This window comes from Lates calcarifer, linkage group LG2 (genome assembly GCF_001640805.2).
Source record: "Lates calcarifer isolate ASB-BC8 linkage group LG2, TLL_Latcal_v3, whole genome shotgun sequence".
Taxonomy (NCBI): Eukaryota; Metazoa; Chordata; class Actinopteri; family Centropomidae; genus Lates; species Lates calcarifer.
Window position 1 is genome coordinate 10,352,867 of NC_066834.1, and position 72,089 is coordinate 10,424,955.

General features: G+C 38.7%; 2 protein-coding genes across 5 annotated transcripts in view; both read right to left on the minus strand.

Moving 5' to 3' along the window:
- Positions 1–5,766: 5,766 nt before the first annotated feature.
- Positions 5,767–43,773, minus strand: LOC108887801 (leucine-rich repeat-containing protein 4C-like). Its single transcript, XM_018683355.2, has 2 exons — positions 42,577–43,773; positions 5,767–10,679 (listed from the first exon to the last, which is right to left on the minus strand). The coding sequence occupies exon 2, from the start codon at positions 10,650–10,652 to the stop codon at positions 8,757–8,759; it is 1,896 nt and encodes a 631-aa protein (XP_018538871.1). The 5' UTR covers positions 10,653–10,679; positions 42,577–43,773; the 3' UTR covers positions 5,767–8,756.
- Positions 43,774–60,945: 17,172 nt separating this feature from the next.
- Positions 60,946–72,089, minus strand: part of apip (APAF1 interacting protein) — a 19,551-nt gene continuing 8,407 nt past the window's right edge. For 3 of the 4 annotated variants that reach the window (XM_051075291.1, XM_051075286.1, XM_018683364.2), the window contains 3 exons: positions 71,139–71,274; positions 69,816–69,983; positions 69,160–69,652 (listed from right to left, as the gene is read on the minus strand). In XM_051075291.1, coding sequence (XP_050931248.1) covers positions 69,553–69,652; positions 69,816–69,983; positions 71,139–71,274 — 404 coding nt within the window. In that variant the 3' untranslated portion in view covers positions 69,160–69,552. Of the gene's footprint in view, positions 62,512–69,159; positions 69,653–69,815; positions 69,984–71,138; positions 71,275–72,089 lie in introns of those variants that run through there. The other variant, XM_051075279.1, reaches the window with a different exon arrangement.

Consider the following 72,089-nt stretch of genomic DNA (forward strand, 5'->3'; position numbering starts at 1 on the left):
CAACAACAATTATGTTTATTATTGATTAATCTGTCAATTGACTGATTAGTCGTCTAGTCAACAAAATGTCAGACATGGTCATAAATGCCCATCACAGTTCACAAGGTCCTAAAATAATGGCCTGAGATTACTTGTTTTGTCTGACCAGCAATCCAGAACTCCAAAAATATGAAGATAACATTGATTTAAAACAGAGAAAAGCTGAAAATTCACAGTTAAGAAGCTTAGGCCAGAAGATATTTTGACATTTTTTTGGCTGATAAAACTCATGGTCAATCAACCAATCGTTTCAGCACTAGACCTACATACACAACTGTTATATCTCCTCATAGTGTTCCTTTCCTCTGCAGCTTTTCCTATATGTCAAACTAGCACTTTTATGACTGTGCCAGCACTGCTTGAAACTATGCCAGAGCTGCAACACCAGCACAATGACACTTACTTAAGTCTTAAAACATAAAGATGCCTTCAAATTTATGTTTAATCTGTCACTCGATGGTCTGACTTGTCTGCAGAACACGTGTGGTCCGGTCAGTTTGTCCTCTGCTGAATGTGTCAGACTTGTCTTGTGTAAGTTGTTTCCTTGCACTAAAAAAAAGAGCAATAGCTCAGTGTCAAATCTTCAAGTTAAATTGAGAAAAAACTGAATCTACTGTAATATTAGGAGAAAGTGATAAGAAATGAAGATGGATACAAGCATACAACAATATCTCTTATGAAATATTGAGATAGAATTCTGTAAATGCTGTAATCTTTCCTTCCCTTCCTTTAGAATTCACTTTGTGCTTATCACTTAAAAAGTCCTGAATAAATAAAATTATTATTTTTTTATCAGATGATATTCAGCTTGTCAGATTTTGCCTGCTAGTGGGTTTAGTAGAAATAACCACACAGACTACTACAGATTACGGAAAGCAGATGTCTCCCTCCACCGCAAAGGGCAACATTGGCTGACATCAGCATGTCGTTTTTAAGCTCTCTCTCCCCCTCTCTCTCAGGGAGGCCTCATTTCTGGAGCTGCATCATGTATTTTAGATTTTCAGCCCACATGAGTCGAACAGGCATGTTGAGGGAGTATCACTTTCAGGCAGCAACCACATGCCTCTGCTGGTGCTGCTGCCAGTTTGCTCAAATCCACTTTTGGATCATTTGCTGCAGCACCGGTTGTCTTTCACTAGGTGTGACTTAGCACTTTATTGTCTGGTGTCAAGACAACATGAGACCATTTCTTTTGCCTCAATAGCTTTTCCATAATGGTAAATATCATATCACTGTTTATCTGCCATTATAGACCATGTACGTCTCACTTGTATATAGAGTGGTTTTTACTTCATCACTCAGCAGTGCGTCAGTATGTGTGGTAACCCCCACTCAACTGTTACTCAACAAAACTATTAATGTAGCATAAAAAACTGTACAACACACAGTATCTGTTGTGACATTTAAAGCCTTTAAAGTTGAAATGCTGTTACCTTTTAATCAGTTTTTTGCTGCAGCATTTTTTCAGCTGTCTGATATTGTAATAAATTATCCATTAACCAGCATATTAATCAAACCAAATAAAAAGGCATCTGGTACCTTACACACACACACACACACACACACACACACCACACACACAGGACACCTATCATTGTGGGGACCTGTCTTTGACATAATCTATTCCCTAGCTCCTTGTTCTAACCTAAACCATCACAACCGAATGTCTTACCCTAACCTAAACCTAATTCTACCCTTAACCCTCAAACAGCTATTTAAACTTGTGGGGTTCAGCATTTTGGTCCCCATGAAGCTGTTGGACCCCACAAGTGTAATGGGCTCCGACTTCTTCAGGACGCACAAATGTAGTAAAACAAAACCACAGACACACACACACTAACAACACAACACATTCACGTACAAGAGCATTAAGGCCACATGAATGTTTTCCTCTTCTCCTCGCCATAAAATCATAAAACACTTGGCTCCTTCTCTTATCCAGTCTGTGCAGACAAATGTCTGGCACTACTTTGGGCATAAAAGCAGCCAAAATTGTGGGAGATGCCAAACTATATTGAGAGGCAACTATCAGCGCCTTGAAACACAATTTTAGGCCTTGGCCTATATCTGTTTCACATTGCCTCTTATTGACAGAATGGCAGCACCTTCAGTTACTAGATATTTTGTGAATAATGCAGTAATACAAACTAAAATACTGATGAAGTTGGTTCTTACCTTATTAAAACACACTGCATTTCTCTAGCTAAAAACAGAAAGATTAACTTTTCAATAACAAAGATTCTACTTTGGAAGTAAAGTTGATCAATTTCTTATTGCATTTTCTTATGTTTTTTTTTAAAATTTTTTTAAAAGATTACATATAAATTCCAGCAAAAGGTCAGCATATTGTATTTTCTCCCATAAAATGGGATGTACATGCCACTGTAAAAGTATTTCTTTCAAACAATATTTATCACATATTGTGAAAAGAGAGAAGTGATGCAACAAGCACCAGGCTCCCAAGTGTGATTACAGCCAAGATAATGCACTTTCATAGTTTATGCCTTAGGCAACTGAGCCAGCAGCACAGTCCAGAAATTTCCCTTTTTAGAGGATTTTTCAACCCCACACCTTTCAGTCTATGCTACTGGAGTTGGCAGCCTCGCCCTCTTCCTCTCTCTCTCTGCCTTTCATATGTGTAACAGGTGTTATTAGATGCTTGATTATAGACAACAGCAGTCAAGTGGGAAACCATCTGTTTCACAGCTTGCTGGTGGTCCATTTAACCTGGCTGTCTTCTCTTAGAGCTAGACTCCCTGAACAGAGCTTTTCTTAAAGGGGACGTTTGCACTTGTACCTAAACAGCTCTGGAAACCAGAGTACCCAATTTGGGTAACATGTCTGTTTTTAACACAGGAGAGTACATTTTTATTTTGAAGTAAGCAGCAACAAATATGATATATTTTGTTTGGTGTAGGCCATTCCTGACTACAGAATAATGAATTCTCCCTCTCCTCATCGTGGAACCTCTGGAGCAGTGTTCAAGCAATATAACTGTGTTTGCTGCTTTAAGGGATTTCACACTGACAGCCTGACATGGTACTGTATGTGCAAGCACACAGAGCACCAGATAGAATACTTTGCCATGATTCATTTTCTAGAGTTGTACAATTCATCCTTGAAGGAATATAAAACGCTGTGCAATATTTTAAAGTTTGATAAGCCTTCAAACTGGACTCACTAGTTTGTATTCTTGACTTAAATTATGCAGCAACATGCCCACAATAATTCAGCACTTGTTTTGTCGTAGTACCAAGACTGTTCGACAGTTGTCTTAAGACACAGTGCCTTGTGCAACAAGCTCCGGAAGATGCAGTGAAACTCCTCTAACAGTGCTGCAAATTATTTGGAAGTATAAACTGGCCTATGTCATGATGGAAAAAAGCCCCAAAACACTATCATTATCAACCAGTAGTAAAGTTCTTGCTGCAAAAATAGCTGTAATGGCTTTCTTTAATTTAGAGAAATTAGTTTAAATATTGCTTCCTCTTTCTTTACAGGTATTAATGACTTTTGTTTTGTAAATTTGTTATAATGTGTACACAACATCAGGCAGCCTTCACACTGACTCTGCCATAGAAAAGGCTGGCTCATACATGTTTCATTGGCCAGTCAAATATAATAGGAGAATTTGTCCCCTCAAGTAACACAGAAAATTATTGATTGTTTAGAAATGTACAATCCTACCTCAAAGAATATAGAGACAAAGTGAAAGTGCAACATAGAAGTAGGAAAATCTAATTCAAAATCACATTCACATTATAATAATGCAGATATTTACAAATCTGACTTTAATCAACAGTATATCACCAGGTTTACTCTATTTGTCCCAATAAGGAAGGCATTTTATTTATTGAATAGTATTGTTGATTAATTAACATCCCTGCTTTTATCAGCCTTCAAGTAGGGCCATTTTCTACAAGCCCCACAGTGTTGAGCTAGTGATGTTAAGCCCACAAACAGAGTAGAAAAGCTCAGTGGTGAAGCTGTTAGAATGGACAGTGAGGGTTGACAATGTAGGCTAGATGTTTGAAATAACAGCTAAAAAAGGTTGGAAAGATGATATTATTAGTACTGTCGTTGTGAACATTCTAAATTGTAATAAGGAATTCTATTTTATATCATTTGTAACATGAATTAGAATATAGATAGTAAACCTGTGGAACAGGCACACAGGTTCAAGAAACCCTGAAGGAGAGATTGTGTTGAGTTACAAAAGCTGTTGGAACTATTCTGGGTGTGATGTCTTTATATAAGCCACCACATTGTATCTTGGTGTTTAATGAGCCTTAAGTGGACTTGTTTAAGTGGACTCGTATTTCAGATTTTGTTGTTTACAAGTTCCCCATGGCACTAATGTAGCCTCTTATGTTATTTTGCTGTGTGTTCCTTTATGTCTGAAAGCTCCTGTTTTCCATTTATCTGGCTGAAAACATTCTATTTCAGGCTGATCTGTGCATTACTGACACTTGTGGTGTTATGCATTTATGCACCAACATTTAAGGCTTGACAATCAACTGATAAAAAACTTGTTAATTCTCAGTGTAGCTTCTAAAAGCAGTTCAGTTCTGCAGCTGATTCTCAAGTTTTAGATGACCAGTGCTTCACACCCACACATGAATGCACTGCACACAGCCTCTCAGACACAGATTAGCAGTTGGGATTCTTTTTTTTCCCCTTTCTTCCCTTCTTGTCAGGTGACGTCAAGTCAAGTCTACTGAAAAATAAAGACACATGAAATTATGCTCACTTCCAATACTAAACCCACACTGATCCCACAGAAAATAAATCTGATTCACTGCTTCTGAAAAAAACTTCCATCTCCCACATAAAGTATACATATTATAACTGCTTGGAAATTAATGAGATTACTGCTCAGTTTCTGAATTGAATCCGACATCATTTCATTGGGGCTGAGTGTGTCACCTCCTGAATAAATTGATCAGTTAGAGAATGAATTAATGATCCCTTTGTTGGAATAGGCATTCTAGCATTTGAGACTGACCATACATACCAATAAGCGTCTGAATGAGGCCCTCACCGATTGCCTCACACCATTTTGCCGGGCAGCCATCAAGTACTTTGTGAATGAAATGGAGCAATCCCGAAGGCAATTGTGACTGAGCCATTTTGTGCTATTTGGCTTGTGGGGATGTCATAATGAAAAGCGGTCTCTTCACTGAATTGTTGTAATTTTTTGGACGAATCACGATTGTTTCCAATGGAGATTCAGATTAATTGATTCAATATTAAATAAATTTTCAAATGCCATGAGGGTAGAGTAGGCTATTAGACTTGCATTTCTCTGAGTGTGACAATGTTCTGCAAGGTTCTGTAGGGTCTTTTGTTCATCATATTGAGTCAGTGGAGAGAGCAGGAATAGCGTATTGTGCTATTGGTTATGAAATTCTCGGATTTGCCATCATGAATCAAATAATTTTGTCAGACAGATGGAGTGATTCAAATTAGATAAAAGAATCACGACTTCCCATGTATAATACAGAAAGATCACTTCCTTTTCCTCTCAGAGATCAACTTCCCTCCTCTGACCTCATAAAATACGCTACAGTACATTTCCTCACAGCACATTCTTCTCAGTCTCAGCATTCTGGGAGCTGCTTAGTAATCCTTTTTGTTTGAATATTTCTATACATGTGTTCATGTGCAAATGGGACAAAGATGGCAAAATGGTGACATTGTCTGTGAATAATACATTCCAATGAAATCTATTGGAAAAAAATTGCAATTTTTATTTGTATTCATGTACAGTATGAACTACAATCTCAGGTATCAATAATTGAACATCATCCTCAGAGAAATTAGTTGGACTCCTTACAAGCACAGTCTCTTGTTTTGTTTTTTTTTTCTTGTTTTTGTTCAGCTTTTTTGTCTTTTTTTTAACAATTGAAGCACATGTAAAATTATGATCTGAAGATTTTTTTTTTTTGCATTACGTTTTTGAAAATATTTTTTTTTTGTAGAAATTTAACCATTTGATGATTATTCTCTCCAAAAATGGGAGAGAATATGCCCACATACAGTAACCCTTCCCATACATAGACAGTTGGCAGAATAACACACAAGAATTTTGATCACCTTGGCTTAGGGTTTTGCACAAAAATCAAGCTCACTCTGCTGGTATCTCAAGTCCAACATTCTGCACGTCAGTCTTAATTTCATTCTGGCGTTCAAATATCTCTCCTCATAAAGCCATCCTGCTCAGGTAAATACCATTACAGAGATATTCCATTCATTCTGAATAACTCACAAGCCTCATCCCCAAATATATATATATATATATATTTTTAAAAATCTCAACCTTTTTTTTTCACTGTAGCCAGCGTCAACATTGAATCATTAAGCCACCAAAAGCATTGAAAAGGAATTGAGCGTTGAAAAAGAAAACAGTGGAAAGGGAAAGAATGGTTCACTCATTGATGGTACTATTCTTGTCATTCGTAGCACTGAATGAAAGGCTGATGATGAATGAGTTTCTGTTCCAATTGTTCCTGCTCCATTTATAGTTTCATCTGTCTCTACCTCAACAAACGTGATCAGTCATTAAATGTAAATTTTGCTTCCACATCTTTGCCCACCATTACACCTTCATTATCGAAAATGAGAGGATAAATTTAGGGGGAATGAATGATCAGAAACATATGGGTTTTGCGAGTGAAGGTGCTTTATTATGCTCATAACATAAGCTATGGTAGCTGTCTTCACAGAGATGAAAGTCAATAAGGCCAGTAGAACTGCTGGACAGTTAGATTTTTCACATCATGCAGTGCTTTACTTCATTTAAATAATTCTGCAAAGATTGACGTCATATGCAGGTCAAATCCCATCATACCCATCAGTAAATATACATTTCATTATGCCAGTTTGGACAATAATTAGTCACATTGGTCAAATTGCCAGTGGGAAATGTGCTTAAAATAAATATGCTTAAAATATGCTTGTTGCACAGAGACCAAAGCGAAAGGCATATCTACCTCTTCTTACTTTCTGCACAAGGTCACTGTTTCCTTGGCAACAGTCTGATGGCTAGTTTTGCCTCCTTATTCCTTATCTATTTTTCACTCCTCTCCCTTCATATCTGCAATATCTCTGTTTGAAGACCCCTCATGACCGTTGTGCGTCTGCCCCCCCCACACACACACCCTCTGTTCTTCACTTTTTATCCCTATCTCCCACTTCCTTAAGCCTTACTCTTTGAAAGACTAAATGAAAAAGCAAAGCGTAAACAGACTACAGGAGAGACAATGTTTTGATGGTCTATAAATGATGCAACATCAAAGTGTGTGTGTTTTTCTCTGACAAAAATGAGACTGAGCAGGGGTCGCTTCAATATCAAAGGCCTCTACCCCCTGTTAGATGTTGGGCACAGGGAGAGTGGAAAAGTCTCATGCTGTTTTGTTATCAGCTTTCCTCTGTTAGTCTGCAAATGAACTGCTGATACAGATTAATGAGCTATAACCCATCTCCCCCTATTTTGTTGCAGGTTCCTAGCTGCTTCACTGACTATGTTAGCCCCGTCTGTGTTAGTCTGACAGGGTCACACTACATTACAAAACAGCCTCATTTGCCTCTTTATCTGTACTAACAGATGGACTATCAGCGCCCAAGCTCGTGTGACCCTGGGGTGATGGCAAGGTAACGCGACACTGAGTGGACGTAGATCATTACTGGGTTAACAGGGAGGCTACGGACCGCAGCCTTATGCTCCCCTTCATTTTCCTAAGCAATATTCTGTCGTCGTACGGCACATGCCGGCGGATAAAGCAAGACAAATGAGACATGGCGAGGGGTGAGGAACGTGCCTGAGCTAAGTGACAGAGAGACAATCAAAAAAGCAAAGGGACATGGAGGAAAAGAGATTGGTGAGAAAGCAGAATGAGATACAAAAAGAGAGGAGCAGAAGGAAAGAAGTAGTAAATGTGGAAGTGTAAAGAAAAAGTAGGAGGGGAAGAGTGGGAGCAAGAACTTAATCTTAATTAAAGTGAAGGATGTATGTCGGTTGTTTAGGAGCCACAGGGGAAATGCACATTTACTCATTTGGCTGCTTTGCTCCTCAGGCATGCTGGCTTCACTGTGATATCATCCAGAGCTGTGCCATTAAAAGATCTCATTTTGTGTTGAGTGACAGCTAGAATATGATGGCAATGAAAATAAACCCATTTTATGTTTTGTCTCATAAACCTCTGCCAAATTGGACAAGGTTTACTCAACAACTAGGAATTAAATGTTTCTAAATACTAAAGCCATGTCCATTTACAAAATGTATTATTATTAGAATCTAAGTATTAAATTATTGGCACAGCATTAATTTTACTGTAAGGCCAATTTACAGTGGGTTTCACATGAGATGCATTTGATACATTCCATATTCACTTTTAGTAAACCATTCTTTCCCTTGTGCAGTATTACACAGAGAGAGAAAGAGAGAGAGAGAGAGAAATAAAATGAGCTAAAAAGCTATCACAAATTGTTTTTCTTCATTTAGCCACTAGACATACTTTTAATAAATAATCTTTGTTTTTGTAAAGACACTTGTTAAAGTATCATATGTTGTCCCTTTGCCAAATGCTGATTTATCGCCGTTATCGACATCAACTCTGTCAAGTCAATGTCATTTAGATTTCTTTTATCCTTATGTTTTGGTCCATTGTACTCCAAGTATGAAACAGCTGATACTGGATATTCAGTCAAATTCAAGATTAGATTTGGGTCTCTTGTACATTGTCTTTTGAGCAGGCTTGAATCAATAAAGGTTCCTGTGTGGCTGAGCTGTGTATGGTACTGAGCATAGGAGGGTGGTGGTAAGTGCTCTTGTAGGTGTTGTAGTGGTTGTAGTGCTCCAGAGGGGGCAACGATAGGTGTCTCTCCATGGCAGCAACACCTGCAAGCTCTTCTTCAACAGTAATGACCTCCATAGAGGAGGCTGGGCCATCGGGATCCTGCTGGTTATGCTGCTTCCTCATCTTGTAGAAAATAACCAGCAAGACAGCAGCCATAAGTGTGATGGCCACGAAGCAGCCGATAATAATCTTGGTTGTTTTCATCACTTCATCTAGGCCATTGAGGCCTCCTTCCACATCCTGATCAATAACTGGAATGGTGTAAGTCCGCTCTGTGGTCCGCGTTGAAACAGGGGTACCTTTTGTTGTTGAAGATGACACCCAGCCAAATGGGGGAAGTGGCGTTTGGCTATCTTCCCCCGGAGTCTCAATGGTCTCCACGGTGACTGTGGTAAAATAGGTCACCCCGCTGTTTTCCACAGAAGTGACATTAAGCACAGCAGAGGCAGAAATGTTGCCCGCTGTGTTGCTAACCATACAGGTGTAAGTCCCAGTGTCCTGCATTGTGACACTAGTAAAATTCAGTGTCCCGTCATTGAGTACAGACAAACGTACCTTGTAAGCCCCATGTGTCACCAATGAGCCATTTGGTGTAAGCCAGCTGATGGATGTCAACGAGCTTGTACGGCATTTAAGCTCTGCACCCATGCCTTCTGTCACATTCAAGTCACTAGGTGGCTCCACAATGACAGGAACATCACACTGGAAGTAGCTGTGGTCAAGTTCTCCAATGTAGCGGCCTTTGAAAACTGCAGGAGTATGGCAGCGGGCACAGCAGCTAGTATTGGCAGGTACTGTTTCCTTTAGCCACCAGCTGAGCCACAAGATATCACAATTGCAGTTCCAAGGGTTGTGATGGAGGTGGACCCGCTCCAGGCGATGCAATGGTGTGAAGAGGTCATGTGGTAGAAAGGTAAGGTTGTTGTGAGCCAGGTTGAGCTCCACCAGTGACTGAAGGTCATCAAAGGAATTCCTCTCAATAGTTTGGATCTGAGCATGCATCATCCACAGCTTCTGAAGGTTCACTAATCCTGTAAATGAGCTGGGCTTGATAACAGAGAGCTGGTTTCCTGACATTTCTAGCTCTTCAAGCCTGACCAAAGGTAAGATGTTGGGAATCTCCTTGAGGTTGCACATTCCCAGGTTCAGGTAGCGCAGGTTGCTCAAATCCTTGAAGGCTCCGTCAGAAATGTAGGAGAGACGTTTGAGCTCACCTAGATCTAGCCTTCGAAGCGAGGGGACCCGATTGAAGGCATAAGATGGTATACTTTCGATGGGGTTGTTCCGTAGCCACAACTCCTTCAGCTTGGACAAGTACTCAAATGCTCCATTGGGGATTGTCGTGAGCCGATTATCAAAGAGCTCCAAGGTGTTGAGACTGGCCAGCCCATTGAAGGCGCCAATTTCAATGCTGCGAATGTGATTCTTGCTCAGCTGCAGGATCTCCAGATGGCGCAGATGTTTAAAACTGTCCACCTTGATGACCTGGATGAGGTTGTCCTGGAGGTTCAGGTAGCGAGTGTTGGTGGAAATGCCATCTGGGACATCCCGTAGACTGCGACGGGTGCATATGACTTTGCTGAACTGGTTACTGCATGAGCAGACAGAAGGACAAGTCTGAGCACGAACCAGCCCAGCCACCACCAGGATCTGAAGGGCCAAAAGCAGCACAAAGAGGGGGTTGGACAGCGCCCCCTTCAGCCTACGACCTCTCATTGTCTGGCGCTGGAGGGAGGAGATCATTGTGTTCAGCATTCATAGTTCATCTGCTGTTTGTGTTCTCTGCAACAAGAGGAAAAACAAGGAATAATATTTAGTAACCTCATAAAGTAGAAAGGCATACATTGTTGATATTGCTGGAGGTTAGCTAGCAGACAATTAACTGACAACAAAAACACTTTTTTCAGCTTCTCAAATGTGAACAATTTATATGATTATAAAATTAATACTTTTGGAATTTGTACTGTTGGTCAGATGAAACAAACTATTTGAATATGTAACTTGGAACTCAATCAACAGATTAATTTATGATGAAAATAATCATTACTTGCAGTGCTAATCTATTTATACAGTACAATGTGCATAGAATGACAAAAGAACAAAACCAAGATGAATTAAAAGCTTCAATTAATTGTCAATATTACCCATCTGTGGAATATAACAAGCTTTTTGTTAGCTCCCTAACCCTGGATTGCCCCAGATTTCCAGACTTCACAGAAGCTGATACATCTACACTAGAGACCAAAAATGACAAACGAGAACTTAGCATCTGTCTCCCATTCGAGCAGAACCTGTGAATTTCTTGTAAGCCCTTTACTCATTGAAATCCTAAGCCTGGAATTATTTAATACACAAAGTCTTAGTCATGAAAATTTTAAAAGAAATAGAGCAATCTGTTGATGTCACTGAGACCCAGTTGTTTCAGACAAGTCACCGTCACCAAAGCATTACACTCAGTGAATGTGGCTCTGTACCGTCACAAACAAATACTGTCTGAGTACCACTAAGGAATTTTTACAATGTCTGTCTATACTCAAAACAATACAGCCTGTGAAATGCATACATTGGCAAACAAAGAGGAAAGAAAGAAAGAAAGAATGAAAGAAGTCAGTGATAGATGTTATTCAGAAATAAAATGAGGGTTACTCACTATCTTTTTAAAAAAAACAAACATAGCCTATAGTCCATTCATTGCCTTTGCAATATTTCATCTGCGATTCAATTCCTGTAGTTTCTAAAAGAGTGGTTCATGATTAATGCTTTTTTTTATTGAAAGTAGTATTGCAGTGCTGTTTACTTTTCATTACAATCCAATTTATCATCACACCAAAATCCCTGACAAATAGCGCGATTCAAGAGTGTGAAGAGGTCTGATATTGTCCTTGCATAACTGTAGCAGAATTTATTATCTCCCAAATCAAGTGACTAACAAGAAACTCGTTACTCTGTTATCTTAGATTAGATTAAATTAGATTAGATTAGTCCATTCAGCCAAAGTGTCTAGGAATATGCCTGAGTGTGCTCAAGATAAAAATAGACCAAGACATTCATACACATACAGTACAGTCTGTAACTCCCACTTCCACACAGCAGTGTTGATGTGTTGCTATCACCCCTTATTATATTCTGCCCACAAAGATGGTAACCTACTCATAAATCAATGCGTATTATATACCATACATATTTCACATATGCTGTGAAATTATAAAATGTGACAGCGTTGTGTCAAGCTGTACTATTAAGTGATACAGACACTGTTCTTCAGTGCAGTTAATGCCTTTGCCAAGAGCAAAGCACTCTTGCCTAGTACAAAAAACATTAACCTTCCCTACCGGGTCCTTAGATTTAAGTATTCTCCTTGTCTCTTTTCAGCTCTTCCAACTCAGGTTATCTGTTAATCATCTCTTTCTGTCAACCCACGAGCAAGAAGAAACAAGTATATTGTGACAGGTGTTTTCTAAACTGTAAAAATTGTTAACTGAGGTGGAAATGTTCTCTGGTGAGGATGAATGACTGACTTAATCACTAGAAATGAGTCTACATGTGGCTCGGTTTTGCACCAGCCAGGCTGCCGCGCCAGCCGTTGCTGTAGAGAGGCTGTGGAGAGACGAGCCTCTGCTGGGGAATCAGATCGAATGAGGCCTCCCACTGGCAGGAGCTCATTTCGTCTGGCTGGAATTACAACAACCCTGCGCTGCTACCTAAGAGAAGAAAATGTCAGACATGACAACTCACTGATAGAGATTATCAGCTGTCTATAAACCACCCGTTTGCATTTCCACTGGAACATTTTATGAAAAATAATGAATTTGGGAATTAGTATGTTGATCTACCACTACCACTCGGTATCTTTTTTACATGCCTTTTTCATAAAACACTATCTGAATACATTTTATCAGCACAGAATGCCTCATTACATAAAGGCATGGCACATATATTGCAGAAGAAAAAAAATCTCCTCAAACATCCCTCTTCTCTTTGTTGGTGCAACACTGCGTGGATTAATTTCATCTAGGCACACACAACATGCATTCAGAGCCACTGAAAGCAGTAGCTGCTTACATCTAAAATCCTGCCAGCAACATAAAAACACACCCACCCTTACTTCTCAGCTTCTGCACCAGCAGCCACTGGCATTATGTCTGACACCACTGTGATCTGCCAAATTCATTTGTTATAATGAGTTTGTTGGAAAAGTGCTAGGGTAACATATGTCTCAATCAGGGTGCACGTAGCAAGGAGACTTTAATATCAAACCAAGTATTTCAGAGCATCAGAGAACTTAAATTACAATGTCAGATGATTAGAATCTGTCACCATTGTGCGCCACAAGCAACAACATTCTACTCCAACTAGCGAAATGTGTTAGCTTGGACATTCCCCACACCCAAGGGAAGCTTGGCAATTTATTTTGCAAAGGCCTAAATAACTGAGTGTTTACCAATCAAGAAATTAAGTAACACATCATGTCAAAAAACAAAAAAAGATTCTCTGTTTCCTATTGTTATGGAATTAATATGTGAAGGAATATGTTAATATGTTAAAACCTCTCCACATAAGTGAAACTGAGTAAGATAATATATATATGAGGATGAAATGAAGCAAGAAATGTTACGTTATTGAACAACTTGTTTTGCAGTTACATTGTGATGTAGATGTTTGTCATAGCTTGTTGGTATATTTAGCATTTACTCTCAGAGGTCGATAGGCATTTATTTCATGTACAATAGGATTATTCCAACCAAGTGACAAAAAAGGAAACATCTCAATTTGCACTTCCACTATCAGACAAAAAATGTCGCATGTGCAACAGTAAGCGTGCTTATCTCATGTGTGGCACAAGGTCGTAATACTGATGTTATCACAGTTAATACCTGATGTCATTAACACTCCACTTCTTAATATGCCCTCAGGATTCACAAATCCTTTTCTCCTTCTATATCCCCCAAAAAATCAAGAGTTATGAAATGTAATAATATAATAACTAAAGTCATGGAAAATAACATGAAAGAAAAGCTTATTCAACTCATAATTTATCACAATATTTGGGGTAAGAAAAAACATCAAAACAAAGTAAATTAAGTCACATTGTTTATTAGAGAATCACTGATCACAGCCACTTGCAGTTGATCCAGTGAGTGCAAAATTGATAGAGTGGGTAAAATGTGAAGTGATATGGGATCTGGCAGGTCTCACATCACGATAGAGAAAGAAGCCCGTGGCCACTAAGAGGGCTGTCTGATGAGCTGAATGTCATCTTGCTAATTCATTCAACACATTACTGATTCATTACATTTGCATGCGTTTGTTGCTTGTCTTATTTTAACCTCATTTGTACCGATCTTGTAACCTCATAGGCCATCTGCATCTTACAAGGCCTGTATACAATCTGCCTAAGAGATACAGATGGATAACAGGATTGTTGTGTCAGTGTTTGACACAAATCACCAGTAGTAATAAATACATTTGCATATACGCTGTATGTGTGAACCAAAGCCACCCAACATTACAAAAGATAATATTTTATAACTGATTTAAAATTTGTAATTTAGAATATTGGGACATTTTGTGGACATACCAATTTTTGGCAGATTAATTGATAGTGAAAATAATTAAAAGCAGGCCTAAAATAAATTTATATTTATAATTTTTTGCAGATCAGATGTTGCCAATTGAATTTACATCCAAACTGTATTTTAATCTTGTGTTTCAATTAGAAACTATCTTACTTTTGGAGAACTGCAAAATACAGTCCGGTGTGATGGATGGACTGCTTTTCTTGCTATGACAGATTTCTACAGAATTGTTATTAAGCTAGTTCCACAATAATCAGGTCAAATAAAACACAACAGCAGAATTGCTATGAGTTTTTATAATACAACGTGTACTGTGGTTTAAAATCATGCACCTGTGTGCAGTCTTATTCCTGGAGTGTTGTTGTGCTGCTTAGTTATTAACACATTATTAGCCTACATTTATGTAAACAGCCAAACAATAATTATTTGATTTGTTAAGTTGCTAATTAGATTTCATGACTGAGACCATCTGTTTGTGTCGCTCTATGTTGTTGACTTTTAAATCCAACACCTTGTAAAGAAGCAACCTCTTTGCTGCAGTGTGTGTTTGTGCATGTTTGCATGCTTGTGTGCATTAGCCTCGGTGGGTATTCAAAATCTTGCACCGGGGGCTGTCATCACTTGTGGCCACCACTGCTGCTGTCTCCTTCTGACATACAGACTGAGAGTGCTTCACTCTCCAGCACTGCTCCACCTGATAAAATAAAGGCAGTTCCCCTCCCCCACCTTGGCTTCAATACTCAGAGTGCTGGTGTTAAGGAAATAAATCTAGGAGGCTGTTGGGGTGCTGCTGACTTATCAGCCAAACTCTATTCTTTTAACAGGAACAGAAATGATGGCCCTTTCGTTGACCGGACAAGTCTCAGAACAGCAAAATGAAGTGTATTTTCTTGAACATTTTTCATTCTCTTGGGATGGTGTTATCCAACAAATATTTTTTTTAGTATTGTCACTGACTTGCTTGCTGCAGCCAATTTTAAACCATGTCTATGCCTGTGACTAGGGTAAGTTTAGGTTGTTTAGAGCAGGACTTATACAACTGTCATATGCATCATAATGCCTGGTATATTGTCATGTTTAGAGAGGTTGCGGTATAATCACATCTGTCATTTCCTGTGGCTGTTAATGCCTGATATATTTTTACATTTGTTTGTAATAATTGGTTTGATTGGGACAGTTGTTGTAGGGATGATGCTTTGAAAGAAAGGACTTCTTGCACTACTCATGTTTAGTGAGTGTTTCAAACAGGGTGTGTTGGCAGTGCAGCCTCTCTGTGGTCTGGTCTCTGGGAAAAGACTTTCAGCCCACTGCAAACTGCGTTTTGGTGTTTATTTCTTTAGCAGCACCCTGTGTGGAATATTACTTAGTGGAATGCCCAGAAATGAATTGTGAAATGCTTTGAATCCAAAATGAAACCAAATAATTTCACTCCAATCATTCAAAGAACAAGTGATGGCAGCCGCAACATTTCATTTTCAAGGTAATGAAAGTAACCTGAGCATCCTGGCGAAATATCTGAAGTACAACTGCTACAGCTACAATATTTCACTCTCAGTGGCGTCAAGGTAACATCATCCTGATTGGACAGGAGATACAATCTGTGAAGCATTCTATAATGTCTTGTTGAAAGACGATTTAGAGTCACTAATTCAGCTGCAAACATGGAATGGATTTAAAAAAAATGTGTAAGCGAGGTCATACTATTGGGCTACGCTAGAGTGTTTTCTCTCATCTGTGTGGAGATAAAGTGCTTTGAGGGTGTTTGTGAGGAGGTGGCATGTGACTCAGCTATAGGGTATGTGATGCTATAATAACTGCAGGGACAGATTTAGTAAAGCTCATCCAAAGTGTTTACGCAGTTGCTTATACTTGATGACAAAGAGCTAGAATGTGTTTTAATTCTATTTTAAACAATTCTTGGTCATTTTGGAGAATTAAACAGAACAATGTAACTGGATTTTCTGAATGGTCTCACATAAAAGCTCCACAGATTCCTTTAATTTTAAAGTTCCATTAATTGATTTTTGACCATTAGGAGGCACAAAAACATGAAAACATACTGACTGATATATTGACTCAACCAGTCACCCCTTTCCTTTCAAACAGAGTAATTTGATTTAATGTTAATATTTAAAAAAAATTGATTAAGCTTTAGGGTGACATTATGCTTTATGCTTAAAAAGTTTAATGCCCACTATAGGACATAAGAACCAAAAATATAGTATAATAGTAAAAGTAAAACCAGTCCATTTCCAGCACTCACTTACCCTGTGCAGGTTCACTGAGGGCTAGAGTCTTCCCAGCTTACTATATACTGAAAGTATTCCTCATAATTTACTACCAAAATTGTCACCATTATTTTGCTGAATGTGAGGTGAGAAAAAGTTTGTGTTTATTCTGACCAACAAAGGAGAACAGATAGTAATCTAGGTCTCTTCATCATTATATGATGAGAACAGAGGTGGTGCAACCGACCCTCTGACCTGAGCTTGGCCTCTGCCATCCCCTCAGGGCGGCAGCACTCCCAGATGGCACGATCATATTATTGAAAATCATCATGAGTTTTGATGACCAGGCTCATTTTCTCCAGTCTGTGATGGAACGAGATTAAATTAAAAGAAAGGCAAAAACTGAGAGCAATCAAACTGCCATCTGGAATTCTGGTCAGACAGACAATCACTGTGAGCACAAAAACCTATAGACACATTTTAATTTGCAGTCAGGCAATATGCTGTGGTATTATGCCTGAAAACAGTACAAAAGACATTTTAATCAATGTCTTGTTTCTGATAAGAAATGTAATATTATTATCAGCCATCCAGCCACTTTGTCCTACAGACCAATGATTGCAGTCTTGGCTAGTCATGGTCCTGTTTAATTTGCTTTTGTTTACTGAATGGCTTTGAAATTGCCATGAGACATATGTATTTCAGACGTTGGATGATTTTGTGTGTAAAATGCCAGATGTGTTTTTTAGACAATACAAATTTGTAAATTCCAGAAATGGGAGTTGTAATAACCCATGTGGAGTAGGTACAACTAGTGCTGTATTACCTGTTTTTCAGGGATTTGCACTTGAATTGCCTCTTGGTGTTAAAGAGTGTGACATTATAGAACTTAGCGTTCCTGTATGTTATTTCCTGTGCTTTCATTTCAGGTAAGTATGTGAGGGTTGCTATCTTGTGCCAATGCTGGGACGAGGGAGAGCGAGAAGGTAAAGCGACACCTTTCAAGTGATAATTCAATTCCTATTCACGTATTGCCTGATGCTGCCTCCATTATGATAATTGCATGGACTAAATAATCTGCAGGGACCTCTGTGTTCAAATGCACTCTGCCAAGGCTCTGTCTGGTCTCTGCAAAGGGATTAAGACAGGATGCCCTGGGTGGCAGACTGACTGAATGCGAGGGCGCTGTTAGTATTCGTGTCACTTGTCTAGCCCACCAATCTGCTCCTATGACTGCATTCCTAAAAAGAGATCTGCAAGATTGGCCAAGTGTAGGTGGAAGGGCATCGTGGCAGAGTCGAGGCTGGCTGGACTAAATGAAAACATGGCACAGAGAAGTATGTTAGCATGACTCGGGCAGTGGGGACAATCCTGGGTAATTGGTTACACAGATATGGACTAACGCTCTCGCTGCAAAACATTTTGGGTTTCGGTGATCAGAAAACTGTGGAAACAAATTCCCTCCACATGCAGTGCATAAAAGCAGGTGGCACCCAGGGTTTAGGTAGGTGAGTACACACAGCCGGCAGCAGTGCCAGAATAATGAGCTGCACAGGCCCCGTAAGCTGCCTTCTTACGGTAGTTAAACAGATCACCGCTTTAGCTGAGGATTTGTGTGATTGGTGGAGTAGGTGAACATGCAGCTGAGGACCAAAGTTGTGCTGCCAGAAGAATTCTGAATGAACTCATGACTCATTTTGTGTTAAAGATCAATTATTAAATATTTAATTTAATTTTAAGATTCCACATTACAGAAATGCCCTTGTTACATTTTATGCCTCTTCAGTGGAACTTGGCTTTTTCCAAATGTGTTAATAACATACTGAATACGATTTCTTTCAGGTTCAGAAGCTGTAGAAAGTGGGCCAGGAAGTTGTGTTTTAATGATGTAACACATATGTTTTCAGATTTTCATGGCTAGGGACAAAAACTATTATAGTTTGCAATTTGTGGGACCCATTGAGATTTCCACCTCACTGTGGCATATCATTGGTGTTGCGGTATTCTATGGTAATACCTCGAAAAAGCCAAAATACTGTTATTCATTGTTAGTATTGAGAAAGACAACAGTGTTGTATTAAAATGACACAATAGCAATGCTGCTTCAATGGCCACTCTTGGCAGGTTGCCGCTCGCTGCAAAATGCAGAGTGCTCGAAGGGATTAGTTCACTGGAGTGTCCTCTGTTCAGTCACAGCTATTTGCCAATGAATTCCGGCCATTCTAGTTTGCAAATTGACTGAATAGGAGAAGTTGGAGGCAGTTCTCTCTGGAGCTTTTGTGTTCACATTGGGGTGACAGGATACTGACAACAGATGGCACCATACGTGGCGCAGTCTTTTGTTCTTTTGTTTAAGATTGCAGCCCGCCAGTGTGCCACTGTTTCTCATTGAAAATCCTTCCACTGGATTATGCCCTGTGTCTGTCAGTATGTGAGGAGTCATTCCTCACGTCTCAGGAAAGTGCAATACTGAGATCATGAATGTAGTCAAACATCTGTATGCCAATGCACAGTTGGAACATAAGTTGTTGACCACACAGTCTCACACAATTTAAGTTTTGTGAAATTCTGAGATTACATAGGTGAACCTAAAGCCTATTTAGGTTATACTTATGATATCATTATGGAGACACAAGTTGAGTTTGTCATTTTTGCAAAGTAAAACAGCTTTGTTCTGATGTAGTATTAAGGATCTGCAGAGGCCTGTAAAACTATTTTGTAGCTTTGAAAATATATATATGTTCTAGCAGTATTCTCTCTTGGTGAAAAGTGGGGGCTGAATTTAGAAAGTTTTTTTTTTTTTTTCAGTCTTTAAAGTCAATAAAATAAAAACAGGTGTATACACCCACACACCCACAAACATGAAATCAATACATCCAAGTAAGTATAGCAAGACTACACAGATGTAGGCTTAAACCTCAAGCATGCCAACGTTTCTCTCAACCACAGGCTACAATACGTACTTTTTTCCAACCCAAAATACAATTAAGACACGAGAATTTAATTTTAGGCCATATTTGCCGTATGACTCTTTCAAAACAACTATATTCTGTAGCTGCTGAAAGCTTGTTTAAGTTTTTCTATTGTCTTGACTTGGTTTTGAGTTAACCTGACTTGACCAAGTGTCACAACAAATGGCATTAACTTAACATGATGCCCCTCTGACTTGCTTTAGCTGACTGACTGTAAGCATTAATATGTAATGGTGAGCAGAACTTCTTTCAAAATTTAAAAGTGGATGTTACTGTTCTAAAAACAATGATGGATTACTAGGGCTGACACGTCCCATTGAGTTCAGATCTGTATCCACTCAGAGGCCAGGCTCCAGCCCTCATAATCGTGTTTGGAGTCTTAAAAAATGCCCAAGATGAAAGCTGTATAGAAACATAGCTTCTGTGTATTTAATGGGCTTCACTATATGAATTGGCCTATATAGTCTAAAAAGCAAACAGCATCCAATCATCTACTTATGCTTCCATAAAGAGCATGCAGTGTGCACCTGTGAGACTATACTTAGGCTGTTATGCATAATTACCTTTATGCACACATCAACAAAAAAGCATTAAATATTGCCCTGAAAAACTGAAATGTAGTGAGAAAAATTAATGTCATTATGTTCTGTCTCCCCTTTTCTCCCCATATGGAGCATAAGGAGGATAGATTCTTTGTTATTCCAAAAACTCAAATATATGTTGTTCTTTACTATGCAGTGAGAATCAGGACAAGAACAAAGATTGGACTGGGTTTTGTGAAAAAAACATGCCTACATTCACACCATGCATATTTAATCCTGCAAGAGATATGGACACATACAAGAATTACACATACATACAGTAGATGCCTGCATATCTTGGCTAAGGATTAAATTCCAGCCAAATCCTTCTCTCCCAAAATGCTTAACTGACTCAGATAAAGTGATAACGATGTGATACTTCTATTGATCCCTGCAGTGAAACTCTCTTTTCACTTTGCTCCCTCCAGGGAGGTCAGAGCGTAGGGTCATCTTCACATAGAGTGCCCCTGGAGCTGGCAGCGAGTCAGTGGGGAATCGCTGATTTGCTCAAGGGCAGGACAAGAACGACGAGTACATTACAAGCCCTTTCCTGTATGGCTTCGATGGGAGGGCCATCTTAAATCTCCTCCACTTAGAATATCTTCAAAAGAAATTCCCAACATAAGACACAAGGCTTCTACAAGAAGAGGGTAGAATTTTATTTGAAGTGAATATTAGGAGAGTGCCATTAGGGTGTCCTACTTTGAAGGCAGTCTATACACCTCTATAAAGAACAAAAAGAACAATGGATACTTCTCAACTATTCTTCTTAAAGTATATCCCTGCCATGTGCCGTGTTTTATTATATGGTGCCAGTAGTGCTAATTAGTATCTCAAAACTGGATCCTGAGCAATGTTCCATGTTGCATACGTGTTATCATCGAACTGTCAAAATTGTAGGACACTATAAATTCCTTTCATAAAGCAACTAGTCCATCCCACTGCAACGATTTACAGCTAGGAAATTAAATTCCCTTCGACCAGATTACTATAATTATCTACCTCACGATGAGGGGTGAGGAGAGGATTAAGGTCTGTTTAAAAATAACCACCATCAAATATATTTGGACTCGATAAATGAAAGCTGAAGAGCAGACATTTTCTCAGTGGTGTGATTTAGAATTTTTTCCCTCTCCTCTCCTCTTTTCTTTTCTCTCTGTTAATCTGCTTTGATAATTCAGCAGCGAAATGCATGACGCTCGGTGGGAGACCGTCTTAAAGTCAGTCAGATATCAAAGAAGGGAAAATGCTATTATTCAAGTGGCAGTCAACAGTTTTTATAAAAGACAGATGTACCCTGTATACATACATTCTATCATAAAAACTCAGATCTAGAGGATCACAAATCATCACCATGAGCCATATTGTTGTTCTGCTTGTGCAAGGTCATTTGGGAGGCATGGGATGTATAGTACTGTTGCAACACTAACATTTTAACTTTTACGCCAACCATGATGATCATTACCTCTCAGTTTGATAGTGATGGAAGAAGTGTTATTAGGTTTTATTATCTACCGAGCCAGCTGCTGAATACGCTAGCTGTAGTTGTGCTTAGTAAGGGATTGTATTAGTTTTCTTACTGCTGATGGCTGATTGATTGTGTGTAGCCAGCATTGACAGCATACAGTAGGTAGTCCATCTTGTTTTCCTTTCATTATTTGTTCATAGTGTGAAGTCTCAGCTGGCTTGCTAATAAGCCGTTAAGACTTGGTGTTGTGCCAAAAATTGTATCCCCCCAAAAATGTGTTTCCCCGTTGGTTTGTCCTTGTTTGTCCTTTCTGTTTGTTGTCATTTTTTTGTTGTTGTTGTTTTTTTTTTTTTTTTTGGTCTTTACAAGCAAACTACTCATACATAACCAATAAAGGAATGTATTTTTCGTAAATCACAATGTATTGTGACCTCTGCTCAGTATGTAGTATGACATTCAATAGGCCAGATACTGTCAAATTGTTTTCAAAGCTTTAATGACCATTTCAAAAGATGAATATGAATAAATCCAAGATGTAAATATTTCAAACATTCTATGGGGCAAACAACTCCTGCAACAGTCTTTTAGAGTCTCTGAGTTTTAGCTACCATTGCTAATTTTGCATACCCTCACAATACTTTAGTTTTTGATGTATCGTTATACTGCAAAGTTAACATACATAACTCTGGGCCTGCTACTCAGCACGATGATGAGAATTATGATGATACCACTTATTGCTAAAATAAGACACAAATTTTACCTTTGTGAATCGCACTGAAGTTGTTAATTGGCATAAATCTAATGCCCTACAGTCCAAACATCATCATGTCATAGTACATGTGTCTTTCACACTGGAACCTGTTAACCTTGGGCTTTAATCCTGAGTTAACACTTCCCTAGGTAATCTTTACACATTTAAGTGTTTATATTTAATCCCCCCCCCCACCACCACCACCATCCCCACTTTCACGATTGTTCGAGTCAAGCCTGTAACTTGCCATGTATTTATATGTGTTCATGAATTAGCACTTTGTAATGTCAGTTATTAATTTAATTTGTCTGTCATTAGTGGACAACTACTTTGATCAACTCTTTATCAAGTTTACTGTTTACAGTGAATATTTCAGATGTTTCTACAAGCGACACCATTCACATTAGATATAGTAATTTGAGTCATTGTTAATATAAATATAGTTATTGTAGCAGCTTCAAATAATTAAAAAAAATACTTGAAAATGTATCACTCGCTACCATTATCCAATATTTGCAGCTGAAATGCTGAATTACATACTTAAAAACATTACTCTTGGTAATAATGAAACCATTGATATTCAATTAAGTGATGCAGCTACTGGCAGAGGAACTTCAGTCTGCAAACTGGGGGCTATATATTGTTGTGGCATACTTTTTTTTTTGATTGTAGTGCATCCATTAAGGCAGAATGGGAGAAAGATCTGGGTGTACCTCTCACAACAGATCAGTGGGAAGCCATACTGAGTCGTTCAAGCTATCTTTCAAACTGTGTTTGTGCAAGTGAAGATGTTGTTTAGGTCATATATCACCCCACACAAACTGAAGAAGAGCGGTACCGTTTCAGATAATGTGCTGGCATGGCTGTGGGGTGAAAGAATTTTTGTGTGACGTTTTGGATGTAAATTTCGCATTATGTCCAACAGCAGGTCTGCCATTAAGGAAGATAAATGGGAGAAACCATAAAAGAATTTTAACACCTGATTAGATTAGCTGTTCTATCATGAGACAGACAATACTTAATAATTGGATGGTGAGGAAATAGATTTTTTTATTTCAATATAGACAGCTGGCTTAATGATTATTTGGATTTGATATCTATGGGGCAAGCAGCATTGGTCCTTCAAGATCTGGGCAGTAGCCACTGTAGGCTCTCTGAGTCTGATTATGTCAGCTTTAAACAAAAGGCAGTGATGGCATTTATGTACAGATTTGTTGGCGTGTAGCGCACTGGGTAGATTTGTGTTAACACATACTTTTTTTGATATCCTTATGTTGAATCTGGGCTGTGATAGGCGATAATCACGACATAGCGGTCTTGATGGTCTCCCTTTCCATTATCATTGAAAATCCATACGTCCATCCATTTTCTATATCACTTGTTGCTTTCAGTGCTCTAGGGACTGGAGCCTGGCCCATCATGGACTGGGCGAGAACCTCTCTGGACAGGTTGTTAGTCTATCCCAGTGCTAACACATATAGACAGACAAACACATTCACACCTACAGGCAAGTCTCCAGTTCACCCAACCTGCATGTCTTTAGAATGTGGAAGGAAACTGGAGCACATGGAAGAAACAGATGCAGACACAGCGATATGTAAAAAAGAAAAAGAAAAAAAAAACCTTTGTGTCTGGAGTTTGCATGTTATCCTTAGCTGGCTGGCAGAATAAAACACACAACCCCTTGCCTGTATAATTCAGTATTAGACATTTTCCTATATTTATAAATGTATATTTGTACGTTTTTTGTTTTTTTTTAATGTCAAGTCTATGGAATTTTTGAAGTTAAGCACACTGAGCACACAGAGTACATTGTCTTTTTCTGCTTCTTTCTCCCTGTCTGCAGCTCCACTACACCTTAATCCTCTAGCTTTTTCACTCTCTTTCCTCGAAGCACCTTTCTCCTTCTCCCTCACTCCCCTGAGAACCACTATCTGTCTCCCTCTATCCTGGAGCCTTTCTCTGTCTCCGTCTCATTTTCTACTATCATCACTAAATAATTCCTTACAGAGGAAAATCTAATCAAATCTGAGTGAGAGTGAGAAAAGCAGAGATGGGAAGAAATTGTGTGTGTGTGAATCCGACTTGGAGAGGGTGGGTAAAAAAAAGAGACAGAATCAGAAAGCAACACTGGCAGTGTGTGAGGGGGTTGTAGAGTGAGAGAACTGCAAGTGCATTAGCAGTCAGAGCACTTAGTGTGAGGAATCCATTCATTATTCATTAGCTAATTCACCATGTATAGTAATTAAAATCAGGGCCTGCTCCAAAATGGAAAAGAGCTATGATAGACTGGTTTTCTATGTGCAATATTTAAGAGGGCTGTTTTTCAGTACTCATACTTCAGGATTTTATAAATCATGTTTATGTCTTTTAAGTGTGCAACTTGCTGTCAGTGCCCTTTCAGTGCAGTAAGTACATGAGGTAACGTCTTTCTGCCATGAGAATGAATCCAAAATTGAAATATGCAAATGTGCAATATGACCTATAAATAACAAACTAACCAGTACACATCCAGTACGAAATCGCTGATTAAAAACAAAAAGCAGCATTGTCAATGTCAAGATATACATTTAAGATTTAAAACACTTGTAACTAATTGTACATGCTTACTTGAGTCCAAAATAATGTCAATTAATAGCAAACTGAAATAGGGCATGTGGATCATCCCCCTGTTCGGTCTGTGGTGGGGGGGGAGTTGCTTGTTGGAGCTATATTTGAACAACAAAGTTGCTTGTTTTGGCCTTGTTCTGATAGCAGTGGTAAAGGTTGGAGTCAAAATAATCCCACACTATGTGTGTGTCTGTGATGTGCCTGTTACTAATTGTCTCTCTGGCAGGTGGTTCAGATCAATGGCTATAACCTCCAGCTTCTTCTTTTTTCATTATTATTATGTGTTGACTACAGTTAGAAATCCTCCTCTGGGTAGTGTGTTTGTGTGTGTATGAGATATTATTCAGGCTCCTCATTTATGAAAGAAGACTGATTGTGTATGAGATTGCAACAAGCCTCATAAAGATGCTAAAATCATTTGAAACATCTGCACATATGCATGTTAATCTATAACTTCATAGCCTTCTAACACAAAAACGGTCTCTAGCAAAGTCAATAACAGCCAATTTATAACACATCAAAACCGAAAGTAACAATTAACAATGTCCATTGTTCTCTATGGAGAATCTATACCATACAGTAGTGATTCAACACATATCCATGTCATGAAATTTAGATTTGCAGTTCTAAGCACTCTGTGTCTTGTAGGTCTTATAGAAAAGAAAACTCCTGATGGTCCTGCATTTGTTTGAGTAGCAACAGCAGCTTGTTTGGTATAAATTGTGGAAGGCCTGGGCAGTTTACATGAGCACACATAAGTGAACCAACAAACATTGATGCCACCTACAGACAGTCAAATTACACAAAATGTAGGAGAAAAAATACATAAACTGTGAAACATAAAAATAACTGCCTACAAGCCAAAAGTAGAGCAAGGATTGGTTTTGCCTTCCAAAGATGAAAAACACTTAAGGATGAAGGGGGACAGTGAGGAACAAAATGGACTGGTCCTTTTTTTGGACAAAGCAGTGATCATTTATCACCAAAGCTGCCGTCAAAATTAAATGGGGAAAAAAAATCTCATCACATTTAGACACTCAAAGTGTCTCCTTAACAGCAGCGAGTCACTGCTGTGTAAACAGAAAGCTGTACTTTACAGCATTACATCTTCTGCCTCTTTTGCCTGTTAAGCATCACCAACAGACACAATGTACTATCAATTCCTTTATATAGAAAAAACAGAATTTGTGCATGAACCTTTACTATTGCACTGGTGACAGGTGCACAGTTTCCAACCTTCACCTCTGTCATTAATGTCATTGCCATTGCCACTCTACCTGAAGAACAGCTGAGGAACAGCACAGTTTTAAGAAATCTCTGAAATGGGAGATTATTTTCTTTACAAATTGCTCTGATGGAAAGATCTGACTGTCAGATGGAGAATCTTCATCTTGTGTCTGATGGCATGACAACAGAGAAGGTCAAGACAAAATCAAACAAGAGGGCAGGATCTCTGTTGGCAGGCTTGTTACAAATCTAGTGATCAGAGGCTTTTAGTTACATGATACAGCACTTCCATCAGGTTGTCTTTAACAACTCAACAAGCTGACATGTAGGTTTTATCTTTTTAAGTAATTATTTTTTGAAACCGCTTCTTACAGTCTAATTTACTGTAATAGTCATCCCAATAGCAAGTCCCACTATGCTGCTAACATCCCAACCAACTGTAGCTAATTCAGAGTCCCTGATATCATGTGAGCCTGCACAACAACACATTCAAACTACAAACTATTTAATCAATTGCATTTCCAGACATTTACAGTAATTATTTTTATGTTAATTAACTCACAGCTTAATTGACTAATCATCTAAACTCTAGTTTGCACCTTGTACTGGAACCTCAGAATAAACTATTCCAGCTTTTGATTTAGTAACTGTAGAAACCTCTATTTCTACATGGCACATTGTGTGGAGATTTTATATACTGGAGCTCACTCCATAAACGAGGAGGAGCAAATTATTTACTGAACGTTTAACATCAATACCCAGTCATTGTTCTGTTTTGTAGTATTTCATGTTCCATGTTCCCGACCGCTTTTATCCCTCACATTGACTCTGGGGAGTGAATTATATCTTCAATTAACATATCCGGTCTTGTGTCACTACTTAAAGTGGATGAAAGCAACTAGCGGATGAGTGAATGGAAGATAGAGGGAAAGCGACAGATGTTGGCTGAAGCCACTGTTGCTCTTCTCTCTTTGCCCTGGTGTAAAAGTGGGTGTTGATCCCCTGAATACAGATGGCATTACACAAGCAATCCTCTAAACGGCTGAGACACGCTAACATGCTGGTGTCTGGAATGGCCTGCATCTATCTCGAGCGCCTCTGCAATGCCAAACACCTTTGTTAATGCCACAGCCAAGAGCCCTGGTTTAGGCTATGGTTCAGAAGGCATTACATTTCACCTTATACTTACATTGGCTTCTACAGTAAATGTGTTGCATTGGTTTTTCTGTTTGCTGTGATGTAAGTGCGAGGCAGGGATGAACAGTAATGTACAAATTGAAGCAACTCTTCAAAGCTTCCTGAGGGTAGTCCACACTGAGGAATCAATGCCTAATGGAAAATATTGCTTGGATGCACAATCATCTTAATAAAATTGAATTTTGGTGTGGTGTCTCTCCTCTGGTCCCCTCCCTCGTGCCTTGGTGGTAGATTGGCCTAAACTTATGACAATTAACCTTGAACACCATGGGGGAAAGCAGAAGAAAGAGCCCACAAGATTTTCAATAATTAAATTATCCATCCTGCACATCTCAAAGTCCACTGCTACATTCTCTGCCTCTCTCCACTCACTGATAGGCCAGGTCTTTGTTGTTGCAAATTCCTTTTCTTTATATTGTACCTTACAATTTAGACACTTAATGTATAGAGAGCTGCACATGAATATGCCACAACTTCATAATAAAATAAGTTTGACGGGCTCTGTGAAGCATTAGCCATTGTTCCAACCAGGAAAGGCAACTGCACAGGGAACATACATGTTTCTATGATTATACATCTGTGTAACCTGACATGTAAAATCAGGTGCAAATTGGTTTGAAGCTAGTTAGATGCTGCAAAGAGGGATGGAAACTGCAACAAAGGTGTGAAAGAAAATCAATTCAGCAGTTACATTTTCAATATGGATGTATGGACTGGAATGACAAATACTTGTGTTATTGAGAACAACAGACCACACAAAGCCTGATTACTTCTTGCAGTCTTGCTATTTTCTGCAAGATTTAAGTCTGAAGAACACCTACTGAGACCAAACTCAGCCTGACCAAATACAAGACAGGCACATTAAAGGAGAGAAAAGACTGGAGCACACTGACTGATTTGTAGCCTTTAACAGGGCAAACAGAACGTTTTCCCATAAAAATGTGTCATAACAGACAAATACAATGAACAAACAAGTATTTAATTAACACAAACTAGGTGCATGATTGTCATTTAATTAATAAGGACACATGTCAGACCAATCAGCAAATTCTCCATTTACATAATGGACTGAGATAGATTCCAATAGGCTTATATAGACTAATATCACTGTTCCATCATTAGGGTATGAGTTGAACTGACCATTATTATGTTTTTGTATTCCACTAAATTATTGTGTTGATGTATTCTAATTGCATGTATGACCATTTTAGCTTTATTCTTTTAAGCCACAACCCCGGTGGTGTCAAACTAACTTATAAATAAGTAAACAAATGATAAGTAGTCTCTGTCTCTGTTGTAGGATGATCTGTCTCTGCTGTAGGATGATATTGATATACAAACACACAATGAAATAGTTTGCCATTAGGAAAAAAAAAAAAGAAAAAAATTAAGAAGACAGGAGGAGGGCCTCCTACACAGGAGTACACTCCTGCTGAGGAGTTGGCCCTTTGCAATAATGAGGGTTGCCCCTCTGTATCACCCATAGCATACATAAAAGTACATATAGAAAAGTAATGCAAGCAGTGCATACAGTGTAGGAGACTGTAAGAGGAGACACAACTCAAGATGTGTCTCACTGGAAACTTAGGACTCAAGAAGCCCTTCAATGAGAATCTATATATCTCATATAAAGAATTGTCAGCCAAAAGGCTTCGCTGGTCTCTGAACACTCTTTCTCTTCTAAGAGACCCTCACACGATTCACACATCAAGCTCCACAGGTTCTTCTACTAATGATGATGACATTTTCCAAGAGAATAGATTGGTCGGTAGGTGGTGCTTTTACATGTGTTGATTTGTTATTCCTCACACCAAATCTGCTCTGGAGTAGATTATGTTCAAGATAAGTTACCATGGTGATGTACCCCAGTAAGAAGTGAACCACTATTGCAACCATGAAAACCCTGGGATAAACCTGAAGTTAGCTGGCTAATCCCAAATCCTGCTTTGTAATATCGGCCTATGGTTGGCAAAATTTGGTCTAGGTTTTGTGGGTTTTTTGTAGTTAAGTAAGGCCAACACAGTGTTGACTCCTCAAGAGAAATCATCTCTCTGCTCACAGTGTCAATTTCTGAAGAATCTCTGCTTTTATTAAACTTTTATTAATGTCACATCAACTTTTTAAGTTTGTCAACTTTTAATTTGAAATGATGACTTCCAATGCCATCAAGTAGCTCCTTAAAAATAAAAATAAGTAAGTAGTAAAGTACACATTTCTTCTGCTGCTGATCTCATTTTCAGGTTGTGGCTATATAATTAATCAAACCCAAACCCTACTCTAGTGGCTCGCAAAGTCCCAATCTTTGTGAGCCACTGTTTTTCAGTAGGTCTGACAGATATAGAGTAAAGTTAAACTTTATATATCTCAGTGGGGAAATTCCTCATTAGATTCATTCTATCTGTTTAAGAGCAGTGGCCAAAAGAATTAGTGCTCTGAGGCATGACTTTTGGTTTTGGAAGCAGACCTGGACAGTTAAGGAAGAGAGTCAGTGTTCGATCCCAGGACCGTGTTGCTGTGAGGTGAAAGAACGGGCCTTTTTCCACAGCACATTGGTCTGGAAACACATTTTGATGGATAATTTCAGAGCTCCAGAAGAGCTGCAATGTTTTTTAAATTTGAAAAACCTAAGCATTGGAGCAATGACAGCTCAGTGAGTGGCTCATTCATTCAATCAGATTGAGAAGTGTGTTCACTCTGCTGGGTGTAGGAAAGGTTCATGTTGATGCCTGAGTGAAGCAGAGAGCTGCCAATCACTCAGTGAACAACCTACTTGACAAAACACTTGTCTCAAGCTAATGCCTATTGATCACCATGAGCGTGGGCAATGCTGGCATGGATCCACTCTGAGGAAAACAAACTATTACAGTGCAGCAACACAAAGGCAACAGTTAAGGTGACTGACTCAAAGTCTGCATCTAGCTAATGTCCCTTCCTGAAACTGGTGTCATTTTGGCTCATTGTAGAGTTTGCTTCAAGTTTGAAAAGGAGAATCTTGAAGAACTGAAAAGATGGACGACACGTTTTCTGATGTAATGCTTAATATATTAAATTTAGTACTTAATGTATGCAATTACATTTAGTACCTTCACTTTGTCATTTCTGCAGGCCATTACCAAATATTAAGTTATGGTACTTAAAAGGAGTTTCATATTTTGGTCAGTAACCATATCTGATCTATTTAATTTGCTGTCAATTACAGGCAAATGGTCTGTTCAGATAGATTTCAGGTACACAAAATCATTGGATTATGATTGTGACCTTCAGTTTAGGGATCAACCCTGGAATAGATAAAACCCACTGTGGTTTAACACACCCTGATCACCTAATGGGCAGAATGTGCTGTAAATCCACGCCATTACAATAATTGACAAAACGCATTGTAATCATGAAAAATTACTATAGTTTCCCCTCTGGCTAATGTAAATGAGGTGCTTTATAATTTGATTGTTAACTGAAGCCATAGGTGATTTCTAGCAACACTGCGTTCATCATGGCTGAGTGACAGCATTATTATTAATCTTTTATATATATATATATTTTTTTTTTTTTTTGTGGGGTGGGGGTGGGAGGCACATGGGATGTAGGTGTTTTTTCTTGACCTCTTGTATCTCGTTCTGTTATGTTACACTGGGCACCTTCTCTCATCAGTACATGTTATTGCTATGACTCTACCCATGTCTTCACTTAAAAAAAAAACATAGGTTGAAGGTTAACAAGGTATTCTTTCATCCTATATACTGTTTACACACATGCATGCTGTCTTTCTCTCTCTCACACACACAGATACACACACACACACACACTCAGTTACACATGTACAGGTGTCTCGTGGGGCCTCCTTGCAGTGCTGCACTTTCCTCTGGATATGCTCAAACAGAATATACGAGCTTGAGGGCTTGGAGGGGGGCCAGGCTCGTCTCCTCGATTTTGGGTCATAAACGCGGCCTCTGCCCAAGGACTGCAGGGCCTTTTAAAACAGGGCTCAGCTTGATTGGACACACTTCTGTTGCTCCGTCCCGACTGCTAGCAAGCCAGCTGATCAGAGAGGCAGAACAAAGCCGGTCTCTTACAAGCCGGTCGGCTCTCAACCTCTTGTACAGTAAACAGGATATATTTTTTTAAAAACAAGAAAAAAAAGCTTGTAGATGGTGGAAACTGCTGTAAGGACAGAAGCCCAGATTTTTGTACTATAAAAAAAAAATCTGTGGGATATATTCAGCATCAGCAGTTCATGTAAACAGGGAACGCAGCATCAGAATCAGTGATGGAAGAAAACAAGATTCAAATTCGTGCATTGGGCCAGGAAAAAGGTGGAAGAGTTTCAAGTGAAAGTTAGGTTTATGAGTCCCTATGCATTCTGCATACGGCCTCACTCACACTGGTGTTTTGAACGTCTAATTTGTTCATGAATATTACATCGTGCACCATTTGGCTCATGAATATGAAATAGATGGAACCACAGGCTCTCCCCATAATCAACAGTCGACACACACAGTCCGTCGTCAGCTCTCTAGCTCTGCAGCAGCATTTTCTCCAGTGCATTTAGCCAGTCACCACTGATCATAGCCTAAGCAGAACGTTAGTGTTGGTACAAACTGTCCGCGAATAACGTGTGAATACTGCGTCTTTTGTCGCCAAGGATATTTCAGTGGATCACAAGTGCTCTTCTTCTCCGTCTGCCTCTCCTTTTTCACTCTTTCTCTCTCATCTGCATGCACAGAGAAGCAGTATTTACAGTGTGACAGCCCTAATTCCCTAGAACACCAACTTTCTCTAACATGGAGCACAAAATATGATTGTAATGTTTTATTTACTGCTGTTGGATAAACAGTGTGCTCACTGTAGAAACAACATTGAAACATGATGCAGAGCCGAACAGCTAATGCACCAGCAATCTCTGCCCATCCATTTACCCTGCCTTAAGCCGCATGGCTTTCTTCCAGCATGGCCATATGCCCCTTAGCCTAGCTGCTCTACTCTATATTAAATGACTCATAGACTACATATCATCACTACCCAAGAATGAGCAAACACGACTTGGGAATACTGGTAGACAATCTAGTGAGTAGAGATATTAATGCTTGTCTGGATCAAGTCATAGTTTCAGTCAGTTGCTCAGCAGTAATTTTCTACATTACTGACAGTGGTTAAATAGATCTGTTGACTATTTTGACCAGAAAATTGTTGATACCAGAGCCTAAAGTGGTGTTTTCAAATGGCTTATTTTGTCTAAAAGCATTTGGCATTTTGCTTTTCAAAATAGTCAGTTGATTACGGAATCAATAATTTGATGTCATTTTTAAAGCAAAAATTCCTAACATTTTATGGTTTGAGTTTCATGCTTTTCTTTGTCAAAACAGGCAATCTGAAGATGTCAACTATATATAATAGACAAATGAATGGATAATGTAAATTATTATCAGTTGCAGCCCTGGTTGTGATATAATTAATGCATTATGAAATCAACATGCCACTCAAATGTTGACGATTTCCATGTTTTATTTCTTTTGGGTTGGGATAAAGTCTTTCGCTCTCAAAAGTCTTTTCAAACTCATGATAATGACTCAACTATACATGGAGGTCAAACTAAAAACAAAGCTCTTTTCTTTTCAGTCCCTGAAAAGTTGACATTCAGGAGGTGCAAAGTTTTATCTGAAAAGCACAGTCAGATTTTATTCTTAGCATCAGGTATATTGACACTGTACTTTGACCTGCTTTGCACTCTTGTTCATTTGCTGTCATTGAGGAAGGAACACTCAGAAAAACAGTGATTCTGTAGCCTGATTGGACACAGATGTATGTATTTCTGTATCCAGGACAGTGAAGCATCCTTATCCAATCAGATTACTGGATCTGCTAAGAACTGCACCACAAGTGGTGGGTAGGTCAGTCCAGCAGTGTTACTGTCTCTAACGTTATTATTGTTAGTGGTTGTCATTATCGAGGTGGGAATGAGATAAAGACTTTGCGCTCCCCCTTAGTTTGTGTCAGTATTCCCTGCCTGGATAATTAAAGTCCAAGCAGCAGGTGCTAGTTAGACCAGCTTGCAAAATTTAGCCTCGGCTGTGTATTCTCAAAGACATTACAAGGAAATGTATAATGCTTACCGAGCTTTAAGTGTGACAGATAATTAGGTGAAGAAGTTTTTTGATGATCAAACACCTTAAAAACTTGGGCTGTGAATGATTATTTTCATCATTGATTAATCTGGTTCTTGATGAATTAATCAAGCTGTTTAATGACAGAAAATAGTGAAAAAGGTGACATCTGCAAAGCAGGTGGTAGTAAATTTTTCAGTGATTTAATCAGTTATAAAAATTTTGATTCAACACCCAACTCACATAATGAAATAGTGTCTAGTTCAGTGTTTTCCAATCCAGGCATTTTTTAAAGATTTGTTAATGGTGATAAAGCCTTTCTGATCCTCCATTGATTTATTTATTTATTTTTGCTTTGAGCTCCATAAGCCGTCTAAACACCACAACAAACTTCCTTAAAATACTGATATCACACAGTTGGAGTTGACCTATGAGTTAATTGCAAAGAGCAGAAATGACTGTGTCAGGCAACAATGTGAACAAAGCCGCTTTGGGTCGGTTTTACATCTCTCTCAGCATGCTGCGGGTGAGCTATACCTCTAACATGCTGCTGTTGCTGGGAGAATTTCATTTCAACAGTAGTGTAGTGTTCACAGTGGGGCTATACAAGGCTTTATTCTGCACACATTCTTCTCCCACAACAAATTCAGACTGACGGTCTTCTTTCCACAGATATTATAGAAAACCTGTGATGTAGAGTATATTTTCCTAAAGCAGAGCTACTTAACAGTCACATATTTACTGTAAATAGCGTTACTAATTTTAATGCTGGCCTGCGGCACTGTAGGCTATGTATGCACTGTACACCTGCATTATGTAGTAATGATAAAAAAAAAATATTGGGCAGAATGTGGTATTGTAGATGTGGTAGCATAGACTTAGCTGCAAAAAATGTGACTGGGATTTCCACTATCACTGGTGATGTGTAATAGTTGCTGGGTGTAGGAAATTAGTTAAAGATCAAATTGCATTGCAGCTGCCTTTTAAGTTCTCCAGCTTCATTGGATACTTAGTCAAAGCTTAATACGTTTCACAACACATGAGAGGGACTTCATGTTATTATTGAGGATACAAGACACTGAATAGCATCATAAGAGCCTTTCTCTTTCGTTTCCTTTGAATTTGAAGGACAAAATGCTCTTGTGGCAAACAATGAGGTTCACCAATAATGTATTAGTGCATGGCAACAAGGGAACAAGATGTTCTAACAGCCTTGTTCAAATCCAGTAAACACTGTGGCTGAAGAAAAGTGTTATCATAAAAGGGTAAAAATGAAGCAGAGGCGACTCTGAGCCACACACTAAAGAGGCAATCTTGTCAGCCTTACAAGATTCCCTTCTCGGTTTAGTAGTGTTTGACTTGGCGCCAGTTACTGGGGTTTCATCTTTGCCAATTAAGCCAATCTAGTGTATTCCAGCAACTAGAATCTGCACTGTTTGCCAAAGTATTAATGAACTAGATATTAATTTTGTTCTTACACTTATTTGGTAACTCCCTTCATTGTATCATGAATCGCTGTCTGTTCCTAGTGACTTGCAATATAAAAGTCCATGCATGCATAGCTCTAAGTAATGTTAAGATATTTTCATCAAAGGCATCTGAGCCAAATTAACTGGCAAGAGATAAAATGTATATTAATATGTGGGGAATTAGATAAATAGGGGAAACTTAGGGAAAGGGAGACGGAAAGAGGAGGGGGCCATTGAACATGAGAGAGATAGAGACTCATCATGACAGTCATCACTTCAGCTATTATCCCTAATTCTCTAAGGGAATATCTCAGTAAGGCGGAGTAAATTTGAGGCTGATAAGCAGACAATGAGATTTGCCCGGGCTTTAAGGCAAAGCCCTTCCAAGGGCTTGTTTTCACCTACACTAGTTTTGAACTTGATGCATCAAATGACAGAATATGGCTCTCTTTGGTGTATGTTGGATTAGGACTGCACAGTGTGGCCAGAAATAAACATATGGTCTCACCCGAACCTCACCACGGTATTTGTTGTACAGCTCAGGGATTGTAATTTGAGAGAAATTGTTCCAAAACTGCATCCTCTCCAGAATGTGAGTTATGGGGCTAACGATATACATGGACACTGTGGCTTTTGCCAGTATATTACCAAGTAAGTCCAAATCTCTTTGAGGTCTTGTCATATGGAGTAATGCTTGCAAACGCATTAGTAATTGTGTTTTGTTGGCTTACAGGCTTGACTTTCAGTCGTCTCTTTACTTGTGTGTGCTTTCACTGTTATGCTTTCACTGTTATGCATTCATAATGCTTTTCTTGGCGCTGTTTACGGTGCTGAACATGTCATGTTGGTGCGTGATGCAGCGATGTTCACTTTGCTTGTTTTACACTGTACCTCTTTCTGCTTAGTGCTGCTGAGCTTGAATCCAAAAACACTGCCAAAAATGTATTTTTTTCTTTTCTTTATTTTTTGGGCACCATTTAAGTGTCAGCTTGCTCACTGGCATCCCTCTCCAGCTGGTCTCTACACCAGTAGTTAAGTGACTATGCACAGCACACACTCCACTGCCTAAACAGAAACTGATTGGTCATCTCGTTATCATGGGCGTGGAGAATCAGCAGACTGCACACAAATAGAGAGGATGCTATCACATTCACGCCTGTGTGTGCATTTGCAGATTGCAACACCGGTTAGATTAATCGTGCAGCCTTATGTCAGATTCTGCCAGTTTGTTGTGTTTTGAAGCAACATAAGTGGCCACTGTGCAAACTTGTTGGTGGCTGGCTTACAACATAGATTCATCGTGTTGCATATATAAGCTGCCTGTCGTCTTTGCAGTGTAAAGATCTGATGCTCTTTTTTCTCTGCCCTCTGTGAATCTCTAATTAGCAAACCACAAAAAGTTGAAGGGCTAACTGTAGCTTCTCACATGAAGGCATCCGCCAGGAAATTTCTTATAGTATAAAGCTGTGGGCTGTAAGTGCAGGCAGAGCACTGAGGAGTATTGTTTCACAGAGACAGAAGCAAAATAATGAAATGCAGTTGAGGGTGTACAATTTTAGTCCCGCTGGTGGCATGACTCTAGGGTTGCTAATGTCTGTTGGTCAGTCAGCCAGTCCACAACTTTGACTGAAATATCTCAACAACTACTGGATGGATGCCATGAAATTTGGTGCAGATATCCATTGGACAACCCCACTGGCAGGCTAGCGTTTACACTTAGCCAGTAGATGGGTTGGCACAAACCTTTGTACAGACATTCATGTTTCCCATATAATGAATCCTACAGACTTTGGTGATCACTTAACTTTTCCTCTTGTGCTACAATGAGGTTGCAATTTGTGGTGGAATGTGAAATGACTGAAACAACTTTTGGATGAATTCCCAATAAATACAAACATTGCTTTTCACAACGTTCCCCTTCAGAAGTTTGTTCACCCTTTCAAGTTTTCATTGAACACCAGATTTGTCCAATACTGTAGTTTATGACCAAAAAGCTGTGAATCTTGTGACATTTCTGACTCGGCTGTGCTTTGTGTTGAGTTTAGTTTTGCTGCTCTCACACCACCAGTTAGAAAGCTTTATTGATATGACTTATTCTAAAAGTTTTACCTCTTAACTAGATATTTCCTATACTATATCTGTGTACCTATTATCCTAACATATTTAGAATAGCTCTACTGCAAAAAGCAGTTTCTGTTTCTATTCATTTTATACCACAGTCCAGAGGAAGTGCATGAATTGTCCAGGGGAAACTTTCACAGTCTCTTCTGCAGCAAAATATTCTCCTTCACTGTCCATCCATATTCTCAGCATGTCACAAACTCTCACTAGCACCATATTTTGGCAAAAATCTGACTTTTTGGAACATACTGACCATACAGATGGACAGAAGAGAAATGGATACTGCAGCAGTAGTTTAGAAGATTCTGTGGACATTTTTCAGATTCATTGTAACAGGTGCGAATCCAGGCTGCTGTCCTCCGTGAAGGAGCACGAGCCACCTTTGAAGCTTACACTGGGACAGTGATTTGGTGATTTACATCTCAAAATATGTTCAGATACCTAGGTTAAAACTCGGGATAGCTTCTATGTAGCTGAATGATCATTTGAATTGATGTTTACTTTTCCTGAAAGTTTCCACTGTTTTCACCAGTAACAACTGAGAATGGATTAAAAGATCATTTTAAAAGAGATTTGTTTGACTGTGAACTTAACTAATCAGAGTGATGGTGGGATCAGATCCAAAATGATTTCAGACAGCTCTTTGTGTTCTCAGGAATAATTCCCATGATGCATAGCTTTCTGGGCTTTCCTGTAAGCTGTATCAACTGTTGTCCTATGTCTTGATTTTATTCATATTCCCACAATCTGAAGAAAACTTTTGAAATGGTGCAAAAAAGGCAGTGAAACTATTGTATAAAAGCCATAATTGCCTTTAGGGCATTGTTTACTGTGATTATGCATTCTTCAGAGCAGTGGGCGGTACTCAGCTGTGCCTCACATCACAGCACCACCGTACCCATAATCACAGAAAATAACGTTGACTTGAGCTAAACTGTGTATGAGTAGGTTGTTGGAAATCTGTAGAGGAATCTATGAAGGATGTTATGGCATTTGCAGAAAGTGGCTGGCTGCTGAAGAGGCAGAAACATGGTACCCGTAGTCTGAACATACTCTCTCTATCAGAGGCTCTCACTGGAGTTGATGGCTGGTTCCTGCTGCAGGCCACTGCAGACACATGGTACACAACACAGATGGTTAAATAAGGCACCAACGGCTGCAGTCAAAACAGTGAATGTGTCATGATGACATTTGTGCCATAAGTTATGATTTTTTGCAGGCATCAACACTGTCACTCTACATAAGGCGTACTTAAGTGATAATGAACAGCGCTGGATCTACAGGCACACACACGCAGATACAGCCTCTTCATACATCACCACATTAATATTTGTTGATTTAGAAATGCAGAGTCGTGAATGACACAGAGCAGGATTCGCTGAATAATCCCCTTTCTGATGCACAAAGGCATAACTTAAGCTGCTACAGTGAATACTAAGTCTCTCCAGCCTGGCATGTATTGGACTCTTTCACACCCGAGCAGTCCAACTCGTTCAGATTGGCCTGTCTCTTGACTCGACACAAACACATGTTTTGTGGAGGTACTGCTGGAAAGATACAGAGTGCTATCTATCAAAATGGAAGTCAGTCTAATCTCAAACTGCATCCCACTCCCGCTTATGTATGTCACGCACACACGTGCTGTACATATACATACAGAAGTGCATGCAATCCTTCTGTATTAGTTAAGATAAAAAGCACAGGCCTGGAGGGACTGTGCTATTTTTCACTTTATTCAGACAGAACCTCAGCCATAAATTATCACCACTCCCAACACCAATCCTCATATCACACAAGTATGCAGAAGGCCAAGACAACAATATAAATTGATTACACAACAAAACAGTGCCCCCTTATAGTAAAGCATATCCCTCAAAGGCACTGACTGCCCCCATCAGTCGCCAGGAGCATAAGCGCAATGGAAAAGATAGTAATTTGAAAATGAATCAGCATTTTTGCTGTTGACAGGTTGAAACACTAGGCTTTCAAAAACAGGCATTAATCTATCCCAGTTCATAGTTTCAGTAAAGAAAGACCTGCTGTAACAAACACCATTGTTAGAAAAAGAGGTGTCATTTACTAAATGAAAGGGACATCTTAGATGAACGGAGCAAATATATTTTAAATCTAGAGTTGCAACAATTTAGTATTTTCATTAAGGATTCATCTCTTGATTGTTACGTTCTTGAATAATCGATCAATATCAGAAGATAGTGAAAAATACTCATCACATTTTCCCAGAGCCCAAGGTGATATCTTGTAATCCCAAAATCTAGAGGTGGTCGATATACAATGATATCAAAACAGAGAAAAGAAGCAAATCCTCATATGGGAGGTGAAACCAGATAATATTTGGTATATTTAGTCTTTTGCCAATTCCAGTACCATCATAGCCTGACACTGAACACACTGGAGTTGTAAGTGCAGCAAACAGGACCGGATTTTCTTGTCTTGAAAATGTCACATTAAAATCAGATTGAGACTTGGTTGCAGCATCAGTGAACTGTGGTTTATGTGGCTGACCCATAACCGGAGGACTAGGAGTATTAATTATGAATCCTGGTTTGACTGATGGGTCATTTGACATCTAAAAGAAGGAAAAAACAGGCAGTTTATTCCACACAGGTGTGTTACTGGCCTTTACAATTACTCAGCGATTAGCATCCCACCATGCTTAGTGTTGTGTGTAAAAACCCAGGGCAGACCCAGTTGCTCATTATTTTGGCTCCTGCGGCTCAAAGGAGAAATCTCTGATTTTTATAGAGGGCTGTTAGTCGAAGTATATTATGCTGGAGATTCTGTGGTGTACATTGTTTGACTTAATGATGTTTGATGATTGGAAAATGTGGCTAAGGTGATGATGCCAATAAAAATATATCGAGACGACGTAACCACCTGGGAAGAACAGATGCATGTAGTCCCTGACTGTGATGTTTGTGCATTATTTCCAGATGCAAGAAAAAACAGAGAAGGCATCATGAATCAACTCACTACAAATGTCTGTCTGAGGTGCAAGAAGGCAGCTTGTCACAAGAAATTTAGGGAGCAAAATTATGATGGAACTCTGTCGCGTAAAGCCCTTATTATGCGTAAATTACCTCCTTTACGCAGCAGGTTGTGCAAGAACAAAAGCAGTGGTTTACTGAGGAGGAAAAAAATCTTGGATGGTTAGATGAGTCACCATTCACCCTGTTCTGAACCAGTGGTTGACTACATGTGTGTCACGCATGAAAAGAAATCTATTCGCCCAAGTGCTTATTTCCCACAGTGAAGGCTTCTGTCAGGGCTGTTCTGGTGAGTGGTCCTGGCACGGTTTACAACCATTCGGTCCCTTAGCGGGCAGGTAAATGCCAAAACCTGTGCCTGTCAGAGTGATCACATGTCTTATGCTCTGGTGTTTCTGTTGTGATGACGGAGGAATATCATGAGGTGACAAACCGCAGGCCATGACAGGTCCTTGAGTTGTTTGCTGAGCGTGGAAATCATGTTTCCCACCATGCCGAGCCCTACGGTTATTCTGGAAACAACGTTTTTGACCACCTTTAAAGTTCAAATGGTTGAACTACTTGTAAGAAAAAAATAGTCACATTTATCTGTTGAGTTCTCTGTTGAGAGTTTTTTCAGAATCTCAAGGCTCAGTGTAGCAGCTTAGGTAACTCGTGGTGGCCCATTGCCCTATTGAGACACTTACTGGTGTGTGGCCTTAATTTTAGCAGTAACCAGTCCATTATATGGCACTGAAGTAACAGGGTATCTGGAACTGAACATAATGCCATTCTGAAATTTTTTTTTTACTGTAGATCAAAATGTGAAGGTACAGCTAAAAATGAATCATTAGGAAGTATTTTTCTGCATAGAGGATGTAATGCATATTTTAATTCAAACTATATAATATGTTGGTGACACCACCAATAATAACTTGACCCAAGACATCTTCAAACCACCTCAAATTACTATTTTCCCTGCATTGGCAGACATTTAAAGAACATGGTGATGCTAAGGAGTAAATGGTATAATGTGTGAGAGGCTAAAATGGAAACGCAAAATGTACAAATTTTCAATTCACCACTAAATCATCCAAACCCCAAACACTCCCAAACCAGTTAAACAGCCTATAGGTGACATATAACGGGTAGACTATGCATGCTAATATAGTGGTCCCCAACTCTACATGGCAGACCCATTTTTAAACACTCAGACTGTGTCCTTCATTTTACAGGCAGGTCGTAAAATCACCAGGTGTGAATATGGAAGTGTACACTTGAGGATGAACCAGTTCAGGTTTAAGTGGAATGATTTTTAAGCACTCTGAGCTGTATGTTTTGGTATGAAAGGTGCTATACAAATAAAGTATTATAATTATTATTAGTAGTGTTATTTTGGCTGCAGCAGCACTAGCAATTTCAGATGTGACGGCTGTTCCAAATACAGCTCCCTCTACCCATTTCAACCAACACACAAGTATTTTCAGCATCAGGGCATTTTCAGCACCTCCCACTGATGGACAGCTCCTATTCACTTTTTTCCCTTTTTTTCTATAGAGGGCTGTATTGCCAAAGCAACAACTGCAGGACTTGACAGTTTAAAATTTAAAACGTAGCCTGCACTGGTTAATCTGCTCAGGCTGTGGTGAGGAGAAATGACAACCTCATTTCTGCTTGAGGTGTATCACCCATGGGTGGCTTTGCTGGGGTTTTGCAGACATACTGGGTCAACACGCAGAAGCAGTGAGAGAGGGGGAGAGAGAGAGGAAATGTGCATGAGGTATGAGCATGAGCAGATTCTGTAAAATAAAGCTTGACCTGAAGGTTTTTGCTTTGCCACATTCCCAACTCTAAGCGCCCTTCCTGTGGGCCAGCCTGCCCACCTGGCCAATCCGGTGCTCTTTTTTGCTGCAAACGTGTATGCTGAGAGTACCTGAACTGAATTTGAATTACCATATGACGTAGGCCTTTTTCTAGCAGTAATGTCCTACTGGCAACAGGGACTACCACAGACCCATACTGTCTCTACCAAGCGCTCAAACACACAATTTGTTGCACCAGCCACCCCCCACACCTCCTCAACCCCTTTTCTGTCCCTATCTATCTTTATCTCTATCTACATCTCTCTATATATATATCTCACACACACACACACACACATTCAGAAACACACACAATCGCTCACACACGAAAGAGACAGCTATTATAACCTACCTACAGAGATAAAGAAAGGACATATCAAAAACATTTTAAAAAGTATCTTCCGTTACATGGAAGTCTGTGAGCCAACCACAAATCACGTCTTAAATGGCGACGAGTAATGGGAATATACAACAGTAGATCACGCCGAATAGGTTCAACCGGATTGAATTCAATAATAAAAAATAAAATACTTACGCATTTTCTCGAATAAAGGAAACCGAGGTTGAGAGCAGTGCAGGAAAAATCAGCAGGGCCCCGGTCCCCGTTTTCAAGATTTGCAGTGCGACCGAGGCACAAATCTCCATGTGAAAGGGATTGGAGGTGCTGCTGCAGTCCGCGTCTCTCTCTCGATCACAAGTCAAGATGCTCGCCTGCGAAAAATGCCAAACATTCAGAAAGAGTTGCGTGGATCTGCGGTGCGACCACCATTCCCTCAGATGTAGTGAGTGAGCGCCGACGAAAACCCTCAAGAGGACCAGCCGTATAGCCTCCTGGACTTGAAGATATTCCTCTGGACTGAGGAGGAGGAAATCCTGCAGAGTTTTTGATGGGGGGATCAAGTCTGTATAGGCCCTTTACCCCCCCACCCCCCCCCAAAAAAAACCAGTCACAGTCCAAAATTGACTCCCACCGGTGGTTTCCTCTTTCACAAAAAATCGCCAAATCACATTCGACTAAAAAAATTCACAAAGAGAAAGAAAAAGAGAAAGAAAAAAACAAACCAAAGAGGGCTAATTCTTTTGGATTTGGCAATCTGACTGTCTTTTTTGCGCGGATCATTTTCTTTGAAGCAAGATCAGTAGACAGACATTACAATTAACAATTACCTATTTACAGCATTGTTGATAAGGTCAGCACAGAAAGGGGTACAGAAGCGTCCTACAAAAAAACCCTGAGAACGCTTATTGGTTAAAATTAAGGATATCCGTCCCACTGCAACCATCACACGCGTCGCATCAGGACAAATGGGTTGCCATAGGCTGCTCTAAAAATCGCAGAGCATATGGTATACAGTATTTTCTATCAAATAGAATGAGAGGAATCCACGAGATGCTATTTCCCCCCCAAAGCAATCCGGTGTATTGATTACATAAGCGCGGCTATTAGTAATAATTCCGCTTGTCAGGGAGAGTGTGTCCGATCCGGGTGGTGTGGCAGCAGCAGCATCATCCGTGTGTTGCAAATAAAGCGGGTTTCTGCCACCGGCTCCTAATGGTTCCCCCGCTCGCTGCAGTCCATGACTTGAATAGCGAGCACGCTGAAATCACGGTCTCCAGGCACAGATCTGCCACGCGCGTGTGTGTGAGTCACGTGTGTGTGTCTAAAGTGTAGGTAGATGCGCGGCTGTGTAGGCGTGAGCGTGTTCCAGTATTGCCCTGGGACCACTTTAACTTTGACCACTTTGCCTGCCCGTCCATCTGCCCATTTAAATCACCCAGCGGTCGTTAATTATCAGGGATCAATAGCATTAACGCATAAAGCCCAGATCTGATGTCTTTGAGTGTGTTGGTGTGTGCGTGGGTGCGCGTCCATGTGTGATTCAGTTGTTGATGAGGTATGGTTGCCACCTACAGGCGTTAGTCTCCGTCCAGTCATCCAAAGCGGACCATTTCCACAGTCTGCAACCACAAATAAATTCATGTACAACACATTCAACATGTAGAGGCGTCTTATCAGCTCTCCTCAACATTCAAAGCACGGATGGAACATGTGTTTTTAATGTGTCCACCATACTAAACAGCTACAAACGACATAATGATGAATGCTTAGGACTTCAGGAGAATTGCATTATTTTCCCACCTGCTGATTTCAACGAGCATGTTTAGGTGCAGCCAATTTATTGGCTTTATGACTGCTGTGGAAGCAGACAAAAGTAACCTAGGCAACCTCTATGTGGCTGCTAACTGATTGCCCTTACCGGCAATGGTCATACAAAGGGAAAACTTCATCCACTGCAAAGCCCAGTATGGCAGACAGGTACTATAGGCAATGGAGGTTCAGTGACTTGCAGATAGACAAGTTAGTGTGCATTCATTTGATCTGAGATGAACAGCCTGTCTCATTAGATGACACAATGGACTGCAAGTCAGCTATGTGACAGAGTGGCTCCTGGCCACTGCGGTCGTGCTGCTGAATGAGACTGAGCAAGACAGAGAGGGGGAGAGAACAAAGATGAATATAAATCAGTGGTGATGGAAATATATTACATGTTGTTTTGATCACACAAAAAATCAAATGAGAGCTGAGTGAGAGCCTATGAAGTACCAGAGGTAGGTAATTACAGTTTATCTACAGACAGGAAAAAAACATCAGAATGAACTGTTAGCAGATGCTTCCATACGGGGCACAAGGGGTCACTGAATACTTTGAGTGTGAAAATGAGGTAATTTGTATGCTTCGCTGTCACCAGATTACCAGATAACCATCAGTAGGCGATTTTGGACCAACATTTTAGATAGCACTCTCCACCACCATGTCATGAATGTGCCCCCTGACAAAGCCTAAGGACATTCAGCTGGATTTTAGAAAACCAGAAAATATCCATACAAGTCAGAACGGTTTAAAGAGACGAGAGTCTACAGCTTCGCTATACTGTCTCTATGAGGCTGTAATGGTCCTTGTAAAAGAAAATCAAAACCAAAGTACAGGACAAATTGAAATTTTGACCTGATGATGGTGCTAGATGAGAAGTCAGGGGATCACAAAAGTCAGTAGGAGTCATCATAACTGTCTGTACAAAGCTTCATGAGAATCCATCCAGCAGTTGTTAAGTTATTTTACTGTGAACCTAACTGGTGGACTGACTCAGCAACATAGAGAGAAAACATATGGCTTCAAAGCTAGTGTGGCTAAAAATAACTTCTGTTTTCTGAATAGTTGCAGATTATTTTTTTTGTTGATGGACTCCTTTATCAATCCACTAAATTATTTAGCTTTAGAGGAACTATCTCTTGAAAGAATTGAACTCCAGGAGTGCTCTGGTAGTCAAATGATTACAGCACATGCCACAAAACTGCGAAGTCCTTGTTTTGAGTTCGACCATGAACCTCTCTCTCCTCCATGATTCCTGTCCGCATCTTCACTAATATCTGTCAAATAAAGGCAAAAATGCCAAAAAAAATAACCTTAAAAAAAAAGAATGGAGTCCCAGAGATTTGTAGAGTCTATGCCAGTGAACATCATAGAGGTCCAGCACATTATTATGACCCTAAATGTTGTATTTCCCTTTCATTCATCATCCATCGATCTATCAATGACAGTTGTGTTAGATGGGTCATGACAGTTATCTATCATACATTACAATAGTTATGTAACCAAAAAAGAGTATTTTAAAAGTTGGAATCAGTTGTATTTATCCACTGTATAATGAAGACCTTTGAGTTTGACAGAGTTTTGTAGACAACTGAGATGAAATCGTGCGTGTGGGAGGATAATAAAAAATAAAATCTCAAAAAAATATGTTTGACTGAATCAAAGTCGGAGCCTCCATCTAAAACCTAAAGCTAAACTCTGTCCTTGTGCTTCTACTTGTTAAAACTTTGCTGTTAAATGTTCTTTTAAACACAGCAGACGTCAGTACAGGTAAAAACACAGTATTTGTGAACTGAAAAATAAGGTTTTAATCTGGCGGTCAATACAAAATCTGGCACTAGTTCCTAAGTTTTTAACTCCCCTCTCTTGTAATCAGTTAACGTTTATCCAAGTTCAGTTTCTTTAACTGAAAACAGCTCCTACACTCTCATTTAAGTTATTTCTCTATATCTGTGAGAGTCACAACTTTCCTCTTTTATGCATAACTAAAAGGGTAGCTTGTCAAAACACAAGCCAGTTTCACATAGAATAAAAAACAGTATAATCCTGGTCTAAGAGGCTAAATCAGGGGAAAACCCATCTGAGAGAATTTTCATTGCCTTGGATAAAGTCTGTTCCCAGGGCACAAAACTGGACCTATGCAGGTTTCTCATTACTTATACTGAGGCATAATTGGACTTAACTTTAATGTAATTTTTCATACGTTGCACTAATATTAATGTGGTAACAGTTACATAACTGTAAGATATTTTCTCCACTACAAACACTACAGATACATTTGATATATTTTCTGTTATCAGCATTTTATTCAGGCTTTGATGAAATATTAATTTTAATTCCTCGACATCTCCTGAGCAGAAAAAAAAGAAAAAGAAAAGTGCAGTGAACAAGGGGAGGGATACACACACCCTGTGTTGCTGTAAATGAAAGCCTCAGCAGATCTGCACCATCAAATCAATGTCAAACACATGCTGGTTCAACAATGTACTTCCTCATTACAATGTTTTTCATACAAGGACAATATAAATATACTGTATGTCTTATTTAGCCTTATTTGAATCCCTGCAACTGTAATACTCAGTGTCAATGCCAAACATTTCCAGCCCACAAATGACTTCTGGGTGGTAAATCAACACAAAGAGTTTGAAGCATATTTGACAGCTTGACAGCCTCTATTACTTCTGTTTTCTATGCAGAAGGCAAATTTGGAAGTAGTTTGGATCAGACACGGGTTCCTATGCATTTTTACTAAAAGATTCCATCAAGCTTGAATGTTGTGTGATTAACTGAATCTTGATGCACATTAATAACATTTTTGTCAGGGTTAATTTAAGTTTTTGAATGCAGATGGACAGACATTTTCTAGCTAGTTCAGCTTAAATACTTGATCAAAACATGTCAGGCTATGCCTAGCTTTGCTTGGGTCTCCTAAATGCAAATACAACTGGATAGATTTGAACTTGCAATCATACTTAAGAAAGGGCTGTCACATGATTAGTAAGGAGCACAATGCATATGAATTTTTACTATCTTCACTGAGCATCCGATAGTTTTCATATAACTGCTTGAGATGTGACAAAAATTAGAAAGAATATTGAAAATTTAAAACGGCTTCATGCTTCATTCAGTCTTTTGGGAGGAAGAAGGTTCTTTTCACTGACTTATTTAGACATCCTGGCTCTAAAGTCTGTCAAACAAATTGAAGGACACAGATGGGGAAAGCCACAGTATGTAAAAATGTTTAACAAATTATGGGCAGAGATGGCTTTAGTTGATTCTTTTTTATCCCACATTTTGGTCCGTAGCCACTTTTCTGTCAAAATAGATTTGGCCTTTATATTTCTTTCTCTCTATGAGACACTTCTTTTCCTTTTTCCTTCTTTTACATCTTCTTCCATCAGCCTATTGGGATCGTTGGATCGGCTGCTGTGGTAGCACATGTCCCAGACTGCTTTCTGGGACAAACTTCAAGAAGCTGGGCTGGAAAAAAGATGGGAGAGAAAATATGGTGAGAGAGAGAGAGTTAGCGAAAGAGAGAGAGGATCCTCCAGCGCTATCGAGCCTCTTCAATTATTCAAATGGCCGCTGTCCCTCTGCACTTGTTCTCTCTGCTTGGTTTGAATATTAAAATGGCCGCCCCCAAAGAGACAGATATCCAGAAGATGAGGCCCACGCAGAGAGCAAAGGCTGAGTGTGCTTGACTCCTTGCATCCCTACCACAACAGTCGATGAACGAGAGACTATCTGTGCAGCTGACTGCATGACTTTGAAGAGGGAAGTATTCCTGTCACGTTTGGCCTAAATTCCATTAAAGACAGGCTGAGGGACTGCATTATTAGTATCAAGTAGAGCATGTAGTACCTGTATCCCAACAGACAGGAGATGCCACCTCCTCTCAGAAGTGCACAGTGAAATGGTTACAGAGGTCCTGATCTTCTCTTTGGGGACTTGGCCTGGTCACCATCTGTCTGATGAGATTTTGTGACATGATCATGAACCTTAAAGATTATGAGAGATTATGATCCTCCTCACATGCAGCATGATTGGACGTCACCTGCCTTAAATTAGTTGCTTGGATTCAGCTGACCTGTTTGGTGACCTGGTCTCATACTTGCTAAAAATAATATTTCAATAGAATGCACAAAACTTTTGTTGTGAGGTAGAATGAATTGAACCTAGGTAATTAGGCTGCAGATTAGGGAAGCTGTAGTTGAGGACAGTGATGGACAAAGTACTTTTGTAAAATAAGCCAGCCAATGCCAACTACTCTGTAGTCCTACATTCAAAACCTTAATAGACGACTATGTAAGCTACTATTTTTGAGCATTTTATGTACTATTAGGGTGTAATATATAATAATACACTGTATTTTACGAAAATCTTACATGAATCTGTCTTCTTATCTTATTTTGTCCTAAATGGATGGGTGCATTGTCTTCCTGTTTTTCCTCTCATTCTGGGCTTGTCTGTATATCTGTCAAAAAAAAGAGGAGTATAAATTTGAATACATTGAAATACTCTGAAGTAAAGTTCCTTGTCATTGTATTTATGTTCAGTACTACAGAAAATGTACTCAGTTACATCTTCCTACTGGGGTAGGTTAAGGGGTTTGATCCCTGCCTCCTCCTGACTATATATCCAAGTGACCTTGAGCAAGACATGTATGTATGGAACAGAATATAAGTTGCTAGACAAAAGGATTTGCTAAATGAATGTGATAAGATGAAATATGCCTGGCCCTCCTTTTATAGCATAGAATTAAGAGTTTTTCTACAATTTTTTTTTTTCACCACAAGCATCTTTGAGTGTCAATGGAACTCATTCAGCAGGTCTGTGCAACTCTTTTGCAGGGATAGAGCACCATTCCTCTAATACACATTAATTTTTAATGGTTTTGGAGGGTGCTGTGTAACGCATCAGTCCCAGATCTTCCACATGTGTTCAGTACATGTTCAATCTGGTGACTGTGAAGGCCATAGCATATACTCGTCCAATCTTTTGGTGTCCCCTGGTGCCCAGTATCAAAGCATCTGTATTCAGTATGTTTCTTAACTCATTTATTCAAGTATTCAAGATTTTAAAGCCAGTGTACAAGAGCGAGGGACATGTTACTGCTTTGATTTGTCAGTGCATGTGACTCAAGAGAAACTCCCCCCTCAGAAAACTTGCCAGGCATTTTAATTTATTTTGTATTTTTATTTTTTATTTCATATTATTTTGTTAGTATTCAGTGATCACAGTGAGCAGCGTGGGAGGATGAACCTTAATGGACCGTGTTTCCTCTCATTACAGCAGTTCCAGATAATTGAAGTGGCATTTCTGTGTATGCATATTACACTAAAGCCCCTTTCTGGATTAAAGAAAGAAAAAACTCAGCTGGTAATATGGCTGTGAAAGCTGTAAATGTTTCCACTCTGAAGTGGGTGGAAAGGTGCCAGTTTCAGATGCTTCTGGGAGCAACAAGACCACTACCTAATGTGACAGTTTTGTCTTTTACCAGTATCAAAATAAGGTTATGTGGCATTAGTGAGCAGACACTATGTATAAAAACTACCTATGCAGTACCCTTAAGTGTATAGTGTGGTGTTATGTGTATGTAGGTCAAAGAGAATCCTTTGTTTGCTTGGTCACAAAAGCCTAATTTCTTTTGTGACTGATGTGGAAGGAAAAAAACAGTGGATAATTTATTTCATGCACTGACTTAATTTGAAGCAAAGACAAGTGGAAACCAAAGAGAAAAATAGATTTGTATGTCAACACTTAACAGCTTCAGTCCATTTGTTAGTCCTTTCAATGCTCTTGTGTTTTTTAACTTAACTATGTTGTCAGTGAGGTGTAATTCAAAGGCAAATTTTTCAACCAATAAGTCTAATAAATGCAGTAGTATCTGAAGCAACAGTCAGCCTGTTAAGTCTTTCTGGTGGGTGCTTTGTAAGCAGCTACGGGCCAATTATGCAAACTTCACTGATTTTTGTGACACATTTTTGCAAAAGAAAGTGAATATAAGAAAAATGAGGATTAAAAAAAAGTTATGTTTTAGCACTTCTCATAGGTTCTAGGCCACATTATTTTAGGAGCAAACAATGAAGAGTTATGCAAAGCCGGAGACTTGTACACCATGCCAATATGGATATCTTGGCGTACAGTCAAATATGCTCCATGTTCCCATCTTTGTTGAACACTGCTGTCCAACAGGCCTTGTTTCTCCAGAATACATTATTTTGATTAATTACATCAGGTCCCCATTGAATTTGAATGACCTCCAAAAGAGTGTACCCAAGTCCTGGTCATGTGACTTCCTGTATGGGCCCAGATTTCTATAAAGCATGATAATGAGGCTCATTAGCATAAACATGAAGACAGAGAGAGGCTTCTAAAATGGGTTGGGGTGTTATATCTTTTATCTGTAACTTTCTCGACAGTTTTACCGCCTCACATGAACCTACAGTGCAGCTCAGAAAGACTAAATGCATGGGGGTGGTTATTAATGCAAATGCTTCAGGCACTTTGGAGTGCACAGGGAAAGCAGTTAAGGGGGAATTTAGTGTGTCCTGTTATTTTGTCATAAACGCTGTAGCACATCACAATAAAACAACCCAGAACCCAATGAGTTATGGCACTTCCCTATTTGTTCAGCCTATGACAACATGTTGTCATGTCAGATATGTAGGGTGCAGTCCTGAGTCCTATACATAAAACATCCTTACACTTCGAAGTGTTAAAATTACCAGGAATGAAAAAGAATATTAGCTGAATAATAAATTAATTCCTTTGATACTGTTTAGATAGCTGAAATATGAAGTGTGTATGTGTGTATAAGACATATGTAATTTTTTTTTCAATTCCGTGTATTGAAAATTCGTTCCTTTCCACATTCATAAGAAGCAGACATACTTGTGCATTTATCACTTTGAAGATCAAGGAGCAGGTTAAGATACTGGTGGTGCTCCTGCAGTGGCAGCTCAATGTCCTTCTTAATCAGAATGGACAGTGGGTGTCATGAAGGACCGAAGCAGTGACCTTCCATTTGTAGGATTGCCTCTTACAAGCCAAGTCAGTCTTCTGCAACATTGATCTCTCAGTACTCATGCACTGAATTTTGATCTCTCAGAAAAAAAAATCGCTCTGTATGCTAAACACATTTATATTCAAAATCAATGTTTAGAGGATAAAAAAAAAATATCTGGGATCAGGGAGCGCTCTTTTGTTGTCTTGACGATAAAATTGTCACCTTAACAAGATCATTTTCTCTACTCTGAAGTCCTATAAAATGGCTGATGGATGGCAGGTATGATCAGGTGGTTGTATTAATCAATACACAGGATCTGATGTTACAGTCCTTTGTGCCATAATCCAGACTGTGAGCAGCCATACAGGAGCCTAATTCAGATTGTCAGAAGAAGGATATACTCACCTACAAATGGTGACTGGGGCATAAATCTGTGTGACAATAAGACAGGCAGCACAATTCATTATGTAACCAACTAATCTAACTGCCCCATTCACCAGCCAACTAATTTAATTAATAGAGGTTATGTCTCTTGGGTTATCAGATATGCAATCCTTATTGCTGATGTTATGTTACTATCAATGCTACCATGCTCAATTCATCACTGATACTCGATTCCTTCTAAATCAGTGTTTTTCTCTCTCGGCGGGTAGGTGAGGTTTGTGGAATGACTAAAGACCACCTGGAGGCCTCTTCACAAATCAATACCAACCTCATGGTCGACGTTATCTCCTAAGGAGGGGAGTTAAGATTGATTGTCGTTAAGCACTTTACAGGATAGAAAGAGGATGAGGACGGATCATAAAACGCCCACGCACCACCTACCCATCCCTCTCAGCTGCAACTGAGTGCAGCCAATCGATAGGCGCAGGATCAGCAAAAAAATAAATAAATTAAAAAAAAAACTCTAAAGAGATAAATATCTAAATAACCATGGAAGGAATAGTAAAAAAAAATGAATAATTACTCTTGAAAGTGATCAAATCTGTGGCAAGAAAATCTAATTTTTCAGACTTGTTTTAAATGCAGTCCTGTTAATTTTAACTGATTCGCTTGGAGTTTATGTAACCACCGGAGTGTGTGTTGTTCAAGACAAACAGGTTAGAAGCCAGGATCTCTTTAGAGCTAACCTCAGTGTTTCCCTGACATAAAAAGAGACAAAGGCAGATCTTCAAATTAAATAACTGTGGCCCTCCAGCTTCAAACTAATAAAGGCAAAGTGGGAGTATTAGCTTAACTCACTCAACAAAAATATGCATAATGGATTATTAGAAAGTGTGGGCTGGATTGTGATATTATATTAAAAGTAGGAGATGAAGAGGGAAGAGGAAGTTTAGTGTACACACATTAACACTGAGGACCTAAGCAGTCAAATTATTACTGCGTACTGGCTGATTTTGGGCACATACAACTATATATTATTGAAAATTTGCACATCCACATCTAAAAGAAAATTACATCTTCATAGCTTTTATTGAACCCTTTCATGCCTCAGTTCTTTCGTAGCTGAAATTATTCACAACAGTAAATAAGGACTTTTTTATGAGCACATACAGCAGTTTGCTGAAATACTTGGACAATCAACATTTCATAACTGCACCACCTGACGTTCCTTATTCACGTCACAGCACATTACACTTGCCTCACATCCCCAGTAAATATATCTGTTTAGATACTTAGACGTACAAAATCAGCAGCACAAATCCAGTGACAACAGATCTCGTATGAGTATGTTTAAGGCTGTAGAGGTGTCTCTTCTCAGTCATATCAATCTGGCATTGAAATGTTGACATAGAAGTGAACCAACTGGGTCTTACTCGTGGCTGCATATTGGTAATTTATTTTCATACAGATTCTAATTATTTATTCCAAAACATCAAACAATAACAGTGATTTCTTTACATTTCTATTTGTAAAATGAAGAAAGTTCACAATCTTCGCAATCTTATTGGCTCTAGACTCCTTATAAAATTAACTGTTATTGATTCACAACCATGTCACAGCCTGCAAATGCAGATTTCTGAACAGTTTTCCTAAAGATGAACTCTCTCTTTCCCTTAAAGTCCTCTGTCAATGATTCACAATAAAATGAAATTGTTGTTCTGCACCAGTTAAAACCTGTGGTGATGAAAAGATGTCAGCTTACAGTGGTCTTGGTCTTGATTTGGACGCAGAGCTTTGATGAGGTTTGTGTGGTTTGTTGTCTTCATGCTGTCATTCCTCAGTAGTGCATGCTGTCAGTGACACACAGTGTTTTATTTGCTTGTGGATGAATAAACCCACAGATTTGCCTTTTTTTTAAGAATCATGTCTGGATGTAATTCCTCTAATGTCAAATATGGATCGTTGCCATTTTGTTTCCCTTATAATTATCAAGTGATAATTCCAACTACAAACAGCTGAGCCTGTGGTCATAGATGTACTGCTGTTTGTCCTCAACAGAAAAATTGCAGTATTGGTCCTTTGTTCAAACTCATGAAACACCTGACCTTTACACTTTCCTAAAAAGCTGCCTCTTGCAGTTGTGAGAGTAATGACTGTCTTCTCTGAGTAGCACTTGACTTTGACACAGGAGACTGTAGTTCATATCCCATGTCATATAGTCAGCACTGGTTTCCTTAAACCATGACGACACCAATGTTTTAGTAAGCAGATCTTTCCCGAACCTTAACCAAGTAAGTTTTGTTGCCTAAACTTAAACAGCCTTAAACTGTGGTGTTCAAAAATCAGGAAATGGTCGCATGAGTATTTTTTTTTTTAGGATTTGTTGGATATTTGAATTCATAAAAGCTGCCTGATGTATTTTGAGAGGGTATGTATATTGAAAATATAAAATGTCATAAACCTTTGACTGACTCTATATAATGTGCCATGCCTGGGATACTGTTGGAAGTTAGATATACACCACCTCAAAATGTTTTAGTTAAGTGCTTACCTTTAGCTGTAATGATGTAGAAGTGTACTCCAGGGTGTGTTAGTGCACCATGACATCACTGTTGGGTGTGGTTACAGGTGCCACATAGCACACTTCTGACCACACCCATTCGTGATGCAGGGGATGGACAGAGGTGAAGCAGACTTGCATATTTCAAGCAGAGTGAAGCATTGTTTGCTTTTCAGCCGGGTGTTAAGTCACTCTTTCAGGACAATGAGTAATTTTGCTGTGGTCTTTAGTCTCTCAGTATATATAGTCCCCATATACTGAAAATACAGAGATGTATGTTTTGCTTCCACTGGTGATGTAGTTGTTTCCATTAAGGACAGCTTTGCAGTTTAAGAGAAAATTCTTTACCACTGATGAACACCTTTCAAAATTCACTGGTTAACCTGATTCATCAAAAAGTATACTTTTATTTGTATACATTTCTGTGAAGCTGTTTACTTTCTTGTGTATGAGAAAATATAAGAGCAGAGAGATGATGTCTTTTACTGTTTGTTTTTGGACTGAACCAACACATCACCATGGTTTCCCCATCAGTTAAATTAACTATATTCAAGCAATGCATTATGGTAAATTTAGCTAGAGAATGTTCACCTTGCGAAAGTGATTTACATGGCATAACAACTGTTATGGTTAATTTTAAATTATTATAATTAAAGAGGATTAAATCCTGTCTATTTTTTAAGGTTACATGTATTTCTAAATCTTCTTATGTTAATTAGCTCAAGAAGTGACTCAACCACATACATAGGCAGCACATATCCAGTAATTAAATATCACTATACACCTTTTGCTAGATTTACCTGCAGCTGTATTATCAGTTTATCTAACTTATCTTACTAAAAATGAAAAGCAAACATATTAAATATGAAACAGGCTTTGACAATTGTGCCATCCGAGAAACTGTAAAAGAGCTTTGTAATGCACATTTTCAAATCTGAACAAGTAAAAAGTGAAAGCACTGTATCTCACTACTTCTTAAGAGAGAAAGAATCATTGCAGCTGTCATAATTAAGGTTAGTTAAAAAGTAAGGAACGATTCATGGCATATTTTTTCGTAAAAGTCTGTCTGAGTCTGACAGTGCTGACGCCAGTAAAGCAGCTTTAAATACTATAAAGTACCAATCACCTTTCTCATTTGAACAAAAACTCTACATACCTGCCTAAAGTCAGCTGAATTAAATAGTATTACAGTCAGCCTAATAGACTTCCAAAGATTATTTCATGACAAATTACAGTCAAATAAGTGCGATGCAGATCTTACTGTGACTCACTATTTTTAACTTTTTTATTCTTGTGCCGGAAGGAACACTTCAATATGCTAATACATGTTTTTCCTTCTTAATGGCACCAGCTCTTTGAGACAGTTGCATCTGCTTGCATTTTAACACCAGCGTTAAGATTAGAGTGCCCAAAAATGGAGCTGAGTGTGCCCTACATCTGTCTGCATTTGTTCATAAGACCAGTCAGGATAAGGACAACACTGGGATCCACCAGCCAGACAGTGCTCACTGGTAATGTTGTAGGTGTAAATGGAGTCATGCTCTCTTGAAAGAGTGAGGCTTGTGTGAGTCCTCCCCTCATCCATCATATATGTGTCTGTCTATGTGGGCAAGGAGAGACGGAGGATGCTCTCCAGCCGGGCCCAGGAGATGGGCTGAAGGGAGGATGACAGTTGACAGATGAGGTGCCGTCATGGTTTCCTAAGAGCTCAGTAAGACCTGTCTTCTGGCGGCACGTCTAAATTATTACCTCAGCTTCACAGGCGTTTGTAGCGCTCAGCCCGGTCTTCTGTTATTCCTGCAAGGCTGCAGACCTTAAGATTCTGTGAGCTCATGAATTCATTTTTTATCATTCACCTTCTGCAGAAAAAAAGATAATCATCTGTATGCCTCTCGCTGTTTGAATTAACACATGCCTGGTGGTTTTCTAGAGGCTGTGATGATAGTAATACATTTGAAAATTCATCTTCAGTGTATTGTACCTAGCAGTGATGTTTATTCCAAACTCTGACGTCAAAGCAGGGGTGGTCAGTCCCACTGTCAGGAAGCCAGATGCTTTACACAGCTTTCTTTTCACCAGAGAGGTGCAACGAAATCTCAGATCTGAAAGTCATGTATTTTTCATTTCCACCCTGACTGCTGTAGAATATATAAGCGTATGTTTCATGATTCAACAATCACTTGCCAAGTTTCGTCGCAAATATGGACTTGGAATGTGAAGAATTAATGTGGAAAAAATTTACTTCCCAGTGTGTTTGCATGCTACTGGAACAGCTGGTCTCAAACGATCACTCTTATTATAAAATACTTGACACAAACAAGCCCTAATGATAAATCTTGCCGCATACTCATTAATTCAAGAGTTTAAAAAAAAAAAGAGAAAGAAACATGCGTGGAGTGTGATCTGCTCCCTCGCGGGCAGACTCTGTCACTGTGAGCTTGGATAGTGGGGACCCGGTCCCTCTTGTTTGACTGTGGCCCTAGAAAGCATAACTGGCAGGGAGGCTTGCAGAAATGTGAGCTAGACACATGTCTCTGCCAGACACTGTGGGCTAGTGCTGAGTGGGTGCTTCAGCATGCCAAGTTGGTGTGGAGGAAAGTAGGACAAACAATGCAATCCAAAATACAACAAAGTGGACATTTTCTCTTTTGAGCAGAAATTACACAAATGTAAAGTGTCTACAAGATTTGCATATATTTGCAAATGAAATAGCAACAAGAAAGCATTGTTACAGCAAGTATAGCTTCCCTGCAATCCCATGGCACATTTGTGGTTTTGTAAGCCAGAATCTCAAAGCAAAACTGCAAATATCAGCCATAATCTGTGTGACGGTGTTTTGATTTAATGAATCCTTAGGTAAGTAAGACATGTATCTCTAATAATGTCTATTTTTTAAAAAAAATCACACATAGCACTCAATCTTGTGATAGAGAAGATGTGATAGTTCACTCTCTGTACAATAAAATATTATGTAAGAGATCAGGCGTAAATCTGTGAAAACTTGAATGTGCAAGAAAAAGAGCCTTTAATTCCTTTCATTAAAGGTGTAATACAGAGATGTCCCTCACCCCCACACTGCTTTGTACTGTATCTCTGCTCTGACTCGCTGTCTTAGTCATCTCTATTGTGAAAATGTTACTTTAGTACTTTCATTAATTACCAGCCCTGAGGTTCAGTCAGGCTAATGAAGACACTGTACTAAAATAAGGCTGTCTTGTCATTTAGTACACGTTTTTGAATTTTTGGGGGGCAGTATTTTGTTAGCAAGCATGCATTTTTGTCCATTTCAGTTCATTATGTTGCACCTGCACCTGAGAAAAACCCATAGTATGGCTGCAATGAATGACTATTGTCATTATGGACTGATAATGCAGAATACAACAAATGTCTTTTCTTTTTTTTGTCACTCTACTGCAAGGCCTGAAGTTTTCATAGTTTTCCAGTGCCTGTTCTTTTGTTAATGAAAGTAAAATGTTATTAGATAATTATATTCATTATGATCAAAAGATGAGGATATCTGTGGCTTAAAGGCTTCCCCTTGTGTTCTCAATAGTTTTTTAATTCATTTCAATTGCTAGACTGAGTTGAAATACTCAGTGGTAAAATAAATCACAGCATTATTAATAGCATCAATTAGCAACAACGAGACACCAGCAGAGGGCATTAAAAAATCATAATTTTCCCAGACATCCATTTGTAGGGCACCTCCAAGAGCTACATTTTACAAGAACCCAAAGGATGCAGAAAGGACAACCAGGAAAAAGGCGAAAGCTGTGTGGCAACCACATGCTTATGGAACCTAAAAGTGACAGTTAAGATGGGCTAACATATTGCTGTCATGTTGTGCTGTTGAACAGCGGTGAAGCTGTCAGCCTGCTCAAAGCTAAAAGCACCAGTTGTGCTCAACTGGACGGCAGAGGCTGTCTCAAAATCTCTGACTTCAGAAGCAATCACAGTCTGCTCTCTATAAACTGTTTGAGATGTAGAGTTGTTAAATCGCTCATACTGCAGCTCTTTTCTCTGATTGCATGCTGAGATAAACCATTTTACCTTTAAGGTTCAAAGTAAGGTCTAATGTAATAATGTAGTCATCCAATCATTTCCCTTGAGCAAATAACCTCCATTCCTCAGATGTCATATAAACAAGGTTCTGGCTTGATTATAAAATATGCGTAAAACAATGTATTATCCAACATCTACTTGGCTTGCAGTTAATTTAATCCAGATGTGGAGGTAACTGGATTAGAAGCATGTCTGCCAGATCTCCACTGGATGCATCTAATCACGTTATGTATGAAATACACTGCAGGAAAACGAAATATTTCCACTGTGGTAGCTGAGATGTGCGGCAGCAGCTGCATAGGCGCTCTGTCTTGTGGTTGCCTCTTGAAGCGGGGGATGTGTGCCAAGAAGGAACTAAGTCCCTTGCAAATCCATTCACTGGGAATGGTTGTCATCCCTCCAATCCATTCAAATTTGATTTGGCAAAAAGTAGTTTGCATGACAGAACCTTGAACTCCAATTGGGGGGAAGGTGATGAGGGGGAGGTGAATGACGCACATTCCCGCGAAGCTAAATGAGTCAGGAGGAGGACTCCCAGGGCTCATACAATACACTTAGTTAATAAATCCAATAGCTCATTTTGAAGTGACACTTTATGCAGCTAGGATGCAGCCAAATAGATTTACTTGACAGTGTACAGTAGAGGCGTGGGGGTGCCTCTTAGCGAGAAGGCCCCGGGCGCAAACACTTGCAACTCGCTGATGCCTTTCTTTGTGCAGCTTGTATATTCTCTCTGCATCTGGGTTTTAGCCCAGTCCCAGAACACGAACGCAGCTTGCTCTCATGCGCACCCTGAATGACAGGCACACACAGAGGGCCGGTAAAGAGACTGACAGAGCCAGTAAAAACTTTATGGATTTTTTAACGGTCCACCGACCCACTGATGCAGTGGCCCACCAGGATTTGTCCTGGTATGCACAAGGGCCAGTCTGACAATGACCAATAGTAAGCTAACAAGTTCACCAAATCTACTTCAAGGTTAAACAGTATCAATGTTGTTTGTGGAATTTGCTTCTGCTGCCCCAAGTGGCCAAAAAATCTGCTAAAAATCTACTAATCTGCTAATTTAAACTAAATATTTTTAACTGTTAAGTAGCTCAAAACCTTTCACAGATCCTCATGTTGCTGGAAATATTATCTTTTGCATTTTCAGTCAGATGTTATAGTTGAATCTCTAATTGACAGCTTAAATCGGTCAAAATTAACAGATTGTTAAGTTAAAGGGGACAACTGAAGAGAGTGAGAGCATAGTGATTGTGTTACTTGCAACCCATAAGTGTCCAAATACCCTGTGTCTGCTATCCATATAGTCTATATAATGTGATTACATGGACACACACAAATACATATGTTTGTGTGTGGGTGGGTGTGTGTTATGATATGTTTTGTCACATGCAACTGTGACTATCTTGGATGTGCTGAAGCTGTTACTATTTCAGTCTGAGGGCTCTAACATCCTTTTCCAAATTGATCAACACCAACCACAAGAATTTCTTTTGTTTTCTAACAAGATATAAAATCCAGAAAAATAAAAGGATTTCATCCCATATTTGACTTGGGAAGCAAAACAAGACTTGATGAGGAGTGGTTGAATAATGCATAACTGTGTTTTACTGTGCAATGTTAAGTGTATTTACTGTGCATGCTGATGAGAGCATCAGTAGAAAGATAAGCTACATTATCTACACTCAGTTTCCCATGTGGTTTCAAATGTGAATGTTGCCAAGAATACAATTTTGTGCTTTAACATTAAGTTTAATGTAAAATATCCAGTAAGAATGTGATTTAAAAAAATCTTGTTTTATTTTTCAATGGATAAAGTATAGTGGCTGAGTGTTGGTTGGCAATAGACTGAATAGTCTTTGGTAAATGATCTGAACAAATGAACAAACAAGCAAACTGATAAACACCATTTAAAAAAAAAAGAACAAAAGTCTAGAATACAAATGAAGCATTTCTTCAGGAGCAGTGTTTTCTGCTGATTGCAGGCATTTGTTGAGGAGTACTGTTGTAATTATTCCACCAGTATGGAAGTTGAAATTATTATATGTTATTAGTTGTCCAGTATTCCAAGGTAACACCTCTGAGATATAACTGACAATATTCCTCACAATGGACCCACAGCAAGAGAAGGCTAAAGAATCAGGAGGATGGTGAGGCATCCAGTTATTCAGTTCAGTTATTTCTATGGCACCCTCTCATATGAAGGCACTTCAAAGTGCTTTATAAACTAAATAAAACAGCAAAAATCTGCTTAAAAACAGAAACATCCATGCCTACATTTCAAATACAAAAATGCATGTAGTGCCTAGAATACACCATGAACATGAATCCCTATTTTCTATGGCTTTTCCATTGTGCTGGTAGGATTTGTATCACAATGGGGGTATGCAGTAATGTAAGTCTGTATGCCGGTCATTCCCACAAAATTATCCAGGAAGTAGCTCAGCATACCTATGGTATGGTCTTTACTCATAATACCACCAACCAGCCATGAAGACATCCACTGGATAAACTCTGAACTGACTGAGATTCTGTCCAGTCACAAACAAGTGGTGTTGTTCCACCCTTTCCGTAATCTGAAATGTCATTGTGTTTTCTGAAATGTTGTGTTTTCAGACATGTTGTTTTGTCTTTTGAATTGCCATTGTGCTTTGACCTTCAGGGCCACCGTAGTCTTTTAATACAGCATCCTAACTCCACAGTGTTTAATAAGAGCAAACTAATCAGCTGGAGGTTTAATAAATGAAAAGTCCTTTATTAAACTTAATTAAATTGTCTGTACCGACATTTGCATAAGACAATGTGAACACAGGGTAGTGTCAGCTTTGAGAGTGCTAGTTATTAAATGTTTACCAATTTTATCCATTTAATTTTACCAGAAGGAGGGGGACATGGACACTTTTCAAATAGTTTTAGCTAAAAAAAAAAAAAAAAAAAAAAAAGAAAGAAAAAAAGAAAAAAGAGCCAATGCACTAAAATCACATTATTAACTACAGCTGCCTTTAACCTCAGTGTTCTCCTGAGAATTAGATAAAGGATTGACGATGATGGTGATGATGGTTGTGATGATTAAATGTAGTGGAAAAGGGTCTGTGTGTCAAATCAGAGGAAGAAATGCAAAAGTAAAAGTTACTCAGTTTTTCTACCCCTCTTTTTGAAGTCAACGTTAAAAGCTTGTTACCCAGAATGTAATGGGACTGCTTTACAATGTCTTTACTGGTGCCACCACTGCTGAGGACTTGCGAAGGCCTAATTCAGTTCATTTGTTGTCAGAATTTGCTTTATTCCACTATAATCTAAGACACTGGCTAGTGGCTACACATTAATACAGTTCATTTACCTTGTCAATCATGTAACATTTCAGTACAGTCCTCTGACTCTGGGTTCTCAGCTGACTCGTAGATGTGATGCTGTGGACATAGGTTTACCTTTCTGATGACCAAGGTTAACTGTAGAAGCCCAGTCTACAGACACAGAAATGTTTAAAGCACTAGGGCAGCCTAAAGAGAACAATAAAACAATGGGACCCAGATCTTTGTTTTGTATTTTAGTGTATCTTCTATTTTATATAAATATTTTTTGGTTAAAGTCTGCATTTTTTCAGTAGTTTCCATGTTTTATGACCCAGTGACTCCAAACCAATGCTGAATTATTTTACTACATTGAACACTTACTACATTTGCAATGAAAATCAAGGATTGGAGAGGACACATTTGTCATTTTATGATTGTAATCCATTAAGTCTTTGTCAGGTTAGACATATTTTTCACTGTGAGCTTTTAAGGACAATTCATAAGTTTCCCTATAGGGTGAATGTAGACCTACAGTATATAGTATATTGGCCTTTCAGACTTAGATTTAGACAGTTGAATTTAATCCAGGCTTCTACTTTACATCAACACTTTGAGATTAACTAATTTCTTACCTGAGGTACTTCTGCATCTTCAGATGCCACTGGCATCATCATTTAGTGGCATTTCTTTCTAGAAATTAGTATTACAGTCTTAGATTCAGAATGAAATCCTTTGCCTGTTCTGAAGTCTGCGAGATCAACGTTATTAATGACTTTGATTGTCTAGGGCTTGGTTGTCACTTGGAAATTAGGATTTGGAGGAATTATTATCAATCACTGATAAATCTGGTTCATAATCTATGACATATATCCTCTCTCATTTTTCTGCTGTATGTTTGGTCTCTGATTTAAAAGGTAATATAAATTCTGTATTTTTACTGATGATCTTTCTTGTCCCATCCATCTGTTTGAGGATCTGCTCAGGACCCTTGGGGAAAAAGGCCTCAGCTGAGGAAAAAACCAAAGGGAAAGTCAAAGCGGTGTTCTCAAAGCCGAAGTTCTAATGAACTCCACGTGTTTGAAGTCAGACATGTGGGCATCTCCCCAAAGAATACTAAACTCAGATATAAAATGCTACTGTATAAACACAGTCAACTGATACTCATACATAGATTAGTTATTGTTACTTTGATACAGTATATATAGATACAGTATACTGTATCAGTTAAATAGGTATTATACACACACACACACACACACACACATATATATATATATATATTTGTATAAGTTTAATATATGTCCATTTATGCCACATTAATGACAAGACATGTACATCTGACATCCACTTCCACTGTACAACCTAATTAATTTATTAACAGGGAACCACAAAGAAGGTTGTCTCTGAAATGCCTATTATTTCTAACTAGGATATTTATAGGTTGTCTTAATTCAAATCAATACAAAATGCCAATAATAATTTTTTTGCAGTGTTCAATGTGCCAGAGTACTAATAATCTGCAATTATACATCTTATATAACAAAAGCAAAGTTACTGTTCCCATCATCCATTTTACTACCCCACTGAAATGTTGAGAATTTGCTAAGATAAAATATACTTTATACTGTAAAATACACCAATTTATTAAATTAAATCACTGAAACACTAACATTGTAGTGCATGATAAAAAAAATCCCCATAATAACTGAATTTCCATTAAATCTGGGTAACAATGATCCCCAGAGGAGCAATGTAAATGTTTTGGTGCCCTAAAACTAATATTCTTGCAAATATATCAACTCCATTTCTAATAACCGAACTGTAGATTGTATAGTAGATTGCCATGAAATTTGCTGAGAACATTTATGACCCCAAGAGGATAAACTCTGAAACAAAACAAAGTGAATTATTGGCAGACTCATTTTTACCTTAATTCGTTAGCTGAAGTTAGAAATACAAGAAAAAGAAACTTCTTCCACAACCATCTCTCGGTGAACAGTTGGGTTGATCTTGCAAATTAAAATGCCATTCCTTATCGGCTTATACTCCCATACATTTTGTTTTCAAATACGTAGACAGACATTTTCTCATTCTAACACAGTAATTAAGTAATATAGAAAAACTTTGAGAAGACTTAAATTTAAATATACTAAGAATGGATTATTTTATTACACAGGGCTAGAGTGATGGTTAATTCACTAAAGAGTAACTACTTGCTACCTTAAGGACTATAGTGATATTTTTTTCTCCAGTATTGCTCACTTTGGCACATCATCTGCTGAAATATGGTAAAAGTATACAAACAAACAAACAAATAGAATTATATATATAGAAAATGTTGATTTTTTTGTGTATCATTACATGATAGTTACTATCAGATTGAACCTATGTAGACTGTAAATTCAACATAAATATATACTGGTGTACTATGTACTTATATTGGTCACTTTACAATAACCATATTACTTACATGTATTTATTTGGCCTGCTTGTGGCATAGCCCAAGTAATGGGGATGTTGGTCACGCAGTCCAACACTTTTTGAAGAGTTAAATATTATAGAAAGCATGAGAAATATATGAAACCTAGAATACAACTATTAAGTATCCATATTGTTAATGAACACAGAGGACCTTTTAAGCCTTGTGTTCTGTACAAGAATTGCACAATAAAAGGGTTGAACTCAGAAAAAAAATACACTCATAAAGTGTTCATTAAGAGGCCAAATGTTATATTACACAGTCTTAAAAAGACACTAGACACTTTGAATTGTTGTTGACTTGAAACTGCATCTACAGTTTGGAGAAAACTAATTGTATTTTGGAGTGCAAACAGAGGTTTTCTAGGGAAGTGGATTGAGGTTCTTTACATCTCTATCAGCAAAGTCAGAGCAGGCAAGAAAACAAAGTGAGGCCTGGGTGGAAGGATTAAGAGAAAAAGAGGGCCCAGAGCAAAGTGCTGCTGCTGGTCTGATAAGTTTGCTGAGGAGGCTGATTCACATTGGAATTTGGCAAACATCAAACCATTACTGCTTGCAGAGGACATATACGAAAGTAAGAGGACAATTCATTTTTCTCAAGCTGTACCTAGAAACCTGTTAGCAGCACAAACTGTGGTGAGGACCTTTTTGTTTGTATTGCTACAACTCACATCAGCTATAGCTGCTTAACTTGATTTATATGGCTTACTAAGCTTATTTCGCCAGCTATCTAGGTTAGATTATGTGGCATGCAGCGCAGTAAATAAAACCTGATAGAGAGGCTTAAGTCTCAATGCCAACCTGAACCAGCAGCAGCACTTTGCCTCAGGTCCTCAACAGAAACTAATCTCCCTTAAAATCCTCCACTAAACCATTTTTTGTCAGTGTGTTTTAATTAATACAATTAGTAATTTGTAAGTGCTTAATGTGCTTGCACCAGGTGATTACTGAATTACAGGTGATGTTTCTTCAACAGTACCAAACAGCAATGGTTTGTTAAGCTCCATTGTGTAAATAATTATTGTCCTGTACAATGTACTTGCAAATAAGAACAGCCATCGGTATTCAGATTTTTCTGTAATCGTTAGTAATGGGTAAATTCAGTGAGATTTCTCATTGGTCAAAATTAATTTATCCATTTGACTTGGGTTGATCAGCAACCTAAACTGCCAGAATCAGGCCCAGCAAATTCAAGAGTAATGCCAAACTGTAGATCAGTTAAAAAGATTTGGAAGTCCTTAAAAACCAGCATTAAATTCAGATTTCCAGCAAGGAACCTTTTAAAATATCAGGAATTCTAAATAGAGTTTGGTGTGTTTGTTACAGCGACAGCACTTCTTGCTCCAGAATTAATTGCCACTGGTGGCTGCAGAGGTAGCTGTTGCTCGTCAGAGTTACATTTTAGTGTTTTAATATGTGAAAGCCTAAACATGGTGTGAAAGCAGTTACCTGCAGTGTGCTGAGTCCATTTTTCAAACCGACTTTGAATTTGTGTCCCCTACCACATGAGATGTTGGCATGTGGATAACTGACCATTATGAAATTACTGGGATAACTACCCAATCCTTTCTTAAAATGCAAAGTCAATAAGTTTTTTTCCAAGAGAAAGTAATGGCCTCAGCTGCAGATTTCTGTATTCTAATGAAACAATAGGAAAGTATAAAGGGGGTGTGTTTGTAAGTGGGCAGGCTTTATTGTGATGAGTGTTGGTCAATCACAGATGTGGTCTCTGCTCACTTGTTCCACAAAAGAAATACATATTGCTTTGTTGTCGCCATATTCAAGTGCTTGTATAGTGTGTTCTTTATCTTGAAGGTTTTATTGTATAAAATACAAACTTGTCATCACTGTGAAGGCAAAAGAGAAGACAAAAATAAATGTGATTAGCATGTCTAAGGTAGATTATACCATGCATATTATTAAAAATATGTGAAGTGACAATTTACCATCTTCAAGAACCACCATTGGGTCACCGCAGACTACAAAAGTGTTTTTTTTTTTTTTTTTTTTTTTTTTCAAATGTTGCCCCTATGATACATCAGTGAGCCTCAAGTGTTTTTGGTGTGGATTTGTGATTGTGTGCCGAGTGGCTGACACACATAAGCTTACAGTACTTGTCTGAACATCAATAATATTAATTTATATCACCATTTGGCTTGTCACAAGGCTTTTACTGAAGCTAAAAATCATAAACACATTTACACTTTAATCAATATCATAAAAAAATATGGTGCAGCAATGAGTGTTCCTTTTCTCCTGAGAAATAGGTGCCAAACACATTGATACAACTTGAATATAATTTATGAGTTGAGAGGCGCCACTGCAGCACTTGTACTGTTATATGTCCCTCAATTGATTGAAAAGGCTGGGGAAAATAACATTTTCTGCAGGCGCTTATAATGAGATGCCCTGCGCAGCCCTGCACAGCAACTGATAATGTGTTCCAAAAAAGACTGCTAATGGCTATAGTGATGAGGGAGAAGAGGATCAAAAACAGTGATGTGATTCCTTGCCTATCCAGGCAACATACTGTGCATACCATTTAAAGTTTTATGAACAAACGTAAATTAAGATGAGGTTTTTGAAGGGGTTCAAACTGAAATGCAAAAATATGAAGAAAGGTATCTTAGAGCTCGTATTATAGAGGGCCTAAAGGAAGCAGGGGTTTGCTCTAACTAGAGATTATAACAGGGGATGCTGTGCAAAAACTCTACGATCACTACAGATATTAGAGTAAAAATGTAAATGATTTCCAATGGGCTCACAAGAGAGGTAGATTCCTATATGGTTTTAGCTTCTTTTAATTTGGAGTAATGTTAATTTGCAGTAATGTTATAACTTATGCTTTTTTTTTTTTTCCCGTTTTTCACCATTAATCATTGGTTATAGGTCACTTTTTATCCCTGAGATGTATTTTAATTTTAGTTATTTTATATAATTTACTGTTATTCATCATTTTATTATTTTATTGTTGTAAATTTTAATCTTGTATAATCTTTTTTTTGTCCTTTGTCTCTTTTTTTGTTTATGCGTGTTGTTTTCAATCCTGCTTTATGAAGTGCTCTGGGCTACATGTTTGTATGGAAGGTGCTGTATAACTGAAGTCCAGTTGAGTTTAAGGTTACATTATTCTTTTGCTGGTATGCTGAATGGACATACTGTTATTGAAAGCGTGTATAACCCTAACCATACATACACTTAAATATTTCATTTAGTTTCTGTTGTTTACATGATCTTTTTGGGAGGACAAAGGTTTACAGTAATGCTTCATTTATTTTGGGTGATGTGAATGTACCAATTTCCATGGTACCCTGGGGTTAGTCCTGACAAACTTCTCCAACTGTGGCTGTTAACTACCTCTTACATGTAAATTTGGGATAAATCCAGGTTGGTTATCCTTTTCCTTTTTTAGTATTATTTTTGTTTTAATTAATTGCCATCATTTTGGAAAACACTGGAAAATGCAGTGGTAGAAATGAACTTAAAAGTATCCTCTGGAATTATTTATTATTTTTTTTTTTGAAATTTCTGTCAACATTCAACATTACTCTGCAAAATACATATCTATGTGTGGGTTTTCATGGTTAAAATTTGCTCAATTTCAACGAGCTACAACAGTAAATTGCTACCTACAAATTGATGCATTGGTAAAAATAATCTAATAATTTTTGATAATATACAAGTTAGGTTCTATGATCATGATGCTTAAGGAAAGTTTTGGTGATAATACTTTTGTTCTTTTACTTAAGTAGGATTTTGAAGGATTTCTAATACACCTGATTGATAATCCAAAGGAAAATCTTTTCACAACTATTTGTTATTATTGAGGTATAAAAATGGTAGTCTAATCTGTAAAAATATTAGATCCATTTTGTTCCATCGTTATCTCCAATGTGACCAACTTTATACTATAGCTCTGGGCTCTTTCCAGTATACAAATTGAACCTGCAACTTGCTCTAGTTTCACTCAGTTAGTAGGCATTTGTGAGAAAAGTGTCTGTGCCCAGCTGGCCCCATAGCGCCCCCTTGAGCTCCTATATCATGTGACTCCTTTTCCCCCCTCATATTCAATTCTTAATGTGTCTGTTGCTGAACTTTGTCGCCTGACAGGTAATAAATATTAATATGAATGCATAATGGAATGAATATTGGAATATATAATACACATAACATTTGCTATGAACAGTTGATTCTGTTGAAATGTTGGTACCAGAGTACAGTCTGACTTTGAAATTGCAGAATACTTTGCTGACCTTTTCTTTTATTTATTTATTTATTTTTTTATTTTTTATTTTTTTGATTAAACATAGTAGTCTGTGTGATTTTTGTAAATAAAGTCACTGAACAGCATAAACAAAACCATAACGAACTATTGTGAGCTTCACAATGTCATTTTTTATGTTATGGGTTGGTGTTCAGTTTCTTTTGTAAATGAGTTTCCCAGAATTCCTCATTAATCAAAAGGGGATTCTTGGCAGAGTTACCATTACACAAAAGAATTTTTGTTGTTGTTGTTTTATATATTTTTTTTCCCAATTTCAAATACGCCTGCAGCATATTTGACAGTGCTCTGTTTTCAGCAAGTACAGTGGTGGAAGCAGTGGGATGGTGGCAGCAGAGGGAGCTTGTTAAAGGAACAACAATTCAGGCTTTCATGAGAGAGCGAGTATGCAGACGACTGAAGGCATGCTGTGCAAAGATCTACGGGCATTGTGTGATGCACCAAATGGACTTGCCTACAGCTGGAATGGTGTGGTGGGATTGAAAGGCTGTCCATGGACACAGCAGGGGGTCCTTTTATGCAATACTTTATTTTCTTTGAAAGGTGTTTCACAGGATGCCCACAGCCATTTGTGCGTATGCTGTGTTTGCCACAAGTCAAAAATGGTAACTGTGTATTGAATTTGTTGAAACTAAAATATGGCTTCAACCAAAACATCAGCCATCATTCCCTGTGCCTTATATTTTTGAACCTGGCCTTGTTTTCCCATGTTTCTGGGTGTAAATGATTGATATTGACAACAATCTTTGGAATTGGTGCAGTATTGAGCAAACACCCAGCAACAGCAAGGTATCCTTTAAAGAAAGAAATGGTTGTATGTTATAAAACTTTGTATTGTGGGCATGTGATTGGCATTTTTTAGTGGTAGGAAAAAACTACTTCCAAAGGACATCTGTGACAATTTACATTTTACTTTTTATTAATTGAAGTAAAGGCTGATAATTACCATTACAGATAAATTGAAATAGACACTATGTTCATGACTGACATACGCTAAGACCTTGATTCCAGTGCAGTCAAACTTGAATAGGAAAGCATTTGAACCTGAGGATGTTGATTTGACAGCTGTTCACTCATGAGTTGTCCCACAGTGCTTTGCAGCATACCTCCAGGTGCTTCCAGATCACAGGCTTTCAATCTCCTTCAGTCCTGAATCTGCCCTTACCATCAAATTTCATCAAATTTGAAGCAGGCCAGCGTGAAAGGCAAATGATTACAATCTGCTCTCCTGATTGAACTCCACTGACCTTTCTGCGACAAATGTTTCTTTAAAAAGCACCAGCGAATGTCACACTATTCCTTTTTCTTCCATTGGGAGGGCTGAAGGCTCCAGTCCACATTGTTTCATCTGGACGGCGATGTCGAACAGGTAGTCGTAGCATTCGCACCTACAAAATGAGGCAGTGTTTGGAGCATTGGATGAGAAAAACACAATGAAAAGAATTTAAATCAAAAATTTTTGTAACACATGCCCACAATACAAATATACTAATATATTCTCAATTGTACAGAGATCAAAGAGGTTAATAGTGCTGGGAGGTAAATGCTCACATGGTCTTTGCCTTTTCCCATGACTCGCCCCAGACGTAAACACCATGTCGGCGGACGAGAACTGCACATGAATCTGGGTATTCTTCCATTGCCCGAGCCATCCGGTCTTTCAGGTCCTTCTCCTCTGGTGTATTTTCAATAATAGGCACGACCAAGGTGTCATCATACCTGTGTATATGTAAGGTACAAAAAGACAAATTAAACCAAGGTTGAAAACTACTGGAGGCATTAACTTTAGCCATTAGAGTACTGTCAGATATAGGCTCTAAATGCCTGGTCTCACAGCTTGAGCACCTCTGATTGTGAGGCAGTTGGATCACAGCAATACAGTGACTGTGTAGTATTGAAACAGGGTGGGTAATTATAATTAATAAAACCAAATATTTTCTGATTACAGCCTCTCAAATGTTAAAATTAGATGCTTTTCTCTGTTGTGTATTATATCTTTGAGTTTTAGACTGTTAGATGAATAAAACAAGCAATTTGAAGTTGTCATCTCATATCCTTTTTATGCCATTTGATAAACTAGAATAATCAGAATAATGAATAATGAAAAAAATTTATTAGGTTTTGCCCTAATCCAGTAGGTTCCTGACTGGCTGCCTTTTCCCAGCTGTAAGCACATTTCAAATAAAATGTATAATAAATGTTCATAGGCAATCTGAAGTTTTTTTTTTGTTTTTTTTTTTAAATCCAGCAACAGTCCCTGTCTTGCATAGATCAACTTCATCATGGAGACCCACACGTTTCAGCCTGTAGTCTGCATCAATTATTGAGAAAGTAAGGGGCAAGACAGGACACATTCATGTACAAGGACATGCCAAGAAAGGGCTGTTCTGTTGCCATGTGATTTACGTGTTAATACCCACAGAGTATGATGAAATTGTACTCTTCTTGTGGTTGACTTGATGTACCATGGTTATGCTTTTCTAAACCCTGATGAAGGCCATGAGCCAAACATGTTGGTTTCCACAGAAAAGCTGGCAGCTGCCAATACCAGGCAGTGCTGGAAATTTGTACTGTCAGATTGATAGTAACAGAAATTGTTCCTTGGCAGGTGTGCCACACATTAATTCTGGACACCGGTGTGCAAAAAGATAAACAGCCAACAGTGATCATAAATTCACTGTCTGTGCAAATTCATACTGTGTTTGCATTTCTACAATGTTTGACCTGTCATCCTCTGCCACTGTGCTAAACATTTCTATCACAAGAGCCAAGATACATCCATAACCAAGACTTTACAAAGCTCCACTTGCCTGAGAAATTAAAATGCTAGGAACCTCTTTGGACTTCACTAATCCTTGCTGCTTGATCACATACCGATAGTTGGTGCCTGAGGTGCCCTTACGAATTCCCTTGATCATCTCCTGGTGTGTTATCCTGAACTCTTTGCCAGGATACAGCAGCGTTGCCATGACAGCAGCCTTGGAGTGGGTGTGTATAACTGCCTCTGCCCCTGTGTTTTAGCAAAGGAAAAGCAGATTTTTGAGTGTTGTCTACTGGCATTGTCTTTCTCAAATGATAATTATAACAAGGCAGAAGAAAGCATGTTGACCTTTAATTATAATGCCTTTATTAAAAACTGCCGTATCATAGGAGTATAACCTTGTCTGTTTCTTTTTTTTTTTTTTTAAAGTGCAATTTTCAGAAAATGTATGTGAAAGCAATATTTTCACACACTACAGATTCCAAATGGAAGACCTTTATTATGTGGAAAATAATCTTTGTGAATTTATCAAAAAAGGTATCAGGTATGTTATAAATCACATGTTTTTAAAATGTAATAAATTAAAAGGAAAAGAACAGAAGAAAACTATTTGTGAGTCTGTTATTTATTTGACAATTCTGTCTCTATGGCTATTTATTACATATTATAAAAATGATTGTTATGTATTGATATGATTGGTTGAGCTGCGTTTCAAGTCATTGTCACACACTGTATAAACACACTCCTGTGACTGCATTACGTCGGTAATACTGTGCCACTCATTCTATGAGTACACACAAAAATAAAAACAAACATGACAGTTAAAGAAACCAAAAGAGCCTACAGGGATTTACGTTTGAGCAGCCAGGGAACTCGCTGAGCCCTGTCGCTTCGTAGGAGAAATACCTTTTTATCTCCACCCAAAGCCTACAAACTAAACAGATGATTTACGGCAAGTTAACTATGTCAAATCATGTCAGTGACGGGGCAAAAAAGTGAGAAAACATGCCAGAGCAGTATCCTTGCCTCTAGCATTGTGCAATTAAAATGCACCTGTCCAAAAT

What these genes read in the sequence shown, in the direction of transcription:
- LOC108887801 (XM_018683355.2), bottom strand. Translation starts at nt 10,652, where the DNA reads ATGCTGAACACAATGATCTCCTCCCTCCAGCGCCAGACAATGAGAGGT.